At 38.2% G+C, this 72,089-nt stretch overlaps 1 pseudogene across 1 annotated transcript; it reads right to left on the reverse strand.

Annotated features, from left to right (window-relative positions):
- Positions 1 to 18,753: 18,753 nt before the first annotated feature.
- On the reverse strand, positions 18,754 to 19,228 carry LOC307054052 (large ribosomal subunit protein uL23-like; annotated as a pseudogene). The gene has a single exon. The product of its transcript is annotated as a large ribosomal subunit protein uL23-like (transcript).
- Between the last annotated feature and the right edge of the window lie 52,861 nt (positions 19,229 to 72,089).

Here is a 72,089-nt window from a genome sequence, read left to right on the forward strand (position 1 = left end):
TAATATGTCTGGTGGAGTGACCAACACCTGTAAACAAAGGGGAGGGGTAGTGGAGAGTCCCTGGGGCACTCTAGCCTCACACCACTGTCTAGAGTTGTGCTTTTGGGTGTCTTGGTCAAAAATCCTAGGTCCCATGACATCAGAAAATGGCTGCCAGACAGGTTCCAATCCTCCTCTGGATTTTACTTTCAGCTGGAGGAACAGACCCATTCCATGGGGCCCACGCCTCTCACTTCCCTCACTGCTAACAGGAGAGGCCTTTTGTCACTGCCTGGTTTGCACTGCAGCTAATCCAGGGCCAGCTTCAGTCCTGCCAGTTCTGAGATCCGGGGGCCAGAGCATCATTTCACCTGACAGCCACCACTCGCCACGTCTTCAGCTTTGAACCTGGAAACGTTCCTGCTAGGAAAAGTCCTGTCCTCCCACCCAGCATCCGAGTCTGGGAGCTCAATAACATAGGGGTGGCCCGAGAAGAGCTGCCGGGGACCTGGCCCAGGGAGGCCTGGCAAAAGCCAATCAGCCTGGGACTGGTCCCAGGGACTCGGTGGAAAGGGGCTGGCTCACCAGAGTTCTCTTGTCCGAGGTCCCCCGGAGGACAGAGTACCGGGCGTCTAGTTAGGGGCGAAGAGACCTTCCATCCACCGAATCCCCGCCACAAGGGCCACCCCACAGGAAACCCATTCCCGAGTTGGGTCCTTTTATGTTTTAATATGTTGCGAGAGCGGGGCGATCCAGACTCTACGAACTCCACGCCAATTATGACGACCTGGGTCGGGCTCGCTCTGAGCAGCTCTAACCCAGCGTGGGTTCCTGCGTTCTTGCCCAAAAGGCCAAGGCCCAAAGAACCCTTTGCATTTGGCGGGGGGCTAGAGGGAAAGGAGGGGCGGGGGCGGCAGCAGGCCGGGGTCCGCAAGCCGGCAGCCCGGCGCGGCGAACGTGGGGCTCCCGCGCTTGGCCGCCGCGTCCGTGCCGACGACGCGGTTGCCCTCTCCGGGCCAGAGAGCGGGGACGCCCCTTCCCCGCCCCTGGCGCCCCCAGCGCCCCCGGGGTCGGCGCCAGAGTCCCTGAGGCCCGGAGGCTCTGACTTCAGGCGGCGAGGCGGGCTCTGGGGCCTCCGTCGGCCAGGCCGAGTTTGGTCTGCGGAGGCGATAGCGGGGGGGAGGGTGGGGGGCGGGGGGCGCGGGCCAGGGCCAAGGAACGAGGCACCCCAAACCGGACAGGCGTTTTCCTTCCCTCCCCCTTCCCCCCGCCCCAGCCGCGCCTCAGTCCCTGCCCAAACTGCCCGTCTCCGGTAGGACTGACTGTCTGCCCGGCCTCACTCTGCTGCCAACCTTGCCCGAAATCTAGACCCCAGACCCGGTAAGTCACGTTCTTTCCCCCACCCCGTCCCGCCACCTTCCCGGCGGACTCGGCCCGCGGCTGCGTGTGCGCGAGGGGCCCGAGGCGCGCGCCGAGAAGTTGGGCTGACGTGGAGCAGCCGCGCCAGCCTGGCCTCTGCGGCTGGTGTGTGGGAACGCCGAGCACCCCAAGGTAGTCAGAGATGTCGCGGGGCTCCCCAGTGAGGAGGGACCGAAGAGGGTCCAGCCTCGCTCTCCTGGATCCTCTTTGTGCCTGTGGACAGCCACTAAAGCTATCTTTTAAGAATAAGCTTTCTGCTGGTCTCTAAAGTGAGTGTGTGTGTGTGTGTGTGTGTGTGTGTGTGTGTGTGTGTGTGTGTGTGTTGGGGGAGGGGAGCGGGGGAGGAGAAGTGCCCCTTCCCCTAAGCAGCTTCTAATCCCTAAGGTCCCCAACAAAGTTTACTTATGGTTTCCATTTGAATGCTGTGAAGTTAGTATTATTATTACTATTTTAAGTGAAGATTTCTGAGAGTCACAACTTCTCAAATATACGTGCCTCTTGAGGGCATTTCGACAATTACCTTGTCCACTAACTCCCCTCCCTTCCCACTGGAAAAAAATAAACTTAATTTTTCAGTAGTTGCCTTAGGACACGTCGTTTACAGTTCACTAATGTGAGGGAAGAAAGGAAGAAAGAAAAACAAGCTTGGCATTTCTCATTGGGACCCCGCGTGCTCTAGTACTGAAATGTGCAAGATGGATTTTTTTTGGGGGGGAGGGGAGGGAGGGCGCTGGAAGAGTGCTTTTGAACCGCGCTGCCCTGTTGCACGGGGCTGACCTTTGGCTGACACGGCCACGGAGCGGGCCGTTCGTTAACGAGGATTTGATACATTAGACATTCGAGCTGGGCGTGTAAACCCACACTCTGAATCCAGATTTCGCTCAAATTAGTGTACGAGGAAATGATCTTTTTAAGTCCTGAGGCTTAACCAAGTGTCAGGAGAGCCGATTGCTGCCTGAAAAGGGCAGCGAAGAACACTGGGTAAAAGGCACATTCCTAGCTCCTTAACAAACAAACAAAATAAAAACCCTAAATCTTCTTTGAATAATTCCTGAAATCCTCCAAGTTGCCACTTTTAAGTAATGCTTACAAATAAGGCTAATCATCTCGTTCTAGTGAATTCTGTTGTATTAAATCCTAACGCGAGGCAAAGTTGTGAAGACAGTGTCACAGTTATGGATATATATATACACACACACACACATACACAATATATTATACATATATACATAATATATACATGTGTATAATTTTTTTCTCTTTTACTCTCTGGAGATGCTAGAATGTGACAATTTATATCCTCCAGGCAGTGGGGCACATACGGAGGGGAGAGTCACAGATTTTAAAGCCGTTTACAAGTTGACGCGTCTCGATTTAATTTGGTTCGACTCGTGTCCAGACTTCAGAGCCCAGAAAGGGAAGGCAGGCTGGCCACAGGGACCCCGGCCTGGCGCGCGGCGGCGGAACCTGCAGCTCCCCAGCGGGCTGGAGTTGGGGACTCGGCTGCGCAGTGGCAGTGGAATGGGAGGCCAACTGGAGGATGCGGCGGCTCCCGCGGTATTTACTTACTTGGGAAAGGTATTTTATTTAAGTTGGCAATAGAGCTCCTACTTAAAATTAAAAAGAAAGCACTCCCCCGAAAATGTTTTTCTTCTCTTTCTCCTAATAGCAGAGCCCGCGAAGTGCTCTGAATTGTAGAGGGGGAGAATCGCTCCTGCCGGAGTTCCCAGCCACTCTTAGGGGGGAAGAGGGAAGACGAAGGGAAATCGTGTTCTTGCTCTGTGTCTCGCAGCCCTGCAACGGCGATTTCCTTCAGCTACTGTCCTGGGGGAGGATCGCAGCGACAGAGGCAGTTTTCTGCACCTGAGTGTTGGCTTCCGCTGCTGGGTTTTGCTGGCGCTGCACAGAGGCGGTTGCTGGGACCAGAATATATTCCAGGCGAAAACGTACGCGAAGCAGTTTTCGGCCTCAAATCTTTGCTCGGGGAGTCTCTGCCTCCACTCCCCCCTGTCCTCTGGATGTGGATAAAAAGACGGAAAATTAAGCGAGAAAGGCACTATCTATCATGAAAAAAAAAAAGTTTAAAAGCAAGGATTCTAGGGGAGAGAAGTGATTCTCCCAAACCTGCGATGAAGAAATCCAGACAGGGCCCATTCATTCCAGACCGAGTTCTGTAGACCTAGTCCCACTCACAGACTGACGGCTCGCCAAACTCGGGTCCCCGATCTTTAGGACAAGGGCAACTGAGCGGGTGGAACACTTTTCGGCACAGAGGCCCTGACCCCCTTTGGAGAAATCACACCTCTCCAGAATCTTTAGAACGCCCCTGGCTTGGGAGGGTTGCAAAAGCTGGTCTTAGGGTGAGGAGGAGAGTTGGGGGAAGAGGGAAATGTTGGGAGAGGAAGGATAGAGTTAAAGTTGTGGCTGGTCGACTGCGAGATCGAGTTCATTTCCCCCCAGTGGCGGGTCCCAGCATCCTTCTTCCCCAGGTTTGGAGCACCAGCGAGCGGTGTTTAGGGGAGAAACTCCCCGGATCACCGACGTCCAAGTTGTGTCAAGTTTGAGGTAGAAAAGGCGGGTCTATTTCATTTTAAGTTCCGCTTTTGGAGTCAGTGGAAACAATCTACCGTTGACTTCTATAAAGAGTGGAAGGGAGGAAGCGCCCGCCGCTTGAGGACTTGCCCGAGTCTCTTTGGCCCTCTGTCTAGACCGCCCACCCACGTCCAGCCCCGGGAGTCTCCCCCTGGCTTGGGGCCTCCACACGCGGTCTCGAGTCTCGGTGCCCGCGTGTGTCCGGAAGCAGCGGGCACTGCGGTTCTGCCTGCGGCTTTTTGGTGGGCGCGGGGGCAGCCCCTTTCGCCCCTTCTGGGGTTTCCTCCGTCCCTGCCCCGGGCTCCCTCCCCGCAGCCCCCGCTGCCCGGGGCCCGGCCACCCGGGGGCTGCTCTGGACCTGACGCAGGCAGCGCGGTCGCTGACGTCAGGGGGCTCCCGGTGGCCCGAGCGCTGGCCACGAGGCACCCGGCGCGAGCGTCATTAATTATCAGGCGCCAAATATTGCGAAGAAAGCTCAAGCTTTTCAGGCGGGAACTGATTTTGAGATTTATATGTACATATATATTTTGGTGTGGGGAGCGGGAAAAGAAGAGAAAAAAAAGTGGAGTGGGAAACGGTGATTCGGTTTCTCAAAGCATAGTTAGTAACTTGGCACCCTTCAGCGTCCAGGTCCGCCCCCTGGGTGCACCCTTCCGTAGGTGTGGGCTCCTCATTTTGTACCTGGTTTGTGAGGTTCTTGGTGGACGCGCCAATATTTGTTCCTGCGAGGCTCGCATCGACAACTTCCCTGTAGATTCAAGCTTGAGGAGTTCAGTCATCTCCAGCACCCAAGGGGATGAGATGGGGGTGGGCATTGCGTCCTAATCCTGGATATAGGATGTTCATAGCACCCTTTCCATTTGGTTAGATCCTTAGCCAGAGATCTGATATTACTATTGTTGTTGTTGAGTAAAAAAGTGGGGGGAAAACCCCACGTACACCGATAGGGCCAAGATAAATGAGCAGTGCAATTCGGTATCAGCAACGAAACCTTTCATTTGTAGCATCGAAAGTAGCTCTCCTTTTTTCTTTTGTTTTAAAAGGAATTAGACATATAGTATCTAGCTCAAGATAGAATTTTAAGCGGCAAAAACTTCTTCAAAATCACACCAGTTCTTGGTTCTAGCTCTAATACATTTTCAAAAACCCTTTCTCTGAGGATCACTGCCGAGTAAACAGAGGGCACAGCAGGGTCATTGTGAGGCGAATTCTCTCTTGGGCTCTTCCCTGCAAAGGGAAAAAAAAAAAATCATGCAGTATGATAAATTCCACAGGTGATGATGAAGTGATTTTCTGAAAATAAGAAGAAAGTGAAATTAGAATTAAACTAAAAACCCACCCAAATGAAGACAAGTTTTATGTAAGTGGAAATGATAATCCACAAATTCAAATGTCTTAAATATTATCTTATTTGTCATAAATAATTTCCTTGAAATTGGCTAGTTGAATTAGCCATTTGGAAGATCCTGGATATAAAAATAAAACTCATATATATCACTGCATATAGTCAGTAAATAGAGGCTCTCACAAATATAAAATTATCTTTATACATATGAATACAGAATGTATTTGATAGTACCCATGGAGTCAGAACACAAAGCCTCTCTAGTTATATCTATAGGAGGTTAGGAATATCCTGAAAAGTACTTTAAATGGCAGGTAATTTGTTTAGAGTTTCACAGACAGGAAAAGAATGGAATGAACTTTAATTTTTCTTTTGAAACTTGTAGAGCCCTGTAGGCAGCTTTTGATTCAGAACTGTGATGGTGACCATTTTATTCTGAAATCAGTAATTTATTTTTAACCAGTAATTATATGATAAACGTTTAACAAGTATATACTGATTTCTCAGAAGTGGACAGCAACTATTTTGTAAAATATGAGGAAAAATGGAGCTCATTCTTAAACAAAGTGTAAATATATTTGTAGTATTGAAATCTTTATGGAGAATTTAAAAAAGATTAAAAGGTCACATTAATAAATGTACAAAATTCCACAAACACGCACCAGTAAAGATTTCCAGGAATTGTGTGTTAAAAGTATTTGAAAAGAGATACCCGCACACAAAAAGAAAAATAAAAAGGAACCTTAGGGTAAATAAAAACAAAGGCCCAGGGTCCAACCTTTTTTCTCTTTAATTTTTATTATCTGTTTTTATGGCTTGTAATACCTAGACTTTTGTTTAAAATTCTAAAAGTGCGTGTTAACTGTAATAAAAAATATTTGAAGTTAAGGACAACAGTTGATCAGCATTCAACAACTTCAGTTTCTATTTTACGTGCTACTACTTTTATATACTATAAATATTTCCAGAGAGCTCTGCTCTTTTTTGGTACAGTAGGATGAAATTTATGGGTCTAAGATGTTTTCTGGACTATGTATATTATACTCTGGCTGAGAAAAACCTTAAAATATTCATTAGATTAAAAAAGTCAGCTAATATTGTTATAGTTCCTGAATCAATAAATATTTACAGATTTAAGACAATAATTGAATTGAAGTGCCAAATTTCAAGGTCATTATGTGTGTATGTATATCTTCACATAGTAATTTGTACAAGTTGGACAGTATCCTATGGGTTTTATGTGATTTTTGGTGCTGCCTCAGTCATGATTTCACTTGCTGACCTGGTAAAGTCAGTTGATATCCTTGGCTCTTAGCTTTTTCACTTGTGAAATCAGTGCCCTAGATAAGATGCTCACTAAATTTTTATATAGCTCTTAAGGCAGTGGTCTTACTTACTCTTACTTATGGATTAACATTTTAAAATCTTTTAAAGGTAGAATTTTATTTGTGAAAAAATTAAATCAGGGAAATCTACTTAACTGATTTGGATATAAATGCAATTGACTAGCAATTCCTATTGTAAAACCTCATCGTTAAGGGTTTTTTTTGTGAGTCCTGTTTTAGAAATATGCATTCTATTAAACGGGGCAGGGCGGGGGTGGGGGGGATACAGGAAACCTATCTTTCTCTCTTATCTTGAAAAGGAAGTAACATACGTTCCTAATGTTTTGTTTATGTGAATTACAAAGAATATTTTCATAAACCTGGGGCAGAGGGTACTTAGGAGATGGAAATATTATTAAATTCAGTTGTTTAAGGGCATGCATTTGGGAATTGTGAACTTTAAGTTCTGGTCATATGCAAATATATGTTTGCTATATGTATTAATTCACTGAATTTACAAATCCCACTATGTAAAATAACAAAACTAAGAGGAAAACACAATTCTCCTGCACACTCTTATGGCTGGATCAGTGTGAAGAGCTGAATATATTGAGTATATTATTCAACCTACAGGTTTTGCAGCTGTAGCTTGTTACTTACCTATCAGCTGACTGCATTTGATTGGACCAATTAATTGATTAATTAATTAAAGCAACAACTTTAAAGTATGGTCCTTGTTATTGAGACTATGGCATTTCAAAAAAAAAAAAAATCCAAATGCTTTCTTCTTCCCTCCAGGAATATAATAGGAGAGACACATAGAATTAAACATAATGTAAGGTAAGATATGGTATTTGTCATAAGAGAGGCATAAACAAAATTTGATTGGGCAATGTTTGATGTTTTGATCACTTGCTGCTTTACAAAATCAGAACAAAATTTCACATCAAAAACTTTTCCTTCTCTCTCCTTCATACTCTGCTTTCCTCCATTCCCTCCCCTTACCTCCTCCCTTTCTCTTCCCCTCTCCCTGACTCTGAAACCTAAGGCAATATGACATTTTCAAAAGACCTTTCTTGGGGTGGTGGCAGTGGGTTTGTGAGATTGCTGCCTGAATCCTCTCCAGGCTTTTGTCTTTTGGGGGCAGTTTTGTCCGAGTGCCCATCTGTAGCCAGCTAGCCTGGGCTCCCATAGATGAGCTTAAGCTCTGTGAATGCTGGGTCTTAGGGCTGGTCAGAGCTTTTCAGCTACGAAGGTGTCCATTTTTATGGTTGAAGTGGGTCAGACCAAGCAGAGACCAAGTTCTGACAACTCCAGACAAATATTTGAAAAGAGGACACTCGTCGCCAGGACATTCACACTTTGCAGAACTGTGCAGGATTTCCCTCTCTTCCATTATTTGTTTGATCTAATACAGATTCCCTTGTCACTAACAAAAAAGCCTTTTCCTCCTTTTTATGATGGTTTATTTGTTCATTTTTATTGTTTTAAAATTATTTACTATAAAAATTTCAGCATACTGACTACTTTTTTTCATAAATTTTCTATCTGTTCTGAAATGTTAAGTGGTTGAGCCATGTTTTTCCTTTCCCTGAGGCTGACTTGATTCTCTGGCAGTATTTTCCAAGGAAATTTTAAGTCCTCCTTATACTATTTCATAGTCACCCCATGAAACCAAGGAATAATTAATTTTCTCCCAAACGGGTTGCATTCAAGTGTTTTAGAGGCTCTAAGTAGGACTAACCTGTAGCTAATCAAAGATGTAGAAATAACTGGTCAGTTTATATGTTATTTCAGATTCCTCCTTTTTCTCCTTTGTTGCCGTTCTTTGGGTCAATTGGAAAGTGGCACAACCCAGACCAGTCTGATTAGTACTTGCTGGCTGTTTGGATGAGTAGATTCAGGCAGGAGGGGTTGCAAAGTGTGTTTGAGGACTTGGTTTTGTCATTTTCATGTGATTCCTATCCTATTTGTAAAATAAAGTCTTCATTCTGAACAATTTCTAGCATATACAAAAGTAGAGAGAATAATGTAATAAATCTCCATCACCCAACATCAATATTTATCAACTCATAGCCAATTTAATTTTGTCTATATTTCCATCCACTATTCTCCCCCGGGATTATTTTAAAGCACATTCTAGACATATTATTTAATATGTAAATATTTATTATTTAACTAATATATAGTTAATGTTTGCTACAAAGCCGAGTGGTTTCTTCAAAGCAACTAGTGTGTTTTTCTGAAACACTGCCTGGTTTGAGCTTTTAGGTTGCTGTTCTTGATCCTTTTAACAGTTTTGCTTCCAATACCAGAGCCTTTATTAGCCACTGGAATCAAGGAGCTCTGTAGTTCTCAAGAGGAAAAGAATAATTCAGTTGATTATCATCATAATCAATGAAGATGGACGCTTCAAGTGGGAAATCTCACAATTCCCAGAGCCTAGTAGTCACAGTGGAATCAGAATAATTTACTCAAAAGTTTCTGAGTTTGGGAAAATGTGATGACTATAAATTTCTTTTATAAAAAAATAATATGAACTTGTGCTGGTATGGAAAAACCATTGTACTTGAAAAACTATCACCGATGTGCATTGGATTTCCACTTCAAACTACCCAAGGCAACCCCCCAATTATCGATACAATAATAAATATGAATTCGTGCACTGTGATTTAAGTGTAATGTTTTCTTATCTCACTAAATTGTATGAAGCCGTATGCTGTGGTTAATTTTTTGTGTGTGTGTGGTATGTGGGCCTCTCACTGTTGTGACCTCTCCCGTTGCGGGGTACAGGCTCCGGACGTGCAGGCTCAGTGGCCATGGCTCACGGGCCCAGCCGCTCCATGACATGTGGGATCTTCCTGGACCGGGGCACAAACCCATGTCCCCTGCATCGGCAGGCGGACTCTCAACCACTACGCCACCAGGGAAGCCCTGTGGTTAATTTTTAAAAAGAGAGTACCGATCCCTTAGAAATCTATGCCAAACTATTTATGGATGAAATAGTATGATGTCTAGAATTCGCTTCAAATAATCTTGGGTGGGGGGTGGTGAGTGAGTGTAGAAAGAATCAAGATTTTTATTGCTGGGTGATGGGTACTTGGGGGTTCATGATAATATTCTCTCTACTTCTGTAAATAATTAAATTTTTTCTTAATAAAATAGTAAAAAAAAAAGACAAAAAAGCCAGGAAAATCCCACTAAAGTGTCTATCTATCCATTCATCTATCAGCAGAGAAGTCAAAAGTTAGAATGAAAACTTTTGGAATTTAAAAAGGTGGGAGTTTATTTCCATCATCTTGGACTACCTATGTATATACTTGGAAAAGCCAATGAACCTCTTTTAATTTGGGTTTTCACATGTATAAAAGTACTCCACCTGGTTTAAATAAATGCCAGTATTTTTCCAGACACCCCTATATGTTAGATATCAATTCCTAACACCTTGCAAGCAAAAATGTTGCTTAATAATTTAAACTTGCAGTTACTTGAATGTTTGCCATCTAATTGTTTTGAGGTCTATGGAAAGATCTAGTTGTTACTTTCTGCTTGTAGTTGTTTTGTGCATTGATTATGATAGAACCTTTCTCAGTATGTGGGGAAAATAATGATTGCTATAGATTTTAAAATGAGATTATTGCTAGAGCATAATGCTGGGCCATCCACTTTCCTGGTGGGAGATGTGGACTCTTGAAGTTCAGGGTTAACCCCTACCTCATTGTTTCTTCCTTTATAGCATATCTGCCCTTCCGACTTCATTTCTGGGCAATTCCTGCTGGATGTAGAAAACATATCAGCCTCCTCAGCTTCAATTCATTGTGGAACTTGGAGTTGAATCATGATTTTCAGTCTTGGGTTTTCAGAGCAGGTCTCTGTTTTTAGATTATGTTACCCTTCCTCATTGTCTAGCCAGGTCTGCAATATTAGGGATGAGAACCAGTAAACCCTTCAAAATGGCAAACTTACCTTCCTCCTAACCTGATCTTCCCATAGATTGGGACTCTACATGAGCTGGCTATGCCAGATTTTCCTTCCTGGGACTCAGATCTCCCCTAGGGTACAAAATAGCGCTAGACCTTACGCTGAGACTAGAACATTAGAAGCATGCTAGTCCTTTCCTTCCCGGGGCTAGATCCTGGTCCATACATCTCCAGTAGCTGTGGTTCTCTTGATAGCACTCAGAAATGGTGGCTTTTCTTATCACTGTGCTATGCCTGCTGCAACAGACTTCTGGTACCAAACCATATCTGAACATGCCAAGCTTTGGAAGCCATGCAGTGAACTGACTGACCTTCCTTGGTCCAACCTTTGCCATCAAGGAAGCATTTCCCAGAGGGTTTGCATCAGAATCATCTGGGGGATGTTTGCAAAAATTCATATTCCTGGACTTTACTCCAGATCTAATGAATCAGAATGTCTGTGTCAGGGTGTTCATCAGGAATGTGCATTTTATTTTATTTTTTATTTTTTTGGCTGCGCTGCATTGCTTGTGGGATCTTAGTTCCCCGACCAGGGATTGAAACCACGCCCTCTGCAGTGAAAGCACGGAGTCTTAACCACTGGACCGCCAGGGAATTCCCAGGAATGTGTATTTTAATTAAATGCAGTTTAAAAATCACTAACTAAAGCCCTAGACTTTGCCCTTGGATTTGGGCTTTTCTCTGAACCCAAGTTTTCTTTTCTTTCTCTGGTTTCCATTGCTATGATTTTAAATTGCCTGATTCCTGTGCTTTCTAGTGTCTGGACTTGAGTAGAGAATCAGAAAAACAACAGCAACAATAATAAGAAGAACACTGGACTGGTTCTTAGCAAGCAAGGCTAGTTGTCTCAAACATACTACTTGTGTTACCACCAGTTCCCTTACTGAAATTCACTGTCTTCTTCTTGATCTAGCATTAGAGTATGAATAAAAGTGCATGATGTTAGTTTCAGAAAGTTTAAAATCACTATATAAGTGCAATGTATTATTTAACAAACAGTTAATGAACTCATAGTCTATTTAGGGGCACTGTACAACTTGCCCCCTGAACACAGTACAAAGGAAATGAAGGATATATTTTCTGCCTGAGGAAAACCTATAAGGAAGATAACAGGCACACATAATGTTACAGGAAAACAATCAGAAAGCAACATACCTGATTCATATCCCAAATATTCTCTTTAGTGATGCAAATCTGAGTTCTCTGGAAGATACTGGATAACCATGTGTTTATGTACCAACTGTTGTATCTGTTTATGTTATCTATGAATTTATGTAGTCATCTCTGTCAAATGCCTACTGTTCATTATATCTATATTTTTCTGTTTTTAAGTGAATGTGAGGTGCCTAGAATGTAAGCTCCATGCGGGCGAGCATTGTTCTCTGTTTTCTTTACTGATGTGTTTTTACTACACAAACTGTGTCAGCTACATAATGTATGTTCAATACGTATTTGTTGTCTGACTGACTGTCCTAATGGTTGACTAAATGAAGTTAATCAGAAAATAGTTTCAAGAGGTGATGAGTGTAAGGGAGATCTCACAGGTGTCCATAGATACATAGGAAATGGTTGTAGGGGGGAGGACTGTGGGATTGTAAAATAGAAATGTCTTGGGCGGGGAATGGGGTGAATGTCTCCACACTTGACAGTTTTGGTCTGCCTCCTATGGGCCAAGTCAGTTACCGACAACTTGGGGTGGTTGTCATTGTGATTTTCTGGCTCTGAGGAGGAAACCCCTCGCCTTTAGATCTGAGACTGTTGAGTAGTGGAACTTAATTCTGTTTGGGGTTGTAGGCATGGGGAGGTGCTTTTTAGAATTGGAAATTTTTTTCCTTTAGGAATGTTGTCTCTTTGCCTACACAAATAGTTTGGACAGTGGCACACATTTGCCAAGTTTGACTGGTTGTGGTTTCATTTGTAGCATTGTGTCCTTTGCAATTTCAGTTTCCAATCCATACAAGGAGAGAGAGGAAGATTTTTCTCTTGGAAACTATTAGTGAGGTTAGTCAAAGTTGAACCAGCTACTGATCATATACCACTTGTACTCAACCAGGATTCTAAATCCATCTGGAATATAATTTGGCAATCTTTTGATCTATATTATATGTGAAATTTTAATTGTTAAAAAAATTACTTGCACATATAGCAGTTTGTTGTTTGTATCCCAGTACTGAAGAGCAGTGATACCTTGTGTGGACATATATTTTAAAACTGCAGTTTTCAACCTTTCATTCACTCAACAAATATTTATTGTCTGCCTCCTAAGTGCCAGGCCCTCTTCTAGGTTCTGGAGACAAGGTGATAAACAAGTCAAAGTTCCTTGTGGAAATTACATTCTAGTGGGAAGACAGGTGATGGTAATAAACACGGAAAGAACACATATAAAAGGGAACTTCAGATAGTCTTAAGTGCTCTGTTAAACCAAAGTAGGATAATGTGTTAGAGAAAGCCTTAAGAGGTGGAGAGGCTAGCGTAATCAGTGGCCTTTCTGAGGTGTCAGCGTTTGAGCTGAGACCCAAATGATGTGCAGGAATTAGCTATGAGAAGAATAAGGGGTAGGGGATTCTGGCTGAGGAAAGAGCATATAAAGGCCCTGGTTTGGAACTAGCTTGATGTGTTCAAGTATTTGCTCAGGCACAAGTATTTTGTGCCAGGTACAACATACTCTAAAGTACTAGGGAGATGTTGATGAATAAAGCAGGCATTTTGGGTTCCACCTCTCATAGAACTATGTTCTTGTGGGAAAGAAAGACAAAACAAAAACAAACAAGAAAAGTATCAGATGATAATAAATGAATACTAAGTGAGAAGGAATAACATGATAGGAACTTTTTGGTAGGGCCAGAGAACACGTTTCTGAGTAACTGACCTGTATATTAGGAAGGTGGCAATATGAAATTCACACTTGTGTCACATCCTCCCTTTGGATATTTCAAGTGATGGGTTGGTACATAGTAATACAGGCTGAGGATAATGTGTGACACCTGTAGATTTACCTGTAACCCCAGCACTTTCTCTGCCGCTGATGTATGCATGTGGGAATGCAAGGAACTACAACTGTTTGAGTTTACAAAAAAGAGAAATAATTTGTAAATTTATGTACTTTATTAGTAGTAGTAAATTACGTACAGCTCTCCTCACCAAGGGTTTGTGATATTTAGGGTCAAAATATCTGTTTTAATTGATGGGAATGTATGGCAGAATTAAGGAGCTTTTGCTAAATAAATATTAAAGAATAGCTTTAATAGTGATGAAACTCAAAATTAAATAATGAGGGTATGCAAATTAATGTGGATATGAGCAATCTTGCAAAGGCCAGAATCAGCCTTGGTTTTAGCCTTCTTATACTTTTTTTTTTATTATTAAAAGCAGTGGATTCAGCATTGAGAACATTTTTTTGTATTTTATATTTTTTTTCAAATGTTGGGATATTGCCTTATTTTATACCATGGAAAATGTATTGGATATTTAAGTTAAGAGTTTAACATTGCAAGGAATCCAATTCTGTTTAAAGTAGTTCACGTTAAAAGGTGTTTACTGATAGGAAAGAGCGTAAGGAAACAGAGCTTACATTCTGCATGTGGATGGCACTGAAAAGTAGGAGGCCACATGCATCTCTGTCTCTACACATCTGCTCCATCTATTCTCCTGTTCCTCCCCTCTCATAAGCTTTCTTTCCTTACTTATCTTTTTTCCGTCTCTCCAAAAATTCACTTTACATATGGTGTTGGTTGATAATGGTCTCAAATTCTACATGGCCTGTAGTTCCAGTCCTCATAGTAGTCTGACTGACTTAATCTCTCCACGACCCTATTCCAAATTTTTGGAAGAGTTGATCTGATTTTTTTCCACTTTGAATTAGACTGGTCCAATCTAATTAGACTCTGGTCCAATCAGCTGTAGTTGGAATAGGGGAACAGCAGATAGGGGCTACATAGTATGTACCTGTGATATATTAGGTAATTATTAACAAATAATATCCCCTTACGTAAAAAGTAATTAATGACTATATCATGTTTAAAAACTTGGAACAATCCTTACAAGGGTAAAGTATCAATACTCGATTGATAGACTTTCCACCCACACCAATCATGAGCCCATTCACCCTTTCCCTACTCACTACTCTCCCTAGAGCTAAACTAGATTTGGAGATATACGCACATTCCATAGAAAATACATAATATTATATAAATTAATTTCTCTGTTTAACAAATATTAATTGAATACACTGGGGATTAGGCATTGAATAAAGTGAATAAAGATCCTCACCCTCATGGAGCTTACCTTCTAGGGGATGCAGACAGAGATAAAACTAAATAAATAAATGTGTTATATGATATTTGAAGATATCGTAAACGCTGTGCAAAAAAATAAATCCTGAGGATAAATAGGAAACAGAGTGGTCAGAGAACAGTTCTAATTGAAGGTGACATTTGAGCCAAGACTTGTAAGAGGTCATCTAGAGAAAGGACATTCTAAACAGAGGGAACAGCAAGTGACCTGCATATTCAAAGAACACAAATTTCTGTGAGTCTGAAGCAGAATGAATGAGGGGAGAGTAGGAGCGGTCAGAGTGATTGAGAAATGCTGGGTGCTGGGGAAGGAGTTGGGTGACTGATCATTCAGGTTCTTGCTAACAAGTTTAAGGCCTTTGGCTTTTATTCTCTGTGAAGTGGAAGACACTGTTAGGTTTTGAGCGGAGTAAGTTGATCTGACATATTTTAAGTGGATCGTTATGGTTTCTGGGTTGAGACCAGACTGAAGGAGGCTGGCAGCGGTCGGATGTTAGGAGGCTGTTGCTATGAGGCAGGCAAGAGCTCATAGTGACTTTGACAGAGAAGTACGTGGCAGAAAAGGTGGTGAGTAGTCAAGACTGTGGATTGATTCTGAAGGTAGAGCCAACAGAGATTTCTCCTGGAGTAGATGTCCAGGTGAGAGAAAGCAAGAGGTCAGGGTTGACAAGTTTCTGAACTTGAATAACTGCAATGCAGTTTTCATTAACTGAGATACAGAAGACTGTGGAAAGGGAAGGTTTTTAGTATGCGTGTGTGTCTGTGGGAAAATCAGGAACTCGACTGTGGGACTGTTAAATTAAAGATGCCTTTAGACATTTGAGTGGAGTCGTTGAGCAGGCAGTCGGATTTGAGTCCTCAGCATAGTGACAGTATTTAAAGCCTTGAGACTGAATGAGGTCACCAAGAAATGAATTTAACGGTAGAAAAGAAGAGGTTTAAAGCCCATCTTTGTCACCCCAATATTTATTTATTTTTTAATTAAAAAAATTTTGGCTGCATTGGGTCTTCATTGCAGTGTGTGGGCTTTCTCTAGTTGTGGCAAGCGGGGGCTACTCTTCGTTGCGGTGAACAGGCTCTAGGCGTGTGGGCTCAGTAGTTGTGGCATGTGGGCTCAGTAGTTGTGGCACGTGGACTCAATAGTTGTGGCTTGCGGGCTCTAGAGCACAGGCTCAGTAGTTGTGGTGCACGGGCTTAGTTGCTTCACGCCATATGGGATCTTCCCAGACCAGGGCTTGAACCCGTGTCCCCTGCATTGGTGGGAGGATTCTTAACCACTGCACCACTAGGGAAGTCCTGGCACCCCAATATTTAGATGTCTTAGAGATTTGCAAGAATTAGCAAAGGAGACCGAGAAACAGTGAGAAAGGAGGAAATACAGGAGAGGGTGGTGTCCAGGAGGCCAAGTGAGGGAGTTGTTTCAAGAAGGAAGGAATGATCAGATGTGTCAAATATTGATTACAGGCCAAGTCAGATAAGTGACCATTTGATTCAGTAACACAGAGGCTATTTGACGTAAGCAGTTGGGGTTGTGATGGTGGAAATAAAGATCCCTTTGGAGTGAGTTTGAAGGAGACAATAGGAAGAAAGGAATTGGAGACAATGACTATATAGGATGAATAAAATGGTAATATGTATTCTGCAAATTTTTCACAGAGCAATATGTGCTAGGGATTCATACTGTTCTTTACAGCTCTATCTCACTTCTCTTAAGCATTCCATAGCTTTCAATGATATGAATGACCACAAAGTGTTTAAGATGGTTCTCTAAACAGGCCCTAAGTCTCTGTTTTAGTAGCAAGAATGTCATTCACCCCTACCCTAACACACTAATACAGATGAAATGTTAAGTGGAAATCCAGAGATAGTGGGAGAGGCCAAAGCATTTTCACTAGTCTATATGGGGACTAGAGTGGACAGCAGCCTGGCTGCAGTGGGGATTTCATAAGGAAACCAGTAGAAAATAAAGGTTCCTAAACTGGTCTCTGAGAGCTCTGCTCCTTGGATTAGGACCAACACTACACAGGGAAACATAGTCCTATGCCTCACAAGAGACACCCTTTCAGGCCATAGATACTTCTGTCAGTAATATTTTGTTTTTTTGCGGTATGCGGGCCTCTCACTGTTGTGGCCTCTCCCGTTGTGGAGCACAGGCTCAGGACGTGCAGGCTCAGCGGCCATGGCTCATGGGCCCAGCTGCTCCACAGCCTGTGGGATCCTCCTGGACCGGGGCACGAACCTGTGTCCCCTGCATCGGCAGGCGGACTCCCAACCACTGCGCCACCAGGGAAGCCCCTATATATTTGTTTCAAAACATGTAAGTTTCCATAATTTGGTTATGAAACCAATTACAGCTCTCCATTTCCTTTGTGCTAAAGAGTGAAAGTTTTTTCAGTTGTTGTTTGGGTACCAACCTCTGGGATGAACATCTGTGCTCTCTGATGCTATTCTCTGTACTCTCAAAACAACTCATCCTATTTTGGAATGCTTTCTAACTAGGAACTTCTTTTAGTTCCAAACTCTCTCTTAGGAAGACAGGAGCTGTCTCTCTCCAACCTCCCACATTGCACAGCTGTTTATGAGGCTCGTAATTAATGAAGATTTGCTAACAATCACACACCCAGTGATGTTCCGGGCTTGTTGAGAGAAGCAAGGGTGGGCAGCAGTCACTGGGCTGGGCCTTCAACTGTGCATTTTGCCAGTGGGCTGTAGATTAGCTATTATATTTTTTAGTAAGATAATTTCTGGAAGCTCTACTGGTGTAGGTCAGGCTATATTACTTGGGAAATAGGGAATGATCTGAAAAGTAGACAAAGGGGAATTTTCTGAACAGAATTAGGTTTTGTTGCTGTTGTTGTTGTTAGGCCTGTTTAAAGAGTAGTAATACTATATCCCCTACCAATTCTTCAGAATTTCCCCATTTATTATCTGGGTTGCTTGATTTCTATTTTCAATTGTTTATAAAATGGTAGCTTCTGCAGCCAACCTCACTTTCTTTGTTCTGATGATGAGAGCTTTATCTAGTATGAAGGTTGAAAAGTCAAGTATCTGTAGGAGTCAAAGAAGGAACCAAGCACAGCAGCCCAGCATTAGAAGTCACTGGATAGAAAAAAAAAAAAAAAAAAAGAAATCACTGGAGGGAGCTGAGGACTGGGGTGGATTAGTGAGAGAATGCTCTGCTCTAGTCAGTTGCCATGTGAGAATGTGTGCCTGCTCTTAATACTCCTCAAGTGTTTCAAGAGATGCTAGGAATCTGGATTTTAACATGACATCTTTCATCTGGGAAATGTTGGCAACAAACTCAAAGTTTTAAGAAAAGCACTCTGTAACCCAATACGTTGCGGGCCAAAGCAAACACATCTGCAGGCTGGATCCAACCCCAGGCCAACAGTTTGTGACTTCTGATCCAGATGGATCAGTGGTTATGGCGATGATTTGGGACTGGTTCTTTTCAGACTTAAAAACAACTGGTTGCTAGTGATCTAAACGTTCTCACTTACAAGTTGTTCTCTTCGTTTCCTGTTTTTGTAACAAATCTTAAATCACATTAGTCTGATATTTGAAACCTGCTGGTTAAAAGTAGAGGGACCATACATCCAGGACTGCCCAGCACAGCACTGGCTTAGGCCTGTAGCAGTTAAAATTATTAATACTGTTCCCTTTCATTCCTGACATGTTCCAGTTAGGACAATAAATTATATAGATGCTTTAATTAAGAGTCTCTTTTATCCCCACTCCCCCATTTTTCACTTACTTTTATTTTTTATTTATTATTTTATAGCAAAAACTTTTATGTTTAGAATTAGCCAGCTGGACTCAGTTTAGATGACCCCAATTGTGCTGGCAACATCCAAAGCATCATACTCAGGAGCCAGTGGAACATATGCCTTCTTCTCTCCATCAGGCCTGATCAGAGTGTTGACTCTGGCCATGTCAATGTCATAGAGCTTCTTCTCAGCCTGTTCAGTTTGGTGCTTGTTGGCCTTGACATCCGCAATGAGCACCGGTGTGTTGTTGTCTTCTATTTTCTTCATGGCTTACTCGGTGGTGAGGGGGAACTTGTTGATGGCATAGTGGTCAAGCTTGTTTCTCCTAGGGGCACTCTTCCAAGGATATCTGGGCTGCCTCCTGAGCCACAGTGCTTTGCGCCGTCCGAAGGTGTGTGACATCTGGATCTCCTTTTATTTTTTCGTGGCCGTGGAGGCCTTTCAACACTGCTTTCTTGGCCTTCAAAGCTTTTGCTTTGGCTTGGGCTTTCAGAGGAACAGGGGCTTCCTTCTTCGCCTTCGGCGCCATCTTTGTGCAAAGGGGTCACTTATTATTATTTTTAATTAATTAATTAATTAATTTAATTTTTATTGAAGTATAGTTAATTTACAATGTTGTGTTAGTTTCAAGTATACAGCAAAGTGATTCGGTCAGATTCTTTTTCATTACAGTTTATTACAAGATATTGAGTATAGTTCTCTGTGGTATACAGTGGGTCCTTGTTGTTTACCTACTTTATATATAGTAGTATGTGTACATACATATGCATTCTGTGTGTATATATTATATATATATTATTTAACAGCTTTATTGGAGTATAATTGCTTTACAATGGTGTGTTAGTTTCTGCTTTATAACAAAGTGAATCAGTTATACATATACATATGTCCCCATATCTCTTTACTTTTGCATCTCCCTCCCTCCCACCCTCCCTATCCCACCCCTCTAGGTGGTCCCAAAGCACTGAGCTGATCTCCCTGTGCTATGTGGCTGCTTCCCACGAGCTATCAATTTTACATTTGGTAGTGTATATATGTCCATGCCACTCTCTCACTTCGTCCCAGATTACCCTTCCCCTCCCCGTGTCCTCAAGTCCATTCCCTACATCTGCATCTTTATTCCTGCCCTGCCCTTAGGTTCTTCAGAACCTTTTATTCTTTTTTTTTAGATTCCATATATATGTGTTAGCATACAGTATTTGTGTTTCTTTCTGACTTACTTCACTCTGTATGATAGACTCTAGGTCCATCCACCTCACTACAAATAACTAACTTTCGTTTCTTCTTATGGCTAATATTCCATTGTATATATGTGCCACATCTTCTTTATCCATTCATCTGTTGATGGACACTTAGGTTGCTTCCGTGTCCTGGCTATTGTAAATAGAGCTGCAATGAACATTTTGGTACATGACTCTTTTTGAATTATTGTTTCTCAGGGTATATGACCAGTAGTGGGATTGCTGGGCCATATGGTAGTTCTATTTGTAGTTTTTTAAGGAACCTCCATACTGTTCTCCATAGTGGCTATATCAATTTACATTCCCACAAACAGTGCAAGAGGGTTCCCTTTTCTCCACACCCTCTCCAGCATTTTGTTGTTTGTAGATTTTTTGATGATGGCCATTCTGACCAGTGTGAGATGATATCTCACTGTAGTTTTGACTTGCATTTCTCTAATGATTAATGATGTTGAGCATTCTTTCATGTGTTTGTTGGCAATCTGTATATCTTCTTTGGAGAAATATCGATTTAGGTCTTCTGCCCATTTTTGGATTGTGTTGTTTGTTTATTTGATGTTGAGCTGCATAAAGTGCTTGTAAATTTTGGAGATTAATCCTTTGTCCGTTGCTTCATTTGTAAATACCTTCTCCCATTCTCAGGGTTGTCTTTTAGTCTTATTTATGGTTTCCTCTGCTGTGCAAAAGCTTTTAAGTTTCATTAGGTCCCATTTGTTTATTTTTGTTTTTATTTCCATTTCTCTAGGAGGTGGGTCAAAAAGGATCTTGCTGTCCAAGAGTGTTCTGCCTATGTTTTCCTCAAGAGTTTGATAGTTTCTGGCCTTACGTTTAGGTCTTTAATCCATTTTCAGTTTATTTTTGTGTACGGTGTTAGAGAGTGTTCTAATTTCATTCTTTTTCATGTAGCTGTCCAGTTTTCCCAGCACCACTTATTGAAGAGGCTGTCTTTTCTCCACTGTATATTCTTGCCTCCTTTATCAAAGATAAGGTGTCCATATGTGCGTGGGTTTATCTCTGGGCTTTCTATTCTGTTCCATTGATCTATATTTCTGTTTTTGTGCCAGTACCATACTGTCTTGATTACTGTAGCTTTGTGTTATAGTGTGAAGTCAGGGAGCCTGATTCCTCCAGCTCCATTTTCCTTTCTCAAGATTGCTTTGGCTATTCAGGGTCTTTTGTGTTTCCATACAAATTGTGAAATTTTTTATTCTAGTTCTGTGAAAAATGCCAGTGGTAGTTGATAGGGATTGTGTTGAATCTGTAGATTGCTTTGGGTAGTACAGTCATTTTCACAGTGTTGATTCTTTCAATCCAAGAACATGGTATATCTCTCCATCTTTCTGTATCATATTTAAGTTCTTTCATCAGTGTCTTATAATTTTCTGCATACAGCTCTTTTGTCTCCTTAGGTAGGTTTATTCCTAGATATTTTATTCTTTTTGTTGCAATGGTAAATGGGAGAGTTTCCTTAATTTCTCTTTCATATTTTTCATCATTAGTGTATAGGAATGCAAGAGATTTCTATGATTAAATTTGAATCCTGCTACTTTACCAAATTCGTTGATTAGCTCTAGTAGTTTTCTGGTAGCATCTTTAGGATTTTATATGTAGAGTATCATGTCATGTGCACACAGTGACAGCTTTATTTTTTCTTTTCCAATTTGGATTCCTTTTATTTCTTTTTCTTCTCTGATTGCTGTGGCAAAAACTTCCATAACTACGTTGAATAATAGTGGTGAGAGTGGGCAACCTTGTCTTGTTCCTGATCTTAGTGGAAATGGTTTCAGTTTTTCACCATTGAGGACGATGTTGGCTCTGGGTTTGTCATATATGACCTTTATTATGTTGAGGAAATTTCCCTCTATGCCTACTTTCTGGAGGGTTTTTATCGTAAATGGATGTTTCATTTTGTTGCAAGCTTTCTCTGCATCTATTGAGATGATCATATGGTTTTTCTCCCTCAATTTGTTAATATGGTGTATCACATTGATTGATTTGCATATATTGAAGAATCCTTGCATTCCTGGGATAAACCTAACTTGATCATGGTGTATGATCCTTTTAATGTGCTGTTGGATTCTGTTTGCTTGTATTTTGTTGAGGATTTTTGCATCTATGTTCATCAGTGATGTGGGCCTGTAGCTTTCTTTCTTTGCGACAGCTTTGTCTGGTTTTGGTAGCAGGGTGATGGTGCCTCGTAGAAAGAGTTTGGGAGTGTTCCTCCCTCTGCTATATTTTGCAAGAGTTTGAGAAGGATAGGTGTTAGCTCTTCTCTAAATGTTTGATAGAATTCGCCTGTGAAGCCATCTGGTCCTGGGCTTTTGTTTGTTGGAAGATTTTTAATAACAGTTTCAATTTCAGTGCTTGTGATTTGCCTGTTCATATTTTCTATTTCTTCCTGATTCAGTCTTGGCAGGTTGTGCATTTCTAAGAATTTGTCCATTTCTTCCAGGTTGTCCATTTTATTGGCATATAGTTGCTTGTAGTAATCTCTAATCATCCTTTGTATTTCTTCAGTGTCAGTTGTCACTTCTCCTTTTTCATTTCTAATTCTATAGATTTGAGTTTTCTCCCTTTTTTCCTTGATGAGTCTGGCTAATGGTTTATCAATTTTGTTTATCTTCTCAAAGAACCAGCTTTTAGTTTTGTTGATCTTTGCTATCATCTCCTTCATTTCTTTTTCATTTATTTCTGATCTGATCCTTATGATTTCTTTCCTTCTGCTAACTTTGGGGGGTTTTTTGTTCTTCTTTCTCTCTAATTGATTTAGTTGTAGGGTTTGGTTGTTTATTTGAGATGTTTCTTGTTTCTTAAGGTAGGATTGTATTGCTATAAACTTCCCTCCTAGAACTGCTTTTGCTGCACCCCTAGGTTTTAGGTCATCGTGTTTGCATTGTCATTTGTTTCTAGGTATTTTTTGATTTCCTCTTTGATATCTTCAGTGATCTCTTGGTTATATAGTAGTGTACTGTTTAGCCTCCATGTGTTGTATTTTTTACAGATTTTTTCCTGTAATTGATATCTAGTCTCATAGTGTTGCTGTTGGAAAAGATACTTGATACAATTTCAATTTTCTTACATTTACCAAGGCTTGATTTGACCCAAGATATGAACTGTCCTGGAGAATGTTCCATGAGCACTTGAGAAGAATCTGTATTCTGTTGTTTTTGGATGGAATGCCCTATAAATATCAATTAAGTCCATCTTGTTTAATGTATAATTTAAAGCTTGTGTTTCCTTATTTATTTTCATTTTGGATGATCTGTCCATTGGTGAAAGTGGGGTTTTAAAGTCCCCTACTATGTTTGTGTTACTGTCGATTTCCCCTTTTATGGCTGTTAGTATTTGCCTTATGTAGTGAGGTGCGCCTATGTTGGGTGCATAAATATTTCAATTGTTATATCTTCTTCCTGGATTGATCCCTTGATCATTATGTAATGTCCTTCTTTGTCTCTTGTAATAGTCTCTGTTTTAAAGTCTATTTTGTCTGATATGAGAATTGCTACTCCAGCTTTCTTCTGATTTCCATTTGCATGGAATATCTTTTTCTATCCCCTCACTTTCAGTCTGTATGTGTCCCTAGGTCTGAAGTGGGTCTCTTGTAGACAGCATATATATGGGTCTTGTTTTTGTATCCATTCAGCCAGTCTATGTCTTTTGTTTGGAGCATTTAATCCATTTACAGTTAAGATAATTATCGATATGTATGTTCCTATTACCATTTTCTTAACAGTTTTGGGTTTGTTTTTGTAGGTCTTTTCCTTCTCTTGTGTTTCCTGCCTAGAGAAGTTCCTTTAGCATTTGTTGTAGAGCTGGTTTGGTGGTGCTGAATTCTCTTAGCTTTTGCTTGTCTGTAAAGCTTTTGATTTCTCCGTCAAATCTGAATGAGGTCCTTGCTGGTTAGAGTAATCTTGGTTGTAGGTTTTCCTCCTTCATCACTTTAAATATGTCCTGCCACTCCCTTCTGGCTTGCAGAGTTTCTGCTGAAAGATCAGCTGTTAACCTTATGGGGATTCCCTTGTGTGTTATTTGTTTTTTTTTCCTTGCTGCTTTTAATATATTTTCTTTGTATTTAATTTTTGATAGTTTGATTAATATGTGTCTTGGCATGTTTCACCTTGGATTTATCCTGTATGGAACTCTCTGCACTTCCTGCACTTGATTGACTATTTCCTTTCCCATATTAGGGAAGTTTTCAACTATAATCTTTTAAAATATTTTCTTAGTCCCTTTCTTTTTCTCTTCTTCTTCTGGGACCCCTACAATTCAAATGTTGGGGCGTTCATTGTTGTCCCAGAGGTCTCTGAGACCATCCTCAATTCTTTTCATTCTTTTTTCTTTATTCTGCTCTTCACTAGTTATTTCCACTATTTTATCTTCCAGGTCACTTATCTGTTCTTCTGCCTCAGTTATTCTGCTATTGATCCCTCTAGAGAATGTTAAATTTCATTTATTGTGTTGCTCATCGCTGTTTGTTTGCTCTTTAGTTCTTCTAAGTCCTTGTTAAACATTTCTTGTATTTTCTCCATTCTATTTCCAGGATTTTGGATCATCTTTACTATCATTACTCTGAATTCTTTTTCAGGTAGACTTCCTATTTCCTCCTCATTTGTTAGGTCTGGTGGCTTTTTTCCTTGCTCCTTCATCTGTTGTGTGTTTCTCTGTCTTCTCATTTTGCTTATCTTACTGTGTTTGGGGTCTCCTTTTTGCAGGCTGCTGTTTCGTAGTTCCAGTTGTTTTTGGTGTCTGTCCCCAGTGACTAAGGTTTGTTCAGTGGGTTGTGTAGGCTTCCTGGTGGAGAGGACTAGTGACTGTGCTCTGGTGGATGAGTATGGATCTTGTCTTTCTGGTGGGCAGGTCCACGTTTGGTGGTGTGTTTTGGGGTATCTGTGGCCTTATTATGATTTTAGGTAGCCTCTCTGCTAATGGATGGGTTTGTGTTCCTGTCTTGCTAGTTGTTTGGTATAGGGTGTCCAGCACTGTAGCTTGCTGGTTGTTGAGTGGAGCTGGGTCTTAGCGTTGAGATGGAGATCTCTGAGAGATTTTCCCCATTTGATATTACGTGGAGGTGGGAGGTCTCTTGTGGATCAGTGTCGTGAACTTGGCTCTCCCACTTCAGAGGCACAGCCCTGACACCTGGCTGGAGCACCAAGAGCCTGTCATCCATATGGCTCAGAATAAAAGGGAGAAAAAAATGAAAGAAAGAAAGGAGAAGATAAAATAAAATAATATAAAATAAAATAAAATAAAAAGTTATGAAAACAAAAAATCATTATTAAAAATGTTTTTTGAAAAGTACTAAGAAAAAAAAGAAAGAAAGAAAGAAGAGAGCAACCAAACCAAAAAAGAAATTCACCAATTACAACAAGTGCTAAGAACTATACTAAAGAACAAAACAAAACCAAAAAACGGACAGACTGAACTCTAGGACAAATGGTAAAAGCAAAGCTATACAGACAAAATCTCATACAGAAGCATACACATACACACTCACAAAAAGAGAGAAAGGGAAAAAAATATATATATATATCATTGTTCTTGAAGTCCACCTCCTCAATTTGGGGTGACTGGTTGTCTATTCAGGTATTCCACAGATGCAGGGTACGTCAAGTTGATTGTGGAACTTTAATCTGCTGCTCCTGAGGCTGGTGGGAGAGATTTCCCTTTCTCTTCTTTGTTCACACAGCTCCCAGGGTTCAGCTTTGGATTTGGACCCACCTCTAAGTGTAGGTCGCCTGAGGGCGTCTGTTCTTCGCTCAGACAGGATGGGGTTAAAGGAGCAGCTGATTCAGGGGCTCTGGCTCACTCAGGCCGGGGTGGGGAGGAGTACGGAGTCCGGGGCAAGCCTGCAGCGGCAGAGGACGGCATGACGTTGCACCAGCCTGAGTCTCACCGTGTGTTCTCCTGGGGAAGTTGTCCGTGGATCACGGGACCCTGGCAGTGGGGGGCTGCACAGGCTCCCAGGAGGGGAGGTGTGGATAGTGACCTGTGCTTGCAGACAGTTGTCTTGGTGGCTGCAGCAGCAGTCTTAGTGTCTCATGCCCATCTCTGGGGTCCACACTGGTAGCCGCGGCTCACACCCATCTCTGGAGCTCCTTTAAGCAGCGCTCTTAATCCCCTCTCCTCGTGCACCAGGAAACAAAGAGGCAAGAATAAGTCTCCTGCCTCTTCGGCAGCTCCAGACATTTCCCCGGACTCCCTCCCGGCTAGCTGTGGTGCACTAACCCCCTTCAGGCTGTATTCATGCAGCCAACCCCAGTCCTCTCCCTGGGATCTGACCTCCAAAGCCCGAGCTTCAGCTCCCATCCTCCTCCTGCCCTGGCGGGTGAGCAGACAACCCTCTCGGGCTGGTGAGTGCCAGTCGGCACCGATCCTCTGTGCGGGAATCTCTCCGCTTTGCCCTCCACACCCCTGTGGCTGCGCTCTCCTCTGTGGCTCCGAAGCTTCCCCCTCCGCCACCTGCAGTCTCCGCCCGCGAAGGGACTTCCTAGTGTGTGGAAACCTTTCCTCCTTCACGGCTCCCTCCCACTGGTGCAGGTCCCGTCCCTATTCTTTCGTCTCTGTTTTTTCTTTTTTCTTTTGCCCTACCAGGTACGTGGGGAATTTCTTGCCTTTTGGGAGGTCTGAGGTCTTCTGCCAGCATTCAGTAGGTGTTCTGTAGGAGTTGTTCCACATGTAGATGTATTTCTGATGTATTTGTGGGGAGGAAGATGATCTCTGCGTCTTACTCTTCCGCCATCTTGAAGCTCCTCCGGTCACTTATTTTTAAATTTGTTTCTTTTAAAAAAAGCTCTTATGGAACATTTAAAATATTTAAAAAACTGATAAATGCCATAAACATCTATGTAGCCATCGTCCAGTTTCAGCAACTATCAACTAACCACCAATAATGTTTCTTCTATACCCTCAGCCACTCCCCAACTCCTGTATTATTTTGAAGGAAATCCCAGATTCCATATTATTTTATCCATAATTTTTATGCCCTTTGAATCAATATTATTGAAGTACCAACCTCCCAGTAAACATTTTAACTCATTATGTTTCAAATTTCTTATCTTCCCCAATACCTTGACTTCTTTGTAGCCTTTTTCCTTTACCACTGTCTGCCTTTAGTCTGTCGTTCTGTTCCTGAGTCCTGGTATTAAGGGGCTTCATCAGTATTTCTCAAGAACTTTTCAGGAGTCATTGAATATTTGTTGCTGCTGAGGGAGATAGCCAATATTTCTGTCTAAAAACAAATTATTATATTTATTATTAAAAATAAAAGATAGTATTTTGAAGTTTGTTTTTCTAGTCTGTCAACTGCATCTGTCTTTTCAAATATTGATTTGTCCATTGGTTTGCCCTTTTAATTATTTTTGATGAATTTATCTCATTGCTTTGTTACACAGTTGGAAGAGTGTTGCCAGATTCCAGTTCTCTGAAGACTTTTGTTGTGTATTGTGGACTAATCCTGGGGTCTAATTTCAAGGTTCATTTGACATTTTGGTGGAAAACGTGTATTCTGGTAACTATGTCCTTTGAAAAACTTTGTGAGTTACAAATGATCAGAGAGAGAGAGAGAGAGAGAGAGAGAGAGAGGGAGCGAAAGAAGGCATGACTCTTAAACTTTGATAAATTTATTAAGGACTCAAGATACTTTTTATGTTAGAATTTTCTTCATAGTTTAAAATATTTAGATTAATGCCCATGAATGCACATTATATAATACATATATATATAATTTGATAATACAAATAATTGATTCCTCAAATAAGCTAGTTTTGTTAGTTTGTACTTTATCTATTTGGGAAACTTGAATAAAAAGTATTACACTTTTACTCCCTTTTGATTTTCTCTGTATTGTATTTATATTTTTCTTAGTGGTTTTTTGTTTGTTTGTTTGCTGCATTGGGTCTTTGTTGCTGCCCGTGGGCTTTCTCTAGTTGTGGCGAGCGGGGCTACTCTTCCTTGCGGTGCGTGGGCTTCTCATTGAGGTGGCTTCTCTTGTTTCAGAGCACAGGCTCTAGGTGTGTGGGATTCAGTAGTTGTGGCTCCTGGGCTCTAGAGCGTAGGCTCAGTAGTGGTGCATGGGCTTAGTTGCTCCGTGACATGTGGGATCTTCCCAGACCAGGGATCGAACCCATGTCCCCTGCACCGGTGGGTGGATTCTTAACCACTGTGCCACGAGGGAAGCCCTGTATTTTTCTTCTCTATGGTTTTTTTTCCGTAAATTATATTAAGATTTTTTCTTTGAGTATTACATTGTTTTTTCTTTTCTTCATATGTTGGTAATCCCCATCTGCATTCTTTCCCATTATTCAATCTTCACATAGATCCAACTTCAACATTTTCTAAATTCACATGCTATGCATGGATTAATAATGAGGACTACTCTTTACCCATTTCAAACTCAACCAAATGATTAAATGTATTTTTAAGGAGCATATACTTTTCATACTAAGTTGAAAGTTCCTGGAGATCAGAATCTCAACCTTTTATATCAGTATCAATGTATCAACCTTTTGTGTCTGTATCAATGTATCAACATAAAATTGAATATGGTAAACTCTCCAAATATTTGTTGACTTAAAATCTAGTTAGGAAAAATCATGTTTTGCTACATGTTTCATGTACTTGCTGACTATAATATAAATAAATTCATCCATGTTATTATCTTATGCATTATAAATATTTAAAACATTAACGACATTAATGGAGTTCTAAATAAAGCATAGAAAAGTTTAGCCACAATTCCACTATTCAATTCCAATTTTTAAAATGTAAATTTTAAAATTAAAAATTTTTAAAATAAACTGAAGATAATTGATTTACAATGTTGTGTTAGTTTCTGGTGTACAGCAAAGTGATTCAGTTATATTTATATATTATTTTTCAGATTCTTTTCCATTATAGTTTATTACTATATTGAATATCGTTCCCTGTGCTATATAGTAGGGCCTTGTTGTTTATCTATGTTATATATAGTAGTTTGTATCTGCTATACCCAAACTCCTAACTTATCCCTCCCCCTCCTTTCCCTTTTGGTAAGTTTGTTTTATATGTAAGCAAATCTGTTTCTGTTTTGTAAATAAGTTCATTTGTAACAGTTTTTTTGGATTCCACATATAAGTGATATCATATGATATTTCTCTTTCTCTGTCTGACTTATTTCACTTAGTATGATAATCTCTAACTCCATCCATGTTGCTGCAAATGGCATCATTTCATTATTTTTTTATGGCTGAGTACTATTCCATTGTATATATATGCCACAACTTGTTTATTCATTCATCTATATACGAGCACTTAGGTTGCTTCCACGTCTTGGCTATTATAAATAGTGCTGCTGTGAACATCGGGGTGAATGTATCTTTTTTAATTCGAGTTTTCTCCAGATATATGTAAGGGCAAATAATTTCTACACTGCTATAATTAGTGCCATAGATACTTTGTTTTAAAGATCAACTTTATTAAGGTATAATTCACATACAATAAAATGTACCCATTTTCGGTGTACATCTTGGAAAAGTTTCAAAAAGTTTTCTTTTTCAAAAGAAAATTCTCAGTATAATTTTGCAATGTTTTTTGGTCTTAATAATCTTTACATTTTGATTATATATACATATATTTAATTGAAAAAAGCTGTTAAAAGGTAAAAAATACTACTCTTTTTCTAGCTATTGATACAAGTTTCCAGTCTTACTCTATGTACAATTTTTCTGGCTAAGACTGGCCCTGGGTAAAATTTGGAAACAAGCAAAGATTTTGCTTTAAATTTCCTCTTGGAGTCCATTTCTGCCTCCTCCTCCTCATCATCATTCCAAGGTGGCCTGTCATTACAAGCCGCACCTCTACCTCAGTTGTTTATCACTTTGGGACAAAAGTTTTTTACACTTTAGACTCCTGATTTTGTATTTAATGTGCTAATGCCTTTAGTGGTAGAGATTTTCAGTCAAATATATAAATGTCCCTTAATCACGTGTTGTTTGAAGACTTATCCCTTCTATAAAGTTACCTCTGACAGTACCTTTGGTCATTTCTAGATTTTCTCTGACTTTTGCGGGTATCTAATTCCTATCCTGCAAGGAGTGAATGAAAGGACAAAGCATCATGAGTGTGTGTGTGTGTGTGTGTGTGTGTGTGTGTATGTGTGTACCAACATGTGTTTTATTGCCTTGGAAAGAAGAGGTATCCTTCTCCAATATCTTGTGTAGGATGAGTTGGAGAGTTTTCTACTTTTCAAACTTTTATAAATTCTCTAGTCCAGACATATCCTGTTCTTTGCCTGGCTGGTTAGATAAAGTGTAAGCTTGAAGGGCTACGCCGGCAGAATGACCTTTCATTCTCCCAGGTGGATTGAATCAGATACTGCTTTCCTCAAACACTCAATCACAATTCTTAGTCACAGACTAGGTCACAGCCAAGCAGTCAGCCTCAGGGTATGGTCATGTTCAAGTTCAGCTCATTAGTACCAACCTGGGCTAATGTCTTTTGTTTCTGTTCTCATAGTTCTGTTAGGAAAGTGCAGGATCTAGGCTACTCTGTAAAATTTAATCCCCCCTTTCCAAGTTTTTGACTGTGGAACAGCTAGAGAGGGAGGGACTTCGGAATTAAACAGACCCATCTGTGTGTGTATATATTTCCTCCCTCCCTTCCTCCCTTCCTTCCTCCCTTCCTTCCTTTTTTCCTTCCTTGTTTATTGTTTCATTTGTTTATTATTGAAAAGAGATAGAAGAGCATGGTACAATTTCAAACAAATTTAAGAGTATGTGATGGAGAGTAAGCAGTCCCTCTACCTCAAGTCTCTAAACTCCTTTCCTAAAGGCAGCCACACTTAGCATTTTCTTATGCGTACCTCCGTAAAATTTCAGTTCATAATCAAACACATATTTGTATTTATACCCTTTAATTTATATCCTGTTAAAAAGCTCAGATGTACCTGCCTTATTTTCACTTGAAACGTGTCCAGAATATTGTTTCAAAACAGCACCTACAGATCTACCGCATTCCTTCTAAAGACCATGTTTGGCTACATTGTGTTCCATTGTATTGTACATACTTTGTTGAACCAGTCTCCTGTGGAGGGAACTTAAGTTATTTCTAGTCAAAAAATTCTTTTTGGTTATTAAGGATGATACCACAGTGAGTATTCATAGAGATACATGAGGATAATTATTGGAGACATTCCTGAAGTAGATTGCTATGTCTAACATTAAAATTTTAATAGTTATTGCCAAATTGTCCTTCAGTGAAGTTTCGTCAACTTATCCTCCCAGTTAACAACATTTGAAAATGCTTGGTTTCAGACTATTAGTATCAAACTTTTCCAACTTTGCCTACAAATTCATTTTTCTTCAATAAATACGAAGCACTCTCTCTTCCTTTCTCCATTCTCCTGCCACCTTTGTCTTATTTTTAATCACAGAATAAGATATTGAAGGTTATAACTTATTAGAGTTAAGCATAAATTCCAAATGTTGACTATGCAGTCATTCCTTATAAGGAAGAAAGAGGTGTTTCTCTGGGCCTACATTCAATTTCCATGCTTCAGTCCCTCTTTGCTTTAACTCTGCCCACATGCTGGTTATGTGGCAGTGTTAATTGGGCATTCTGCTTTTTGAATCTCATGTAGAGTGTACATCCAACTAGTTTACCACAAAATTTAAAACAAAAATGAAGAGAGTGAACACAGCCATTAGAGTTGTTGTGAATCATTTGAGTTAAGTGTAAATGCAGAAAGAAAATAGGAAATCTACTACTATTAAGTGCACCTTGCCCTTCTCAGTGGAATACAGTACAGATTTACAGTGTTAATTATTTCCACCATCTATCTGTTTAAAAGCTGTGAGATTGAAATATGAATATGTCAGATATTTAAATACTAATTTTGCTTTAAAAATCTGTACTTTTAATTAAAATATCATTATGCATATTTTAAAGTTAAAACTCTGTGCTATGTAAATGTAGAGTAAAATTCCCATTTATCGTCCACTGAATGTGAGGGAAATTGGATTTGTCAGGAAGCTGATTGATATCTCGAAGTGTTTTGTTTTCAGTGACTGGCACTGCCGAGCTACAACCATCTATCATCTAACAGGTAATTAGTCAGATTTCTCATCATGAGCCTTCAATCCTGCTGTTTTATTGTTGAAATACCACAAACCAGTAGGCAGTCTGAATGCAGATAAAGTTCTCTGTCATGGTCTTAAGGACAAAGACAACATTTTGCAATTCAGCAGAAGTGAGTTTGAATAAAAGTCACTGAAATGTAAGTTTGGGTCTTATAAGAAAATAAACATAATAAAAAATATAATTTGATACCCTACTTGTCCTCTAGAGTGACAACTAAGAAACTGGCTATTTACAAAGCCACTTAATGTTCTAAAATGAACTTACTTTATTATAATATTTTATAAGTAGAAAGTTAAGTGGAAGAACATTGATCACATGGAAAATAAAGTTAGATAAAATAGATGAACCAGGTCCTGAATAGCTTTCATCCATTTTCTAAAATATTTTAGATGGTGGCTAAAAATAATCTGTAATTAATAGTAGCTAATCATATGAAAAGTTTACTCCTTTTTAAATATTTTTATAAGGAAGTTTAGAAATTAAAATAACTGGAAACTCTAAAGATGGATTATTTGATCACTCTTACATGTGCTTTGTACTAAACAAACTTGCTTCTGAAATTGGTGCTAAGAGACTTTTGGGGCCTTCTATGGTTTATAGGTTTCAGACAATTGATTCACATTATTGGATCCCAACAAGGTTGGTAACTTTATACCATTGAATATTATTTTCTTGACTTAATTCAAAATTTTTTATTATCTTTCAGCAAAATGGATCTCAAAATACTTCAGCTTTCCAAAAAGTCACAGATACCATAGTCATTACTTCTTAATGAAGTGTACATATAATGTGTCTTCTTTCAAACATTTTGTGTGGAAATGAATATATTTACATGCCTTCTCAAACCTTGGTTAAATAATAATTTCCTTTATACCACAAAGTAACGTATATGCAGCATGTGTACGTTAAAATTTATTAGATAAACAATGTTTTAATTCAATTACATAGTCATATTTTTCTGGTAAATAATAGATTTTACCAGAGAAAATTTTTACATAATTGACTTTGATTTTAAAATATAAATTAAACTTTAGTTTTGTATGCAGATTAAACACATACTTTACAAACATAGTATATAATGTGGACATTCAACAATTCCTATGCAATATGTAGAATATAATATCGCATATTATCAAGTTGTTTAGACTTATTTAAAATATGGCACTATAATTTTTCTTGTATTATCTTTATTAAAAATACGGCAATTTATACACATATCTTTGTGTTTCCTTAAATAGCATAAGCTTTGGTTCTACCATGAATATTTCACAAAACCTTTTCATATGAAAACAAATACCAATTTATTATAAATCATTATTTCTTTCAATATCTTAGTGCAATGTAAAAAAATACTCTTGTAGGTATTATCACATGAGAATAAAAAGTTGAGAGTAATTATCTTTAAATAAGTAATCTTTTTTTTAAAGAATTTTTTTTGATGTGGACCATTTTTTTAATTAATTAATTTATTTTTGTATTTATTTTTGGCTGTGTTGGGTCTTCGTTTCTGTGCGAGGGCTTTCTCTAGTTGCGGCAAGCGGGGACTACTCTTCATCGCGGTGCGCGGGCCTCTCACTATCACGGCCTCTCTTGTTGTGGAGCACGGGCTCCAGACGTGCAGGCTCAGTAGTTGTGGCTCACGGAACCAGTTGCTCCGCGGCGTGTGGGATCTTCCCAGACCAGGTCTCGAACCCATGTCCCCTGCATTGGCAGGCAGATTCTCAACCACTGCTCTACCAAGGAAGCCCTAAATAAGTAATCTTGTTAGACAGATAAATAGAATATTACATACACTGTTGCTCAATATAGATCTGTATTATCACACAAAATGCAGAGTTACTAGTTCCTGGAGAATTTTATTTAAATATTTTTATGCAACACCGACTAAACACAAACTGAAAACTTAAGTCAAACTTCTAGACTCTTACAGGCATCAAAATGGAGCACACACACCCTGTTGGGGGAAGAGCATGTAGTTAGAGTTCTAATAAATGCAAAAACGCAGGAGTCAGAGCGTACTTGATGGTTCCTGGAATAGCAAGGAGGCCAGGTAACTGGAGGAGAGTGAGCCAGGAAAAACTAGTAGGAGATGAGTTCAGAAGTGGGGTAATTTTGTAGGCAGGGCTTGTAGCTGTTGTGAGAACTTTGGTTTTGCCTCTGAATGAGGGGGAGCCACTGCAGGGTTTCAAGTAGAAGAGTGACATGGTCTGCTCTATGTTTTAATAGGCTCTTGCTGCTGCTGTGTGGAAAACAGACTTAAAGGACAAAGGTGGAAGCAGGAAAATCTGTTTGGAGGCTACTGTAATTATCCAGATGAGAGTGACTGTAGCTGTGACCAGTGCTGGCGTGGTCGATGTGGTCAGAGTTTGGATGCTGAAAGTATATATTTGGAAGATAGGGCGACCAGAATTTCCTAACAGATAGGATATGGGATGAGAGTGACAGAAAGCCATCTGAGAGGATCAGCAAGCATAGTAGAAAGAGTGACTGGGCTGGGGAGAAGCCAGGAGTACAGGTTTTGACACAGTAGCTCTGAGATGTCTGTTAGACATCCCTTTAGGGAAGCCAAGTAGGCAGTTTTATATGCAAATCTGGAGTTTGGTGGTAAGGTCCAACTCAGAGACATAAACTTGAGAGCTGTTTGTGTGTGAATGGTATTTAAAGTCATGAGATGGAGGAGATCCCCAGGAATTCCAGAATTTGGAATAATGTTCAAAAATTAAGAAGAATAAGGTGGATTATGGCATCTGGTAATACTAATAAGCCAACACATATAGAGTTTATGCCATGTATCAAGCACTGCTCTAAAGGATTTGCATTTAAGTCTTATAAAACCCTATGAGTTCAAAAAATCTACAAACAATAAATGCTGGAGAGGGTGTGGAGAAAAGGGAACCCTCTTGCACTGTTGGTGGAAATGTAAATTGATACAGCCACTATGGAGAACAGTATGGAGGTTCCTTAAAAAACTAAAAACAGGACTACCATATGATCCAGCAATCCCACTACTGGGCATATACCCTGAGAAAACCATAATTCAAAAAGAGTCATGTACCAAAATGTTCATTGCAGCTCTATTTACAATAGCCAGGACATGGAAACAACCTAAGTGCCCATCATCGGATGAATGGATAAAGAAGATGTGGCACATATATACAATGGAATATTACTCAGCTATAAAAAGAAACGAAATTGAGTTATTTGTAGTGAGGTGGATGGACCTAGAGTCTGTCATACAGAGTGAAGTAAGTCAGAAAGAGAAAGACAAATACCGTATGCTAACACATATATATGGAATCTAAAAAAAAGTTCTGAAGGAATCTAAAAAAAAAAGTTCTGAAGAAACTAGGGGCAGGACGGGAGTAAAGACACAGACATAGAGAATGGACTTGAGGACACGGGGAGGGGAAGGGTAAGCTGGAACGAAGTGAGAGAGTGGCATTGACATATATACACTACCAAATGTAAAATAGATAGCTAGTGGGAAGCAGCTGCATAGCACAGAGAGATCAGCTCGGTGCTTTGTGACCACCTAGAGGGGTGGGATAGGGAGGGTGGGAGGGAGATGCAAGAGGGAGGAGATATGGGGATATATGTATATGTAGAGCTGATTCACTTTGTTATACAGCAGCAACTAACACACCATTGTAAAGCAATTATACTCCAATAAAGATGTTACAAAACCCCCCAAAAAAACCCTATGAGGGAGGTAATATTATTATCCCCACCTTTCAGATGGGAAAATTGAAGCAGGAAGGAGATTAAGTTATTTGTCTGAGGTCACAGAGGTGATAAAGGGGTTGAGTTGGGGTTTGACCCTAGGCTGTCTGTTTTTAACCACAGACAGATGAAAATAAGTTGCACAATAACGTTATCAACGTGATATAAATATAAAGGCTTTAATCACAGTCATTTATTTCTGCATATGAACATATATGAAAATAATTGCAAAGGAAAGATCTGGAAGTATGCATGTCCAATAGGAATTAAAGGTTTGGGGTAGCTCAAGGAGACTTTAAATTCATTAGTAGGAATAGTTAACATCTTTTGGGAATGCAGAACTACTTGGGTATATGCTTCAGTTTCTTGGTACCAAAATAGTGTTTATTCCTACCTTCTCTATCATTCTTGAACCGAAGTAAATTCTTACTTGAAAAGCCTTCTTCGATATAAGTTAGAAAAATAATACTTAAGGATACTAATTTAGATCAGACACTATTAAACCAATATATCCCACACTTTTAATGCAATTTTAGTACAAGAACATTTCATTAAAACAAAATTTGTCATGGATGGGCTTTAGCCTATATAAAGTAATGTGGCATCACTTATTGCCCGCTCACAAATTTGGATTCATAATACCTGCCTAAGGTATAAAGAATTTTTACAAACTGAGTTTTGGATTTTACTCCAATATGCTCTATTATGCTAGCATTTTAAGTATCTTGTGAAGGGAAATACTAATTCAATCAAAGTATACGCTACTGCTTAAAAAACTTGCCCATGCAAATAGCCTTATTATTAATTCATTGAATCATAAATAAAATATAAGTTAACTTAATTTTGACTTTGCATTTGGTTTCATCTTAAGGCCACATTCTGCCCTTTTTGCATACCAGCTGATGTTTCTGGAAAAAGGTTTGCAGCTGTTTCCATAACCAGTGCTATAATGACTCACCTGCCAGACCTGTGCTGTGCTCCTTGTGAAAGCCCCATGGCAGGATATTGATTTCTTTAAAGGCTATTAACATTCTCAGTGATGGGGGTGTAAAGGATAAAGCAGAGGGAGACGGGAAGAAGAAACCTTAGAAACGCTCAGATAGGTCTTCAAAATGGGAATACATCGAGAAGTTAATCTGCTAGTTATCTGACCTCTACACCTTTGCAGAATGCAAGCCTGATCTGAAAAATCGCTTTGTAGCTAAGTTTCTATGAAATTTGGCGTCTTCTGCTTCAGGCTAGAACTACTAGGCACTGTTTCTCACTACCATTTTCCATCTAGTGAGATTTTTTTTTGTAGTAAAATGTCTCATGAGTGTCCTTACATTTGGAAAAGATGGTTAGAGCTTGTTTTAGCACAGGGACATGATACAGTATGGTTACCATCTCTCATTTCTAAATTGATTAATTAGGTAAACATTTATTTAATGTGGATGCTAAGCACTAGGCTTGATGCTGGTTATGCAAAGGTGAATAAGTCCAGATCCTACCATCAAGGCAATCTGGGCTGAGAGGGGAGAAACACAACATATATGGCCACATATTAAAATGTGATAAATACTATCCTAGCATATGAACTAAGAAAGAATATCTCTAAAGGTAGTGATGACTAGTTCTCCTTTGGGTGGGGAGCACAGTTGGAAGGTTTCAAAAAAGGAGCTGACATTTGAGCTAAGCTTTGAGCCCATAGAAGTTTGAAGCATGGGGATGATCAGAGCTGTGTATGAATGCTACAGATGTAGCTATCTGTGTAGGAAAGATGGCTGTGACTGGTGTGTTGGGGAGGAATGAAGTGGTTGAGAGATTGAAGCGTGTGGCTACTGTAATGTTCTAGTTAAGAGACAACGTAGGGCTGGATTTGGGCAGTGTAGAGGGAGGAAGGCATGAATAGGAGATTTTGGAGGTACATCTCATGGGACATGGTGAAGAGTTGATGGTGGTGGTTGAAGAAGGAGGGAAGGTGGAGGAGGGAGAACTGAGATTTAGTCTCAAGAACCTAGTATATGGGGAGGGGGAAGGGTAAACTGTGACAAAGTGAGAGAGTGGCATGGACATATATACACCACCAAATGTAAAATAGCTAGCTAGTGGGAAGCAGCCGCATAGCACAGGGAGATCAGCTCGGTGCTTTGTGACCACCTAGAGGGGTGGGTTAGGGAGGGTGGGAGGGAGGGAGACACAAGAGGGAAGAGATATGGGAACATATGTATATGTATAATTGATTCACTTTGTTATAAAGCAGAAACTAACACACCACTGTAAAGCAATTATACTCCAAAAACGATGTAAAAAAAAAAAAAAAAAAAAAAGAACCTAGTATAGATAACCAGAAGGGGAGAGGAGCTATTGAAGGGAGAGATTATAGGTTTAGTTTTGTGCACGTAGAGTTTGGATTTTCAGCAGATTATTCAAATGGAAATATCATGCAGGAGGTTCTGCAGATGGGTCTGGAGCTCAGGAGGGAAGGGCCAGTTCTGGAATTGTTTATATTAGGACTCATCAGTAGACAGGTGATGGCTGAAACCTTTTTGGCTGATGTTCCCGAGAAAGTGGCTCTTTTTGATTCCTTCTCTAAGCCTCATTTTCTCAGGCTCCGTTCCTCATGTTCAGTAAATATCTTCTCATCAGTAAAAAAAGGAATAGTAATAGCGCCTACACTATGAGTTTTTGATGAGAAGATGGATAAGGCAGAGAATATAAAGCGTTGTGCCTGAAACCTAGTAAGTGCTCAATCCACGTTCGTGATTGTTGTAGTTGTTGTTAGTTTTATTTGCTTAATAACAGAGGCAGTAGAGGGCTGGGCATGGTGAGTGTAATGCACTCCTACAAGACATGTAGAGAGGATAGGCATGAGAGAAATGGGAAAATCCATAAGGAGGGAAGCTCTTTTTTTTTTCAGAGATGGAGAAAATGATATATTTATAAGTTTATGTAGATGAGGAGAGATATTAAAGACACCAAAGAGAGATGGAAAAAATCTTGGAGCTTGGGTCAGGCAGCTTAGTGGATATGTTCCTAGATTCTCACCCGGGCTCTAGCATTCATGGTTGATGGCTTGGAGGTTCAGAAACAGCTTCAGTGGGAAATGAGAAAAGAGGCTGTCCTGGTTGCGGGGGTAAGGGTGTCTTTTGTTGATTAGAGCCTAAGGTCCTACTGATTTTACCAGAATCTAGATTTGCTTCTTAATTAATCAATACCTTAGTTTAGATTTGCTTCGTCATTAGTTAATACCTTAGTTCGTTCCTATAATACCAGACTATCTAGTCATGCCCTACATGCCAGTCCAGTCTCTAAATTGCCAACTAGTCTTATCTTAAAATGCACACATTCTGATACATCCCTAGTTAAACCTTTCCCATCTCCCCAGTTTTTGCCTTTAGGAAGATCTTGATTCCTTCATATGTTTCTTTATTCTTACCCACTTCTCTAATATGCCTAAGATTCCAGTAATTCTGAACTATGATATGTCTCTTTCATTAGGCTGACCATATACTGTATTGTCCAAAAGAGAACACTTCTGAGAGTACAAGAGGATGCTACTAAACAATTATGTCCGGACCACAGGCAAAAACTGGATCACAGTGTCTATCATCTCCCTGATTTTTCACATTTGTGTCTCATTTGTGTCTACTGCTCATTTTGCTTGGAATACCCCCTCTGTCCTTAATCCCATTCTCTCCCTGGTGAAATTTTACCCATCCTTCAAAACCCAGTTCAACTGCCAAGTGCCAGAGGTAATCAATTCCCTCTGATTTCCCTGGCTGGCTCGATTAACCATTTCCTCCTCTATGCTTTTATAGCAGATTTTATGTACCCCTGCTTTAGACCTTATCATGTTGTGTGTAACTTGTTTGCTTTTATAGCTGCCCTTTTCATTATACTGTGAGCTCCCCAAATCCAGAATATTGGTGTATATACTTGGCACCTGCTACGCTGCCAGGCCCATAGAAGTCATTCAATCATAAAATCACATATTCCTTGGAACTGTCATTATTATGTATGTCAATTTCCTTATTAGATTATAAACTCATGGAGTCTTTGATTGCTTCCATTTTTTTTTTAAAATTTATTTTATTTATTTTTATTTTTGGCTGTGTTGGGTCTTCATTGCTGCGCGTAGACTTTCTCTAGTTGCAGCGAGCGGGTGCTACTCTTCATTGTGGTGCGTGGGCTTCTCATTGCGGTGGCTTCTCTTGTTGTGGAGCATGGGCTCTAGGCGCCCAGGCTTCAGTAGTTGTGGCTCATGGGCTCTAGAGCACAGGCTCAGTAGTTGTGGCACATAGGCTTAGTTGCTCCGTGGCATGTGGGGTCTTCCCGGACCAGGGTTCGAACCCATGTCCCCTGCATTGGCAGGCAGATTCTTAACCACTGTGCCACCAGGGAAGCCCCTGATTGCTTCCAATTTATCTTTCTATCCACTTTAGTACTAGCACATTTTCTTGTAAATAGTAGGTCCTGAGCTGTATTTGGTAAACAGAAGAATAAAAAGACACTGAAAAGTACACTTAAGTTTCAGGTTATTAGTGTATAATTATAAAAACCTGTCCTTGAAGGAATATAGTACCTTATAGAATCCTCTCTTGCTAAATGATTTCCAACCTAAATTTTCAGTAATAGTGATTTAAAGCTCAAAATATGTTTAATGCTTGGACAAGCAAATCCTTTTAACATCAGTTGAATTTAAATGTGCGATTTCTTCTTATTTTACTCTCTGCGTACAAAGTAGGGCAACCTCTATCCTAGGAGTGATCCAGATTCCTGAGCTGGGCTTTATTGGTTGTGTAGGGAGGGGTCATGAGAGCTTTTTGTGAAACAATTGAGGATTTATGATATTCATATAGGAAGAACAGATGATGTTTTGTGAACAACAGGCATTATTAGTTGCTTTCCACAAATTGGCTTCCAGGGAGAAGCCAGAAAGAAGCCCTTGCCTTCTGATGGGAGAGACAAAACTGCTCGGGGATCTGCCTGAACATTTGGGAGCTTCCAAATGTTCTCTGATGGCTTTTGCAGGGTTAGCCTTTTAGCTAGTCTACTCTCTACTAGTTGGCATTATTGAGATAAAATAAAAAACCCGAGGCTGGATTTTTATTTTGAAGGAGTTACTGCCGGAATCTTCAAACTATATAAACTAGTTGTTAAGTGACACTATTATTTGAAGTAATTGAGGCTGTCAAAGGCTGCAGCTGTCCTGACCATAAGCAGTTACCACTCTGAGGTGTCAGAGACCAGGGGAATTGATATTTTTATTATTGGTTTTATTTTTAGCTGGTGTCAGTCAGTCATGCTGACTGAGGGCTGACACTAAAGCCAGTACATAATGAGATGTCATGATTTGGTACTTTTATGCATTCACCTTGGGGCAGTCATCATACCAAGTGAACAGCTCACAGCATCTCTTCCTATGGCTCCTACTGCCATCTCTGGCTCCTGCTGTTCCTGCAGTCATTTTTCGCCCTCTCCTGCCAGCACCGTCTCTAGCCAGGGTTTTCCACCTCACTTTCCCCTGCTATTGCTGATGGCTCCTGGCTCCTGGTGGCTCAGCTAATGTCTGAAGCTAAAGGCTGCTCTCTCATTGAAGTGTCATTTCCCAGAGTGTAGCAGAGAGCTGTGCATGGACTACTGTGAAAAGACGCACCCTCCTTCTGCTCCTGTCACCACTTGCAGACAAGAGAGGTGCAGCCCATTACAGCTGGTCAGATGGGCACTCAATGAACTGCGGTGTCCAGCTGTAGGGCAATCTTTTAAGCATCAAGGTACTTTTATTATTCTATGTAAGTCCCAATTGAAATGATTTCTAGTTTCTTGTTTTGTGCTTCGAAGTTTGGCAATACAATATTTCTTATGAAAGTCATTACAATAAGAAAATAAAGGTGGGGCTTCCCTGGTGGTGCAGTGGTTAAGAATCCGCCTGCCAATGCAGGGGACATGGATTTGATCCCTGGCCCAGGGGAGATCCCACATGCCCCAGAACAACTAAGCCCGTGTGCCACAACTACTGAGCCTGCGCACCACAACTACTGAAGCCCATGTGCCTAGAGCCCGTGCTCTGCAACAAGGGAAGCCACCACAATGAGAAGCCCGCACACTGCAACGAAGAGTAGCCTCTGCTTGCTGCAACTAGAGAAAGCCCATGCACAACAATGAAGGCCCAACGCCACCTAAAAAAAAAAAAATTGTGATAGTGCTGAAGGACGTTTTCTTGTCCATCAGTAGCAGAATTAATAAATCGTTTTTGGTGATTATAAATAAGGTTGCAATGGAAATTATTGTCCTGTCTTTTAGTTAACATATATGTATACATTTTTGTTGGCTATGTACCTTGGAGCAGAATTGTTGGGTCATGAGGTAAATGCATATTGTTTAAATGGATACTTCGTTTTTCATTTAACTTCCTACCATAAATATTTTTATTGATTATTACACAGTCTTTAAAACTAATTTTTAATAGTTACACAATATTTCAACAAGTGGTCGTAATGCAGTTTACTTAATCCTTTTCTTACTAGTTCAGTATTTTGCTGGCTTACCATTTCAGAAATCCTTAAAAAAGGGTTTATAAAATCTTTATTAATTTTGGGTATAACTATTTTTATTTATTTGTGGAATGTCTAAATGACATCCTAGAGATGATAGTCACAGTATACATATGCACTTATTTACCATCTGATTTGAACCAGGCATTGAGAAAAGTGCTATATTTATGAGGATGAAATAAATGTTGTCTTAAACACTCAAAAACTTATCACCCTTTCTCTCTCTCTCTTTTTTTTTTTTTTTTTTTTTTTGGCCGTAGGCCTCTCCCATTGCGGAGCACAGGCCCTGGACACGCAGGCTCAGTGGCCATGGCTCACGGGCCCAGCTGCTCCGCAGCATGTGGGGTCTTCCTGGACCGGGGCACGAACCCGTGTCCCCTGCATCGGCAGGCGGACTCTCAACCACTGCGCCACCAGGGAAGCCCTCTCTCATCTCTTTTTAAGCACAACTCATAGAATACTTTACACTTTGCATTGTACCTTGATATTTTTCACTTAGCAACACATTTGAAGATTTTTTTCCTATCAGTACATACAGATCTGCCTGTTCTTTTTAATGGCTCATGCCATCTTAATTAGTTGAATTACCAATTAGCATATTACTCCATTAAATAATTATGCAACAACAAAGGCTGAGAAATCAGTAATCAACAACCAAGACATAAACTATAAATTTTGGTAGACTTTTCCACTGTAGAAGAGGCTTTTTAGGCTGCAAGCCCTATTTTCAGCAAACATGACTTCACATATATAGTTCATCCCCACAAAATGGCAAAAAATAACTATCTAATTTATTCAATCTTTCAGTGACTGGCACCTTCGCTATTTATTTCTTTCAACAAATGGGGGGGCTAAAATTCTGGTGTATTATTCAATTAAACTAAAGAAACACAGCAAGTGGTATCCAAGCTGGGATTACAGTTCAGGGGCTCTCCTGGTTTCATGGACTGCTTATTAAGTCATGTTTCAATTAGTGCATCATTTCATATTCCCTGGTGTCTCATGCAAATGCAAAATGTTTAAGTTAAGGAGATTATGTTTTTAAGAACTCCAAATTGCATTTGAGCATAAATTCCAGGAAGCTGACTCACCTTCAGAACAAAAAAGGATTTTATAAGAAGAGGGTCCTGCAGTTAGGTATCTAGGGTCAGAATGACTGCATTTTGTTCCTCTTTCCTGAGAGTATTTGGAAGTGGCTCTGAGGCCCAGATGCATAGCTCAATTTGTGAAAAATTCAACTATGGGCTTGGAGTGTGCTCAGATCTAGAAGCAATATGCTTTTGTCTTTTTCCATTATTCTCTGTTGTGCTAGTTAGATGAACCTTTGTATAGCCACAGAATCTAAGTCAAGCCATGTGGTTAGCAGGGACCTCGTAAATACTTTATCAAATGGACTTTTTGTTTGACTTACTTCTGCTTGCAAGTTTCTGTTCTTAAGGTTTTATCTATTCAACATCTGTTGGTATATTTGCTGAAAACATTATAAAAAAGCATACTATTTCAAGACAAATAAGATGCTTAATATTTAAATCAATAAAAATATGATAAATACTTCATGATTGACATGACAGTGCATAGAGAAGTATTAGTATGACCTTACTAGAATTTGTTTAGCTACTGATTTAAACAAGTGAAAAACAGAGACATGTGGTGGGAAAGATTTTCTACTGCAGCCACACGCAATATACGTACACATAATATATGATGTAGTCTTGTAAATCTGAAAAGTACACACTATGCTAATGCTCAATTTTATAATTTCTTCTAAAAATAATTATACCCTGCTGCTAAGGGCAGAAAGGTACTAAAATCAGTCTTCTATGCTTTCCTAGTTATGGGATGCAAACCAGCATGCCCACATACCCAATAGTTACTGTATATTAGAGAACAAGCCCATAGCTTTCAGATACTAGATAAAACACACACACACACACACACACACACATGCACACACACATGCACAGAATCTTTTTCCTTTTAAAAACAGTGACAACAACCAAGTAGCATTATTATTGATATTTCAACTTGTCAACCACTGGAATACTTTGTTTATTAAAAACAAATCACTTTTTCATAAAACACGTGACGTATTTTTGCTACTGTGAGTAATCTAGGGGTCTGCTTTACTTTTCTTATAGGGAAAAAAAACTTTATTTAAATTCCTGAGTCAACTCTGCAAATAGGCTAAATAACAACAACAAAAACCCTCATCACATTAATAGCATCTTATAATTTTCTTGGTGAATTTTATTGTCATTACAACAGTGAATTTTAGTATAATATGTTAAAGAACATCTTGAATAAAATTGAACCTTGCTCCTGCCAAACAAATATTTCCTGATCAGAATTAATTGTTTTATACTTTTCGAATTAATCAAGAAAAATATTTTAGAAACACCAAACAAGATACATACATCACACTTATTCTTTTAACACTGATACTCTCTACCGAGTAAGATTTAGACAAAGAGGACTTCTCTTTCATTAAGGGTGCAGAGAAACACTGAGTGTGATAATAATGTGGAGAATTTTAATATTACACAATCTTGTAAGAAAGAGGTAAGTTACTGTGTTTTGTACCTAAACATGCTATTCATTAACAAACTATTTATAACATGATAAATTTTTTTTCCAAACTGGTGCAGTGAGAATAATATTTGTCAGGGTTAATTACCGAGCGCAGAATCCAGTGAGCTAGTTTTAGCAGAACAAGATTTATTACAGGGTGTGAAATGGCTTGATGAATCTTGGGGAGGGCTCAAGAAACAGACTTTAGATTGAGCTTCCAGGAACACCTATAAGAGCCATACTCCTGAACTGGGCTGCCAAGGGAGTTGCTGATGTTGCCCTGACCATGTTTAACTGGGAAGCTGCAATGGAACCACCCAGCTCCATGCTGCCAAGGGAGTTGCTGATGTTGCCCTGACCATATTTAACTGGGAAGCTGCAATGGAACCACCCAGCTCCATGCTGCCTCTGATCCAGTTTCCACTGGCAAAATGGATGCCTCATGTCACTTATCCCCCATTTACTTCAGATCCAAATTCTCGTCCTGCATGAATACATCTGATGGCAGAACATAACATCTAGAAAGCTAACTGCAAGGCAGTCTGAGAAGCTCAGCTTTTAACTTTCTAGCCTTTGTAGCACACAAAGACATTAGGAGGAGATTGGAAAAGAGATTCAGCAGAGCAATTTACATAATATGCCATAGAAAAGAACAGTAACATATAGAGAACAGTAGCACAAAGGAATGCGTAAGTTAAATAACTATTAAAAGCTTAAATCATGGCAGATGTAGTTCTTTAGTTCTATAATTTCATATTCAGGATATTGATTCCTATTCACAATTCTCTTTGTTCTTGCATAGAAGTTCAAGTCCCCAATCCTTTTTTTGATATTTGAAATTTCCCAAAGCTGACTTTTCCATAACCTTTCAACATATTTACTCTCATGACTCATTAACACCAATCCTTTGTCTCACTCCCCTACACCTACAATGTACAGCCATAGTTCCATACTCACCCAGTAATGTCTACTTTGGAATTTTCTCTTCCTTTCTTTTTCTGGACTCATTTAATTCTTATCCAGCTCTCAAAGATCAACACAAATTTTATTTCCTCAGCGCAGACCTTGTCAGCATCCATTTCACAAAATAGTCTTTGTGTTTTTTTTAAAGCATAAAATGATTAGGAAGTGATGTTTTTAATATTTGTTTTGTAAATAATTAATCGAAGCATAATTGACTTAAAATAAACTGCACATATTTTAAGTGTACATTTTGATGTTTTGATATATGGTTACACCATTGAAATCAAAATTTCCTCCTGCCCTTTTTTCCATTTTTTTTTTTTACTGTGGTAAAATACACATAAGACTTACTGTCATAACCCTTTTGTGTGTACAATTCAGTCTTATTAGATACATTCATATTGTTGTATAACAACGATACTTTCTTAACTGCCCTTGTAATAGCACTAGCTCTTTATATGCCACAAGTTGTTCTGCTTTCTGTATTGGCATGATAGACTTCATGGTCATTTGACTCTGGCTGTCTGGATAAAAATCAGGGGTTCATTGAATCACAGAAAGGCTGAAGACTAGGCTAGAAAGTGAATGAAAAACAAGGGTTAGGCAACTTACACCACAGCAAATATTAAAGTGGAGGAACAGTCCTTCCCATGTTCTCCCTATGCTTCAGGGAAATTTGAGCTCCAGTAATCTCTATATTGTTAAGTCACATGTTCAGGATTTGAAGTCCCACTTGTGAGGCTGTGTTTCTGATTGGAGAACCCAAGTCAAGCATACAATCGCTGGCAGGACAGGGGCAGGGAGGGGGACTGTTCTGCTTCCATGGGCTTCCATGGTGGGAGGGGTCCCTACCTTAAAGACTACACACAATAAGGGATTCCCCAGATGCGGGTTTTATCAACTGTTCATGCATCTCCCAACTCTCTAATGTGATTATAAGGCCTTGCCTTGTGTATCTCTCATTTTCCTATAATTGGAAAATTTCTAAATATATTGCAGTTGTCCATATACATTTTAAAAATTAATTTAAATAGCAAGATATTACTCTTACATTTCTCAGAGGTTATGTTCAACTAATACTCACTAGTTCATTTGGTATAAATAAATAAATAAAAATATAAATAAATGGGTGAATGGGGTAGTAAACCCAAGATTGCTGAATGTCTACTTCTATGTCCAATCTCATTTATGAGCATATTTGATTCATGCCAAATGGTTTTGAACAGGACCAAATATCAAGGACCTTTTGCCATGAACCAAATGTCTCCATGGATGTTTTGGACAGGACCAAAGTGTTCTGCAAATATCAAGGACCTTTGAGCTTGGACCAAAATTCTTATGGACATTTTGGACAGGATCAAATATCAAGGACCTTTTGGCATGGACCAAATGTCTTAACGGATGTTTTGGATAGGACCAAATGTCTGCTAACCAAGTGTGTGCTATCTGTGAATACAGATACTTTTATCTCTTCCTTTCCAGTTTGAATGTCTTTTATTTCTTTTTCTTGCCTAATTGCTCTGCTAGAATTTCCAGGACTATGTTGAATAGAAATCGTGAAAGCAGCCATCCTTGTCCTGTTCTTGATCTCGAGGAAACACTTTCCATCTTTCACCATTGAGTGTGATGTTAGCTACACAGATTTTTTTTTGCAGTTTAGAATATTCCATCCACTTTTACCCCTGCTGACACTTTCTGAGTATTTTTTTTAATTTTTTAAAATTTTCTATTATTGCTTTTTAAAAACTCAAGCTAGTCACATGTTAGTTCTCTGTTCTGTCCTTTCCAAAACTATCATATTCATTTCTATCATTTTCATCTGTGTGTCCATATCCTCTTTATGCTAGGGGAGATTTCTTAATTTTGTTCTACACATTACTGATCCCATTTTTTTTTATTATTGGTTCAGTTCTGTTCTTTCTCCAGGATGAATTTTTATTTTGTCATTGCACTTTAATTTCCTTGTATTCAGTTCATATTGTCCATATTGTCTTTTTTCTTGGCTTGTTCTCTTATTATGATCTTCTGTCTCTTTTCCATAAAGGCCACATCTTTTCACATTTCATTTTACATTTACATTACAAGTACAAAAAACAACCTGTATTTACGTACATTGACACACATGAGAATGTCAAGCAATTTTATAAAATTTTGTCTTGAGTACTAAAATACAGCTTTCTATTTCCCTCTGTATCTCTTTTTATATTTACACCTGTTTTTAAATATATGTGTATAATTTTTTACTAATATTGGTCTTTCCTATTTAACTTTAAACTTAACACAGAAGGCCCACGTCTAATTTATTTTCCATTCTATGTCCAGTGCCTCACACAGTGCTTATTATGTAGAACAGGTTCAAAAAATATTTGTTGAACAAATGAGTAAATAAATAGTTTTAGAATTATCTCTGTCATTCCCTTATTCATTATGTTCCTCAGAGACGTCAGGTTGAACTTGTACATGTATTTGTTTACCAATATGACAAGATCTAGCTACATTTAAGATTTTAAACATGGATAGGCCTGGACCTACTCTTGTCTATGTGAATAGTAGTTGAATGTTTTTTTCAGATCTGAAGTCAGAAGGTAAGTTGGCATTCTATTCCAATTTCTAGCAGAAAATTTCCCTCTACAATTCTGCCCTCATTAGGGTGCCTTCTTATCCCTCTTCCATTTGATCTTAACACCCTGTACTAATGGAATGTATTTAAAAACTACAAATTCCAGCATGCACTGCTACCTGGCTTTAGCTTGCACACATCCCAAGATGCTACTTGCCACTACCCATCATTTTAGATGGTCTGTAAGTGGATGTGGTGTGCAAATCTGGGGAGTAGTGATGGGGATGAGTTTCTGTGTGTATGCATGTATAAAATAATTTTCTAGCTAACTAAAAATGAAGCATCTTAAACTTGTATAATAAAGAAATTAATACATGGTATCCAGGCTGCTACAAATTGTGAATGTGTAAATTAGAGAATAATCAATATACCCCCCCTTTTAAAAAGTAGTCTGTATTTACTGAGATGAAATCTAGATTGTTAAAAAAATCAGGACAGTTATATTCCTTTCATAGTTCATGGGTTTTTCACCCTGATTTTGATATTAGTTGTTTTTTATTCAGTCTCAATTTTCAGCTGTGGTGTGGGATTTGGTGTTTTTTCCTGTATATTTTAGTAGGAAGTAGGAAAACTTGTTTGGGTGACTCTTTTCTAGATGTCATCCTAAATTGAAGATTCCTGAATTCTGTTTTCAAATTGATAGCTGGGTACTACCTGAAAGAATAGTAAATTCACAGAGTCTTCCAAATCTTTTTTACAAACAAAATGTGGTGATATCACCAGATAATGATCGATGAGGTAACTGGAGGCTTTCAGGAATTAAAGTGTGAAACCATGGGCCAGAATATAAGTGAAAAATTGTAAATATTCTTCATACTGAGTCTGGTTAACTCTTAACAAGACACCATTCTACCAAAAGTTCCTAAAGGGTCTCTGCTAATTATAGACCAGTATATCTCACCCTCCTAATGGATAGCCAGTAACATCTGTAGTTAAAGGCAGGTTTTCTGAACAAATATCTTTGAAATTGATTATCTTTCCTTCAGTGGCTTTATGGCTACAGCACAGGATATGGTTCCCTACCTTAAATCAAGTTTGGTCAAGGCATTAAAGAACTATTCCTCTGCCAGGGTTCTGCCATTCCTGGTCTCTGCCATGGTCACAATCTGTCCTGCCCCCAACCAGCACTGGATGACATACCTAATACCACAGGATGGCCCTTGATTTCCAACCATTGTCATTATTTATTTCGAGGCAGAAAGCAGCTATAGTTGCTCTATATGACTTTATTGGAACTTTAAATGTTTATTTCTCAGTATCAGCGTTTGAAGTTTGGGAGAAATTTCTTACTACTATGATAAAATGCATTTATGAATTTCAACTTGGCATGAGGATGGAAGAGATGATATAGCGTGTTGAATGATATTAAAATTTTAATTTAAGATCCCTTAGTTTGGGCTACATTAATTTGTATAATCTTGAAGGAGAATTTTGTTAAAATGTGTTGCAGTAGGTGGTGATTGAACGTGTGAAATAAAAAGCTCCTCACATCCAAGACAGGATCTCATTTTCTTGGAGGAAGGGCTACTTTTCATTTTCCTCAACTCAGCATGTTTAGGGGACAAGGAGATATGGTCAGCTAGTAGTAACTGTTGATGGAAATGCTCTTGGGGCTTATAACCACGACCAGATCCCTGTGGGATACAGAGACGGATATGAAGATGAGTCAACTAATATTGAACTCTTTCCCAGTGAAAACCAAATAATGGTGTGATACTGATCAAGTTGTTGGTTAGTCTGAAAGGGTGACTATTTGATACTTATTGACATGTTTGCATGCCCAGCTCTGAATGGGAGAATATGATCTCTACTAGGCATCATTGTGAACATCCCATATGGGGCTGAATTGCATACACAATGCTTGCTCAGAAATCAGGCAGGGTCAGGGTCAAGAGCAACCGTGAATGCCACCATTTTACAAACGAAGTAATAGAGGCAGAAACTAGCTGAGAAATTCCTTAGGGTACATCCCAAATTAGGGACAGACTAAGAATGAAATTCACAGGCACTGAGGTTCCAGTCTGTTGCTTAGTCACCGAATCTTTCCTCTATTCAGACTTCAGTCATGGTTCTCCCTTTAGATTGAAAGACAGATTTACTTATGAAAGTTGGTGCATATAGTGTGACGGGGAATGAGCAGGAGCAAGAATCCAAGGGACGTTTCTAAATGTAGCCATTGTGGACGTGGGCAAATTTAGGCAGTAAATATTTTATTCATTACTTCAGATGTATCTTTCATTTTAAAGAGGATACATACTTTCAAAAACATTGGCATTATAGTAAAGCAAGAAAGAACAATTAAAAAATAATTGTCCAATTATCCAAAAAAATCATTTTACTGAATTTCTTTCTTTGAACACACATATACAATTTTTATTATATGTATTATATTCTAATTTTATGAATCTTTAGACTATGTTTGAAATTTTTAATAAGTAATTATAATAATTATTGTGAAGATTGGAATTTAATGGTTAGAATTCTAAAGGACTGGCTAATACTCTGAAGCTGAACATACAAAATATGACAGAAATTCAGGGTTTGCCATGCAGTTCTATAGAGATATAATAAATATTTGTTGAATAAATGAACATGTATATATGTAGGTAGATAATGCTTTATATTATTTATGTTTATATTACTTATATTTATATGTGTGAACACACATAATTGGCTCAGTTGGCTAGGAAGAGACCAGAAATAAATACCAAAGTCTTCAATGGGATTTCTTTATCTCATAATACTATATAATAATAATGACCATTTATTATGTACCTACTGTTGTACATAATGCCATACATATGTAAATTCTCTTTACAACAACAACCAAGCAAGAGGTGCACAATTATCTCAATTTTGCAGATGAAGCTTAGAGAATTGAAGTTATTTACATAGGCTCACACAGGTAGAAAGTTGCTGAATTTGAACCAATTTATATTTAATTCCAAAGTCCTTCCATTTTTAATCAGGGCAAGGGGGTGATAACAAACTTCAGTTTCTGAATATCTATAGTTTCACAAAAGATTAGATGCTACTAAAAGACTAATAAATGAGGTTAGTCTCCTACTAGCCAAACTCAGTGACCTATTATAATAAATTCTATAAATTTATTCCTCTATAAATACATGGCATAAATATCTTTTATGGAAGGAAAATTCTTCTTTTAAAATTATCAATAAAATAAAGGTGTAGTGTTCTGAATGTTGTATGTTGGAAACTTACCCTCTGCTAAACTATTCTGGTCTACCTATCACTTTAAAAAAACAGTTTTGAGGTATACTTGAAATACAATAAATGTATATTTTAAAAGTGTACAATTTGGTAAGTCTGACATATGCATATGCATGTGAAGCCATCACCACATGTCCGTCACCCCACTGCCTTCATGTTTTTTTTTTTTTTTTTTTTGCGGTACACGGGCCTCTCACTGTTGTGGCCTCTCCCGTTGCGGAGCACAGGCTCCAGACGCGCAGGCCCAGCGGCCATCGCTCACGGGCCCAGCCGCTCCACGGCATGTGGGATCCTCCCGGACCGGGGCACGAACCCGCGTCCCCTGCATCGGCAGGCGGACTTTCAACCACTGCACCACCGGGGAAGCCCCATGTTTTTTTTTTTTGGTTTTTTTTTTGCTGTACGCGGGCCTCTCACTGTTGCGGCCTCTCCCGTTGCGGAGCACAGGCTCCGGACGCGCAGGCGCCGGACGTGCAGGCTCCGGACGCGCAGGATCAGTGGCCACTGCTCACGGGCCCAGCCGCTCCGCGGCACGTGGGATCTTCCCAGACCGGGGCACGAACCCGTGTCCCCTGCATCGACAGGCGGACTCTCAGCCACTGCGCCACCAGGGAAGCCCAGGTCAGTTTTTTAATTTGAGCCATTCTGATCTATCTACCATTTTAAAATGATATTAACAAGTTAAACAATTTTTTTTTGGTGGTGTAAATATTCAAACTAGGATAATATTAGGCTAAAAATGTCAAAAGGATAAAGCCTTCCTTGATCCCATTATATAACATTGTCAATTTTTAAAATATTTGATGATGTTATGAACATTTTTATTCCAGGGTTTTCCATTTAATAAGCCCTAGGTTAGAGAAAATGTTATTTATGGGTCTTTTTTTATGACTTTCCCGAAGTTTTATAACTTTCATAGGTAAGTCATGTATATTTTTGTTACTCTAGTTTTAGTTATTTTGAAAGTTTTTTGTTACTGTGAATATCATTTTAAAAATAATATTTTATATATATTTTCTCTATTTTAAAAATATTGTTGATTGTTTATAGGAACAATGTCTTAGTTATTTTATTATTTTTTTTTTTTGTGGTACGCGGGCCTCTCGCTGTTGTGGCCTCTCCATTTGGGGAGCACAGGCTCCGGACGCGCAGGCTCAGCGGCCATGGCTCACGGGCCCAGCTGCTCCATGGCATGTGGGATCTTCCCGGACCGGGGCACGAACCCATGTCCCCTGCATCGGCAGGCGGACTCCCAACCACTGCACCACCAGGGAAGCCCCCCAATGTCTTAGTTTTATTCAACCTCTTTGATAAACTTTTAACAGTTGGTTTATCTATAGATTCATTTATGTTTTCTATATGTAGGCAATCATTTTGTTTGAAATGACATTTTTTCATCTTTTCCAATTGTATACCTCTTGTCTTTTAATATTGTATGTATAGCAATGAAATTAAATGCTTTTTCAAACCGACAGATTATTAAGGTTCTCTTTCTAGTGTTCATTTTGGACCAAACAGGCAAATGGTATGGAGCCCTTTGAAGACATGAATTCTAGTCTGTGCTACTTATTATCTGTGTAAACTCGAGCAAGTAATTTGTTTAACTGAGTCTCAGTTTCCTCATCTGAGAATAGGGATAATAAAAATATTTGCAAACAATTTACTGGGATGATGTGAAGAACAAATGAAATAAAATATATGAAAGCAATTTTTAAGCTGTAAACTGACATGCAGAGATTAAATTATATGCCCTTTATGGAGGAGCTATTGCATCTGTTTCTTTGGAGTTGTTTCAAGGGAGCTATTTTATCCTTAAGTGACTTTATAAATAGTCATTAGCTTGTTAAGAACTTATCTTTTTATTCAGTGATTGGTTCAGAGCCAACTATAAGAAAAGTTAGCATGACAAATTAATATAAATAATGAGAAAATCATAACAGTTTGGTGTTTCAGCAAAAAGGTAAAAATCTGAGAAAAAGCAAACCAAACTAATAAAGATATCATATGTGGGGATGCTTTTGAGAATAAGACATTGTCTTGGTTTAGAAATTAGATCATAGAAAAACCTGCAATATGAAGTATGGTCACTCTAAATGACATAATTTGAACACAATAATCATCATTACAGTTATATTTTGGTAGTCTGCAAGAGTTCTACTCATTGCTAGATGACAAATTTTAAAGTAGTTTTCCTTTTTTATACAGAAAAATTTATATGAGAAATATGTATAGCCACATACTCTAGCTAAATATACCAGTTAATACTGAATTACTCATAAAACTGGTCATCAAGAAATTGTTCTGATCTTTGAAGTAAGACTTGCATTCTGATCAATGAACATTCACTCTTGTTGATCAAAGGCAAACCAGTTATCAAAAGAAGAAAGAAAAACTAGGTCAAAAGGTGAAAAACAAATGGGGAATAAACTAAAAGAAAGTAGCTTTCATTCCTAGATCACTAGTTAATCATGAGTTTTTTTAAAAAAACATATTTAAACGTTTTAGTCATTGTAAGATACCATGGATTATACTAGTTTTCACCAGTTTAGACACATGAACAGAATCTATGGTGATCTGTATATCAGACAATGATTTTTAAATGTGACAAATGGAAAGCATACTTTGCAATAGTGGAAAAGAGGTAATCTTGCCACTCTGAATCTACCCAGAATTTATAAATTAGGGTACTTTCCAATTGCTATTATATGTTCCTGCAACATGGATGAAATAATTGAACACTAACTTTAAAATTATGTCCATAAATCTAATGCCATGGTAGATACGGTTCAAGCAAGTAGCACAGAGTTCCGACTTTGAGGGCAAGAAATCCTAAGTTTTTCCTGAGTTTGAGCTACTTCTGCCTTATTCAAAGTGGATTTGTAGAAGTGTGTTGTGGGAGGAGAAGAGGAGAAAGGAGTATTGGGAAGGTGTCCTCACAGGGAAATCATTGATCACAGAGAAGAGTATGTCTGCCAGCTGCATTGTCTTGAGTCTGAGCTATGGAGAATGGTGTGTCATTACGGCTTGGATGTTGACTCTTAAGGGTTATAGATTAATGGGTAGATTGGAGCTAGTTGCTGAAGAATGTTATTTTAGGAGAATCTCAAACAAAGCATCTCTATAAGCAAACTATGGAATTTTCTATATCTTCACCCTTTTCTATTATTTCTTCCATTGTTTTGTAACCTGACTTTTCTCAGTTTCATCTACCGTGTTTCTACCATTAATTGGCTTCCATTGCCATCTCTCACTACTTTGATGATGTCAGCACAGAGTTCCTCATTTTCTTCTCTACTCTGCATTCTCATCTCTATCTCTGTGCTTGATTCATAAAACTATGGATTCATATTTCCTGAATCACTTCAATTTTGCTGAATTAAATCCTCAGTTCATTTCAGCCATGTATCAACCACCATCCTGTCTTAGATCATGCCAACATTTTGAATGTCTGAATATCTTAGAGTAACAAATCCCCTCATCATAATTTCATTGATTTCATATCTTTCACTCCTTCACTTCTACTACCATCCTATACCTTCTTAAAGAGTTCATCCCCCTCCTTATGACTTTTGATTCTTTGATTTCTTAGTTGTCTTGATATGTTTCCTGCTCTATGCATTAGCTTATACCATTCTTTCTGTCCAGAATACTATCCATCTATTGAAATACTCTTCAACATCCAAAGATCATTCTGAATGCCATTTGCCTGAAGCATTCTCTGATGTCTTCGGTTGTGATAAAAAACCTTTACATTGATAAGTTGCTTTCTCATACAGTATTTTATTTTATGATCATAGCAACCTTGTGAGTTCTGCTGTTATTGCATCCATTTTACAGGTGGCAGAAATGGATTTATGGATGAGGTTTTACTCCTTGTTCAGTGCTCTTTCTGCTAACCCAGACTTCCAGAAGCAAATCCTCAAAATTTGTTTAGTATATCGTTTGCATCATTCAATATCTTAACTTATAGTGGTTTATTGTGTAGTTATTTTTATACATGTGAGAGCTCCCGCTTCTATTTTTTTAAGCTCTAGATAATGTCTTAATTTTCTTTAGAGTCCCAAAGCAGCTGCCCCAGTGCCTTAAACATGGAAGATGCTCAATATATATTTGTTCAATAGATGAACAAATTAATTAAAGGACAGTACAAAAGATAGAGTGTTGGAAGCCAGACCCAGGATGCAGGGCAACATGCTTTCACAATACTATTTTGTAAGTAAAACAATTGAGGCTTAAAGGGGGCAAAAGGTTTCTTGGGGTCACATCACAAATTAGGAACAGAATTAAAAAGAAAACTCAGAGGCCCTGAGGTTCCACTCTGCTGCTTAGTCACTGAATCTTTCTTCTTTTCAGCTTTCAGTCATGGCTCTCTCTCTAGATTGAAAGAAAGATTCGCTTATGGAAAATGGTGCATATAGTGTGACGGGGAATGAGAGTCTGGCCCCATGACATTTCCATACACCCTTAACAAGATCAGCTGTGTTTAGCATCTTTCTTTATCAGTTTTATGCACTTCATGATCTTTCAGGTTTAAATGTGATCCTTACTTCTTAAACGATCCCATAAATATGGGGATGTTATGAAGGTAAGTGATGCAAGACACATAATATCTTGCAAGCTCCACAGAAGAAAGGTATTACATAAATACAAAGCATGATTATTTCTGCCACTAGCAAGACTAAGTTTACCAACACATAGTTCACAGGCTGCTGAGCCATCAGCAGATGATATATATATTTTTTCTCTACATGGATTAAAGTGGAAAATATTTCTCTTAGGATACATGGGCCATTTACTCGTTATTTTTGGGGGGGCAGTGAGGTGGTTAGTGGTGGTGGTAGAGGGAGAGAGTTAGAAGTGAAATTAATTTTAGATTAAAACAAGCACAGAGTGACAAACAGGAAGACTAATATGAAGATATAAATAGGAAATTAATACTAACCTGTGAAAAATATGGACTTGTTTGTCCCTTGCTTGCATCTCCTGTGATACTGGGTTTATTCTGAAACAAGTATTATCAAACACACTGAGTTCAGTTTAACTTAGAAGAAGAATGATTGTGAGGTCTTCTGGGAGACCTCTCTGTATTCAATAGAGATGTAATAAAATTTAGATTTGATTATAAGAAACAATAGTTTATGAAAATATTTTCATATGAAATCAATGTTATTACCTGATTTGTTGTGATTCACACTTCTCATGTCTGGAAGGAATATAAATTTCATGACTTAGTGGTCAGATAATAGTCTTAAGTGGTGGAAAACAGCGCTCACCTTTTTCTACTTTTGTTACATTTATGTGTTGGTATTTAGGCATTTTTTTTTTTATCCACAGTGGAAAAGGTAGACTTCCATAGTCTGATGACCTGGTTTGATGGCTCCATGAGGCAAATGACTGTAGAATTTACTGCCAGGAAGATTGACTCAACATTTACTAGGGAAAGTGACTCATTATCTGACAAAGACATGCTCCTAAAATTAGAACAGTGAACACTAAATGTCTGTATATATCCGTTCCGTGTGTTCAATGATCTGGGCGTATATTTGCAGCTAACTAACTCTGGCATGCTCATGGGAAAGCTAAGTGTCTCAGAGTCATCTGAGCCTTGGAAGTTTTACTGAGGTTTTTCTGTGGCCAATGTGGGCAATTGGAAGTGTCTGCTTTGTACAGTTCCCAGGTTGATATTAGACTAATTCTATGGTGTGGAAATCTGAATCCTTGTCTAATTACTGGAGGTGAACCCCAGTTGTTCCGGGGGTGGGGGGGGGTTCTGGCTTTGCCTCCTCTCCTTGAGGTTCTTCTGTAGAATGAGAATCTTGGATAGGCTTTTTTTTTTTAACATCTTTATTGGAGTATAATTGCTTTACAATGGTGTGTTAATTTCTGCTTTATAACAAAGTGAATCAGCTATACATATACGTATGTTCCCATATCTCTTCCCTCTTGCATCTCCCTCCCTCCCACCCTCCCTATCCCACCCTTCTAGGTGGTCACAAAGCACCGAGCTGATTTGGATAGGCTTTTCAAGCATCATAAAAATTGTAACAGTTTTACCCACTCATCTGGAATCCCATGTCCCTTATAATTTTTCTGCAGCAAGTAATGTCTTCTCCAGGGCATATGTCTGATGATTTTTATGTCTTGACTGTATTTCTCAACTGTATATTTCCGCTAAGAAAACTGAGGCTCAGGGAAGTGAAATGAGTTGTCCAAGATGAAAAGGACTGTCACATCTGGATTTCCTTGATTCCAAAGCCTGTGATCCTTTCCGTGTGCTACCATTCATCCAAAGTCTGACTGTAAGATGTGATTTTTTTAGAGATATTAGTCCAAGGGCTTGTCCTCCATCAATTTCTGTGGATACTCATATGTTTTATCATTGGATCCAATTTGAAGCCAGAATGGCAATAATATTCATCTACATTAAATAAGACCTGGTAGAATTACTCTCCCTGCCTCTAACTTTTATTGAAAGAGATCACAAGAAGCAGCATTAGTCTTTCTTTCTCTGAGTTCCCAGATTAAATTTCACAGGAGAATTTCTGTTAGAATTTAGAAACTAAGTGTTATAATTTTCTTCTGTGAGGAATTAATATGCTTTCTACTTTTGATTAATAAAAATTACACACCTTTACAAGTTTCTTTTTTACACTGACTGTTACAAGGATCAGAGTTAAATTGGATATTTTTTCATATGAACTAAATAATGTTTTTGGCTAAAATACTTAGTTTTTCTCTTCTTCTTGGTTCTGTTTTTCTAATTTATTAAGTGTACTTTGCATGTTATTCACTTCAACCATCTCAATTCATGTCAAGTAAGAGTAAATATCTTTATAAAGATATTAAGTTCTATTCGAACTTAATCCTTCCACCTTTTATCCTTCTTATGCTATCTTTAAGAGAAATTATATGCTGTATAATGTATCCTTTTATAGAAGAGGATCTGAATTCTAGGTAAATAGTCTAGGGAGAATGACCATGTTGAAGATAAAGAATCCAGTTAAACTTATCTACTGCTTTTTGAGTACAGACTACATGTTAGGCACTGTGGGATACTATAAGCATTAATGTAAATGAAAGCATAGCCCTTGACTTTTCCAGCTTACACACTAGAAAGCAAAAAAAAAAAAAAAAATTGGCACAGTATATATTTAATTTTATAAAAAATTAAAAGGACTTAGAGAAAGTAAAAAATCTCTAGAATATATTATGATAGTGACATTTTAAAACTTGAAACCATCCATGATAGTAACTTAAAACTTTTATTCTTGAAACTAAATAAGAATATCTCAGCAACATATTCTAATGCATGATTAACCTTGTGTTGTAATGTTCCTTATACTGAGCTTTTTATCCCCTGCAACATACATCATAGTGTTGTTCCATGAACAATACACTATGCACAGGCAATTGCATGGACATTGTAGCCTGTGGATTACGTATCACTTTTGGCTTATCAACCCAACCTTTTCCATTCAAGAAAGCAGATGGGAATGCAAGTGAGAGTGATATTATTTTAAGGATATTAAATATCTGATATTTGAATCTGCTCTCATTTATATGAAAAGTGAATTATTTACAAACTACAACCTAATTGTGACTACAGTGTGTAAAGAAAATTGCTATGCCACATCAAAACAGGGTCAAAATGAATAGGTTTTAATTTTGTTCCAGTTTCAAATTCTTGAAAAATACTTGATCGCTATTGCTCTTATGGAGTCTTTGCTTCTCTAAACTTAATTGTTTTAATTCCTTTAAACCATTCCTTGTGTCTTGTTTATATTGCTAGGCAACTCAATGCCTAGCTCTGTGTTGGTAACAAATGGAAGACAAGGATCTACTAGCGTCTGTGGACTTGTGAGCTTTCAGTCTAAATTAACCACATTGATTGCCTGCACAATCAATTCATTGGATTCCAGGTCTTGTTTCACTTTTTAATGATAGTAAGGAAATCAGGATTGTGATCCTTGAATGTATTACTCTGAGAGTTTGACAAGACCTTTAACCTTCTTGTGTCCCTCAGGATTTCTGATATTTCTGAAATTTCTTAGTTATAGAATAACATTATATATATATATATATATATATATATATATATATATATATATATATAATTTTAGACCAAAATATAACATTTTCTAATTATACATATTTAACTAAGGCAGGCAGGTATATGATTTTGGATGGGCTTATGGGAAACTTTTACCATAATGATACAATACAAGAAGGACCTACTGTATTAGTTGGGGTAGGTTATGCTATAGTAATAGACGACCTCTGGGGCTTCCCTGGTGGCGCAGTGGTTGAGAGTCTGCCTGCCGATGCAGGGGACACGGGTTCGTGCCCCGGTCTGGGAAGATCCCGCATGCCGCGGAGCAACTGGGCCCGTGAGCCAAAATTACTGAGCCTGCGCGTCTGGAGCCTGTGCTCCGCAACAAGAGAGGCCGCGATAGTGAGAGGCCCGCGCACCGCGATGAAGAGTGGCCCCCGCTCTCCACAACTAGAGAAAGCCCTCGCACAGAAACGAAGACCCAACACAGCCAAAAATAAATAAATAGATAAAGCAAACTGTCAACAAGTAAAAATAAAAACACTATAAAAAAAAAAATAGACGACCTCTGAATCTCAACATTATTTTATTTTATTTTATTATTTTATTTTTTTGCGGTATGCGGGCCTCTCACCGTTGTGGCCTCTCCCATTGCGGAGCACAGGCTCTGGACGCGCAGGCTCAGAGGCCATGGCTCCCAGGCCTAGCCGCTCCGCGGCATGTGGGATCTTCCCAGACCAGGGCATGAACCCATGTCCCCTGCATCGGCAGGTGGACTCTCAACCACTGCGCCACCAGGGAAGCCCCTAAATCTCAACATTTTAAAACAACAAAGATCTGTATCTTTACATATCATTGCCGGTGGTGGGGAGGGTATCCATACATATAATCACTCAGGGACCTAGGCTGACAGATTCTCCATCATCTTATGCTGTCTCCATCTCAACATGAGGCTTCAGGTTTTGCCATGATAATCATGGAAGATCATCGTCGGCTTTTAAATGGCTTCATCGAGAAATGACATATCACTTCTCCTTACATTTCATTTGCTGAAACAAGCCATATGGTTATGACAAAATTCAAGGGACAGGGAAGATTAATCCTCCTGCAAGACAAGGAAGTGGAAGACAAGTAATAAGATCTATCATACTTATTGAGTTTGACTCTGACAACTCTGTGTAGAAATATTAAAGAGAAAAAAAGAAAACTTTAAATAACATGTATTTTAAAATATTTTTATAAACTTATAAATATCACATCACAGAAAAAAGAAAAAAAAAGATACTACCACAACCTTAATGCAACCCCTGATAACACATAGATGTGTTTTTCTTACACTTTTTTCTATTTGTTTATTATTGTATATAGTTGTAATTATAGTAGTGTTACAATTTTATGACTTGTTTTGTCTTTTAACATTATAACAGAAAAGCTATCTCTATAAGGCCAGTCATATTTATGACTATACTTTTAAATGGTTGCATGAAATCTTACTTAGTGGCTATACCACAATTTACTTAAACACTTTCCACTGGTGTCTCATTGTTTACCATTTTCCCAGCTTTAATAAGGTATAGTTGACAAAAATTGTATATTTTGAGATTTACAATATGATGGTTTGATAAAAGTATACATTGTGAAATGATTACCACAATGAAGCCAATTAACACATCCACCACTTCACATAGTTACTATTTGGTGTGTGTGTGTGTGTGTGTGTGTGTGTGGTTAAAGCACTTAAGATCTACTCTCTTAGGAAATTTCAAGTATACAATAGAGTATTATTTTTTTTATATATATAGTGGTGTGTGTATGTTAATCCCAAATACAATACTGTATTAAGTATAGTCACCATGCTGTATATTAGATCCCCAGAACTTATTCATTTTATAACTGAAATTTTGTATCTTTTGATCAATATCTCCCCATTTTCCCCACCTCCCAGCCTTTGGTGACCACCATTACACTCTCTGGTTCTATAAGTTTGATTTTTTTTTATATTCCATGTATAAGTGATACCATACAGTATTTTTCTTACTCTGGTTAATTTGACTTGGCATAATGTTCTACGGGTTCATCCATCTTGTCACAAATGGTAGGATTTCCTTCATTTTAATGGCTAAATAATATTCATCTACATATACCACATTTTCTTTGTTCATCTGTTGACGGACACAAGTTGTTTCCACATCTTGGCTATTATGATAAACTCTGCAATGAAATATACTGATTTCATTTTCTTTGGAGAGATGTATATATATATGTATATCTCCAGTAGTGGCAATGCTGGATCGTAAAAATGGAGTTAAAGCTATTTTTAATTTTTGAGGAATGACTATACTGTTTTCCACAATGGCTTTACCAGTTAACATTCCCACAACAGTGTCAAGTGCTCCCTTTTTTCCACACCTTCACCAACACTTCTTCTCTCTTGTCTTTTTGATAGTAGCCATCCTAACCATATATCAGGTGAGGTTTTAGATATTTTATTTGCATTTCTCTGATGATTAGTGATGTTGATCACTTTTTCATATACCTGTTGGCTGTATGTATGTCTTCTCTGGAAAAATACTTAATCAGGTTTTTTGTCCATTTTTAAATTGGGTTATGTTTGTTTGTTTTGTTTTTGTTTTGCTATTGAGTTGTATGAGGTCCTTATTTATTCTGGATATTGACCCCTTATAGAATATATGGTTTGTAAATATTTTCTCCCATTCTGTAAGTTGCCATTTCATTTTGTTGACTGTTTCCTTTGCTGTGCAAAAACTTTTTAGTTTGATGTAGTCCCACTTGTTCATTTTTGCTTTTGTTGCCTGTTTCTTTTGATGTCATATCAAAAAAAAAAACATTGCCAAGATCAATGTCAAGGAGCTTTTCCCCTATATTTTCTTCTGGGAGTTTCACAGTTTGGGGTCTTACATGTAAGTCTTTAATCCATTTTGGGTCAATTTTTATATATGGTGTAAGAGTTCGATTCCATTCTTTGGCATGTGGATGCTCACTTTTCCTGACATCATTTCCTGAAGAGACTATTCTTTCTTCATTGTGTATTCTTGGCACTTTTGTCATAGATTAGTTGACCCTATATGTGTGGGTTTATTTCTGGACTTTCTATTCTGTTCCATTGGTCTATATGTTTGTTTTTATGCCAATACCGTATTGTTTTGATTACTACAGCTTTGTAATATCATTTGCAATCAAGAAGTGTGCTGTCTCTAGCTTTGTTTTTTTCTCAAAATTGTTTTGGCTATTCAGGGTCTTTTCTTGTTCCATATGAATTTTAGAATTGTTGTCTCTATTTCAGTAAAAAAATGCAAAAATGCCTTTGGAATATTGATAGGGGTTGCTTTGAATCTGTAGATAGCCTTGAGTAGTGGATATTTTCACAATATTAATTTTTCCAATCCAAGAACATGGGATAACTTTCCATTTATTTGTGTCTTCTTAAATTTCTTTCAGCAGTGTTTTATAGTTTTCAGTGTATAGATCTTTTACCTTTTGGTTAAATTTATTTCTAAGTGTTTTATTCTTTTGATGCTATTGTAAGTGGGGTTGTTTTCTTAATTTCTCTTTTGAATAGTTCCTTGTTAGTGTATAGAAAAGCAACTGATTTTTGTATACTGATTTTGTACCCTGAAACTTTACTGAATTCATTTATTAGTTCTAACAGTTTCTTGGTGGAGTCTAACTGGTTAGAAATGAATATTCTTTGACCCTACCATCCAACTACTAAATCAGTTTTCAGTTTAACAAGATTTTCAGGTGATTTGTAAACACATTAAAATTTGAGACACATTCATTCAGACCATTCTGCAGGCTAATGCTGACTGGCTTTAGGCGTAAGATAATTTTAGAAATATGGAATAGTGACTCTCATTTAACCTTTAGATTTATTGGTTCTCTAATTATATTTTTCCAGAATTTTATGAACGAAGTAGGTCAAAGTTTTCAAATTGTGCTTTCAAAAATGTTTAATTTTGTTAAATCCAAAATGGCCTTGTAATTAACTTTAAACATGTAACAGCTAAAAACCTCTATAAATTCACACATGCAGTCTTCTTATAAGTCTGTAGACAAAAGGACCATTCAGTGGGTTGATTAAAGTAATACAGTTTTCCCTCTGTATCTGCTGGCTTTGTATTTATGTATTTAACCAACCATGGATCAAAATCCATGGATGTGAAACCCATGGATATGGAGGGCCAACTGTATTCATTGTACTACACCATTTTATATAAGGGACTTGAGCATCCTTGAAATTTGGTATTGGTGGGGGCTCCTGGAATCAATCCCTCCCCTTCCCCACCAGATACCAAAGGATGACTGTATGTGTAGAGAATAATTTCAGTGGCTGGTTTGCATTTGTTCTCTCCATGAGTTGATTTAATTTTTTAGATATACATGTCTGTTGAAAAAGAAGAGTGGATTTCAGTTTATAACTATGGAATGTGATAAAAGGTTCTGTGTTATGATATCTATATCTATTCATCTATCTGTCATAAAAAAGTGTTCAGTATTTTATAGTATCCATCTTATAGTATCCATGCCTGTGCCAGTGTTTATGTTTATAGCTACATGTATGTAATTTTAATCAAAAAAGAGTGAACTTGTGGTTTCTTAGTCATTCTTATGGGTCAAGGATGTTTGGGAAACACTGAAATCAATGAGTTATTGTATGTATAAATTTTTCTCCTTTTAGAAGAAAAATAGTTCATAAAATATTAAAATTAATACATTCTTTAAATTTTTTAATATGTATTTAGTGTTAACTCTAAATTTAGTATTTTGAGTTCCATATTTAGTATTTTATAATTCAGAAAGGTCTAAAGCCCTTTGAAAAGTCATAAAAATTTAATCATTTTTACTCACTTTTAGGTTTTTAAAAATATATAAATTAAAAGAGGTAGTCCATGTCATTTGTGAAAGTGGATATTTTTATGATTATGAAAGAATGAACTAAGAGAGTATATACTCTTAACACAATCATTGGTGTAAAGTATATCATTAACTTGTTTGTCATTTGTCTTGATGTTGACCTCTGTGTGTTCAGAGTTAGGGGGTTTCAGGACCCGAATATTTGGTCTATATCTATGAACCATGCAGGGAGTCTTCAAGACAGCTGCTGAAAAAATAAATGCAAAATCAGAAAGAGACTACAATTGAGCTGGCTGCTTAAAAAAAAAAAAAAAAAAAAAAAAAAAAGGGAAAACCAGATTCAGTAATTATCTCTGTCTTTAGCTTAAGAGTGTACCAAATGTTTACAATCACTCGTTTGGCAAACTGAGTTTTTGCATATTACTCGTGGTTCAGGAGCCAAAACCATATGTTACTTATAATAATGTACTTTTTAGGGTACAAATTTATCATATTCAAGTCACAGGAAATGTTTACATAGGAGCAAAATGCTCTAGCATCAGAACAAATCAGTAATATTTCAGAGTTCAAATTTCCATATGCTTCCTTGGCATAAGAAAATTTCTGAGGTTGTGTAATACACTTTAATTAAAAACAAAACTTTTCTACAAATCATGGAAGTTCCCAAATAGTGAAGACAGATATATCATTTTGCTGTATCATTTATCATCTTTAAGTGGAAATAAGAATAGAAGCTATAATGAAGATATTTTGTACCTTTTCCTCTCAGAAAATATCAATTTATTTTGATCAATTAAAATAGGGTTTTGTGTGGATTTGGTTTTAGGAGTTGAGCCATGTCAGCCTGCATCGGGAGAAAATGAGCTATGTTGTCTAGGTGATACAGAGGTATCTAAAGCATTTAATTCTTAAAAAAATTATGAATTGAGGTTTAAGTTCTTACGAAAACATCTGCTCATTTTTTATGTTTGCAAACTTATGTTCTTTAGGTTTCTTTTTTATCATAAATATAGTTTATACCAAGAGTTGATGATTTTGCTATTATTTAAAAGCTTATTTCACAGTTACTTTGATGCTCTTCAATGAAGAAAAGTCAGCAGGAGTACATGTAACAAGATATTTTCAAAATAGGATCCTGACTATGATAGGAAATAGTCAATATGCTTGTGAAAGAATTCCATTTATGTGATGAGTGATTTAATGTACATGCTTATTCTTTGCGGAAAAAATGTCATTTGAATTATTCAGAGATACCCAGAATAACGAAGTTATTTATAGTCATCTTTCCAAAATATACTCTTGCACAGAGGTGAAAGAAATAACAAAATCAATTTTTTTTTTCAAATTGAAGTTTCAGCCTTAAGTCACTAAAGGGAATATCGAAGAAGTGACTGTTGAAATACTTCTTGTTTGCAAAGAAAGCATGATTGAATTCAATCATCTGAACCTAGGATTTAGAATTATCATCAATTTCCCCAGACTGTTTAGATTCAAAAACTCTTGGATTTTTTTCACTCTGCAAAAGTAAGTAGTAGAGCTGTTAATTTCATATGAAAAGGATAAGAATCTCTATTTAGATCCTTGTTTTAAATGGTAATTGCAAATAAAGCAAAAAGCAAAATTTCAGATCTACCTCCCCAATCATATCACATGTTTTAAACTAGAAAATACCGGCTTTTGTACTATATCTCCAAAGTGTGGACTAAGGAGTGCACACAGCTTCCAGTTGCATGGGTATTATATTTTGAACCCAGTAGCAGTAAAAGCATTTTCACTGTTGGATGAGTACATAGGCTTGAATGTGTTTTTAAGGTAGACAGGATCAAACATAATATAAAATTTTGCTCTTTTTTTTTTTGCACTACACTTTGAGTTGAACCTGGAAGTAAATAGCTAACTAGAACAGACTAATGATGTGCTCAGTGTCACCAAGAGCCGTGGAGTAAGTACCCTGTCTGGGTTCTCCAGTGAACTCTTAAACCATTGGCTTTTAATCCAGGAACACACTCTGAGGAGCGTGTCCCCTGCTCTTTATTACATTCCAGGGGCAGCTCCATCAAACTGCATCACTGTGGCTTAGCACAGCACTTACTCTCTCTAATAAAAAAAACACTCCAGGTGCTATATTAAATGGATTATTATCAACAGAGGATTCCAAAATTTGGTTGATGCCCTCCTCTTGCAAGATTCAGCGTAGCCTGAGGTCCCAGATGCGTTTTATGAGTGCCAACATGACAACTGAAAAAGATCAGGCCGGATGCATAAAGATGGTCAGCAGAGAGCAACGTTCCATATTGTTGGCTTAGGAAACCATTTCAGCAGAAACAAAGATGGTTACTAAGCCCCTTTCTGAAAAGGGTATCAAAGGTAAAATGGTTGATAAAGAAAAAAAGAGAAACAGCAATAGCGAGGGTGAAAGAGAAAGCAAGCCAGCGAGTGAGAGAATACCAACTGGACCTGCAGCACTGAGGAAACAATTCCTTACATACAGTAGTTACCTTCAAAAAGGACTAAGTACCTGATTCCTTCCTAGAAAGAAAACCAAGAACTTAAGAAAATATATAAATGACGGGATTCATAGTCCCTTTCAAGATGATTTAAGAAAAGTATTTTAATACTAGTATAAAATAATCAAACCCTGGTAAACTAGGCAGCATATAAATTTTTAATGATAAATAGTTATCTCAAAAATAGATTTTTGTGTACAAAATAATTCTTTGAAGTCAAAGACTGAATTCCAACATGGTACACAGTGATCTCTTACCTGCTGCCTCTTTTCTTCCCTTACGAGTCTCTCCCTTTAAATCTTCCTGCTCTCACATTTTTATGTTTCATTAGCAGTGAATGGTACTATTATTCTCCACACACACCCGTTTTTTTCCTCATCTCTGTGACTTTGCATATAATCTCTTCTGCACTTAGAACTCCAGTTCCTTTTTCGTCTATCTAACGCAAGCCTTATATTGAGGCTCAGATCGAGAGGTGCGTCGTCTAGAAAGCCTTCCTTGATGTCCTCACCTCCACTCAGCACATATGTGTGCACCCTTAATACCTACTGCATTTCTCCATTGCACTGTAATTGCATTTTTCTATGTCTTTCTTCGTAACCTGTCTCTCACTTGTTTGACTACAGAAACTGGATTGAATGCATCATTAAATTCCATGTTTCCAGAACTTAGTGGCTGTTCAGTAAATAATTTTGGAAAGAATGAATGACTGAAGTGTCTTTAGTAACTTGTAAACCTACCATTAGGAAAAATCAACTTAGATAATTTTATAAAGGGAAATGTTTTGAGTCCCAGATTTGCAATACTTGTGGGCTTCAATTAAAAGCCTTTAATTGCTGGCTAGGCAAAGCCAGGGTTAGAAAGATACTCTTGGTAGGTAGGAAGATATTGAAATGACTATTCTAACAGAACTAGAAACATTGATACATACTGCAATGAGTCATTCAGAAACTGCGAATTTCATTTCATTTAATATCTCTTTAAAAATAAAGTAGCTTCTGTCATTCATTCACATATTTATTTTTAAGAAATTATAATGAGCCAAGCCCTATGTTAGGATCTGGGGAAACAAGGCTGGATACGACACATGTTTTGTCTGTGAGAGTTCACAGTCTGGTCAGAGGTAATACTATGGCTAGCAGACAATCCTATGGGGATGAAAGATTTTGAGTGATGAGAATTTAACCTAGTACATGTAGAAAAATCTTCAAATAGAAACATACAACTTAAATCAAATCTGCAGACTAAAGCAGGATGGGAGATGGCAAGCCAGGAGTTCTCAGGAGCCATCAAGGTGGGCAAGAGCTCAGACTTGTGTGATTTATTTTCCTGGGAAGGATTTTCAGGGAAGAAAGAGAAGGAAAACAGTGAAAAAGCCTGCTTGAGATAGATTATGGTGGTAGAGGTGGAAGGGTTACATCTTTGTTCTATAAGCTTGTGATACTGTCCTGAACTTAGCCTCAGTTTCCTCACCTGTAAAGTGGGTATAGAGAAAGGGTGATGTAAAATCTTTATGCAAAGGCAAAGTAAGAATCAGACAATAATGCTGTTTTTTTTTAAACAAATCAAGACATTTTTAGCATACTTTTATGTAGAGACTATAAATGCTTTGGGTGTTGTTGGCTCTGGCTGAGGCGCCCCTGACAGAAGACCCTCTGAAGGCCCCAGCCAAGGCAGTGCTGGCTGAACAAGGCTCACTGAGCTCAGGAGCACAGCCTGGCCTTCTCTTCTCCACATTTGTAGCTCGAGGCCTTAACCTCTTATCGTTATTTTAATGATGTTTTTATGTTTAACAGTAAATCACAGTAACAGAGTTTTGACTGGTATGTCAGAGGGCTCAAAACAGAGTTAAAGTCACTGTAAGAGCTAAAGAATTTGTCAGGTCTGACGTGTTTAGTCAAGATGATCCATTCAAGTGTAGAGATGTCGGAGAGATGGTGCAGGATGCTGTTTAATTTGTTTAGGATTTGAGGGGTGGAAATGAACTTGTAGTAGAGCTTTTGCTCCATAGTGGCAACTGTTAAGAGGATAATTTATGGCTTTTGTTAAGGACATTAACCAAGGCAAAAATACCCCTATAAAGCAACTAATTGTATATTATGCTGAAGTTATTTTCTGAAGAATATGGTCACACCAGAACATGGCATAATTTAGGAAGCATTAGTGAAATTCTATACTTCCCTTATATTTCATAAGTGTATTGTGGTAATGAAAGACAGGCGTTCATTTTTCTGTATTTGGAAATCATACCTTTAGGGGTCGAAAAAAACCATTTGTGAGGTTTTTATTACAAAATAGGTGTTTAAGCAAGAGCAATGTAAAATATAAAAAAGCGACTATTAATACTGTTAATATTTTGATATATATAGTATTTTCACTCTTATATGAATAATATTAGTCAGGATACCTCAACTGCTGAACAGATAGCCTCTAAAATATTGGGGGCTTAACACAAGAGTTTCTTTCTTACTTAGAGGGGATTGCCAGCAGTGTGGGGGGAGAGGCGCAGGGGTGCTCTGCCCCATGCGGTCACTCAGGGCAGTGCCGGCATGAAAGCCTGCTACTGGAGATTCCTGCCCTTTGACCTCCAGCCAGCGGGGAGAGGGAAAGGATGGTAAGAGAGGTGTTTATACGTTTTAGACCGCAAAATGGTGAACTATCAATACATTTCTGCTTACACTAGGAAACGTAGTCTAGCAATGTGCCCAGTCTGGAGGGGAAGCAAGTTGATGTGCATATTGTCTCTCTGCCATAGCAAATATGTGTGTAAACAGGCTCATACACTACTATACATTCTGTTTACTATACATTCTATATGTACAACATTGTTTATTTACTCAGTGTATCTCAACTTCTTTTCGTTATTTGTATCATTGTTTGATTGTACTGCAATTTATTTTCCTTGTTAATTTCTTGTTAAACATTTTGGTTATTACCAGTTTTCATGACTGTGTGCAGTACTCTAATAACATTCTTGTACTTTTGCTTACTAGCCAAGTTGCTTTCTTAAAAAATTCCCAGAAGTAGAATGCTGGGTCAAATGGTTATGTAATTAAAAAAAAAAGACTTTTGACACTTTGCCAAATTTCCTCCAGAAGTTTATTTTCCTACCATCAATGAGTGTACCAGTGGATGACATTTTCCTTTTGAGTAATGGGGCCTTAGGTGGAAGCTGAAAATTGTACTTACAGTGTCCTTTTTATTTTTGTGTGAATTAAAGAATCAGTTATCACATACTTGAGCATCCATTGTACTAAGTGACTGGCCTGTGCTATAGGGAACTCAAGAAAAGGAAGTAAGTTTGTTTTTGTTGGGAAACAGTACCCTATTCTATATATTTAACACAAAAAGGGAGTTTCAGTTTCCTGCCTCTCCCCAACTCAGTAACTGATGCTTTGGTTTTTACGTGGCTATAGAAGGGACTAGGGAGACTAAGGTTTTTCTTAAAATTATGAAGGATGAGACACCTATGCTATAACAAATTCAAATGAAAAAATAAGGTACTTAAGTTTATTCTTATTGTGATAATGAGTTCAAAATGATTTCTGGCTACAGGTGGCCGCAAGTCACAAAATTAGGTAAAGGCAACACTAATCCAAGGAATGTCTAGAGAGAACCTCAGAATCATGCCTCAGCTTTGGCTTCATGTATTTCTTGAAAAAAAAAAAAAAAGGATATGTAATTACATTACTGTTGTATTGATAATTAAGTTATGAATTCCCATGGCCAGTAGTAGCCAAAGATAAGCTTAATTTTTAAGTTTAGCTTTAAACATTAAGGATACTTTTAAAGAGGTGTAAAGTTTGAGGCATCTCGCGAGCTTTCTTACTTTTTCTCATTACTTTGATGATCATTTTCTAAGCAGCTAATGATCATTATGTGCTCATTTTAAAATATAATGTTTGGATATACCCTGAGACCACATAGATTGACTGTATTTCAATGATAATTATATCTTTTCTTTCATTATTTAAAATTATATTGGATTTAACTTTTATTTTAAAGTTATGGATTTCTCAGATATAGATTTGTTGCTATGTTTATGTGTATATTAAATGGAAATAATTTATTAGGAAATTCATTAATTAGATTCTTGTTTGCTTTCCTATTGTAAGCTATATAAGTTTTTAGTGAAAGTAAGACCCTGTGTCTTCCTGAGATGTAGTGTCTATAGAAATGCTATTTCCACGAAATGGAAATATGGTCTTTGTTATTAGATAGATGAGTTATAGGTATGTATATATGTACCTCTATGATATATAAACATTTCTATAAGCAGATAAATTGATGCACATTGCATAGAAATCAGAAACTTTTCAGATAGATACTCTAGTCTTTAAATACTCAGAATGGCCCTGAGAAAGTTAAAAGAATAATAGAGTAGTTTTCAAATCTAGTAGGCATAGGTACTTGGAGTTGAGACAGTAATTACAGCTGTGCCTCCATATCTCTGGGGGACTGGTTCCAGGAACCAACCCCCAACAGATACTAACATTCACAGATGCTTAAGTCACTTATATAGAACAGCATAGTATTTGCATGTCATCTGCACACATCCTCCCATATTCTTTAAATCATCTCTAGATTACTTATAATACCTAATACAATGTGAACGCTGTGTAAATAGCTGCTGGCATATGACAAACTCAAGTTTTGCTTTTTGGAACTTTCTGGAATTATTTTCCAGAATATTTTCTATCCTCAGTTGGTTGAATCTGAGATGTGGAACCTGTGGATACAGAGGGCTGACTCTATGAACAACAGACAAATCACACGAAAAAGGAATTCCCATTTAGGTAGTTTAAAATACCTAAACTGAAATTCTTAATGTCTAAACTTGCCTCTCAACTACTTGTTAACTTCAAAAACTTTTTTTTAAACCTAAGGCCATTGACTCAATTAATTCATCAAGCACACATTATGTGTGAGATACATAGTCCATTTTTCTTAAGTCTTCATAGTCTG

This window comes from Hyperoodon ampullatus (genome assembly GCF_949752795.1).
Source record: "Hyperoodon ampullatus genome assembly, chromosome: 5".
NCBI classification, from domain to species: domain Eukaryota; kingdom Metazoa; phylum Chordata; class Mammalia; order Artiodactyla; family Ziphiidae; genus Hyperoodon; species Hyperoodon ampullatus.